We start from the raw sequence: 72,089 nt of genomic DNA, 5'->3' as shown, positions 1-72,089 counted from the left end.
ACAGAGAAGGAGGTCTGAGAAAACAAATCTGAGAAGTTCTTCCCCCTGTAGACAAAAGGTTTTTTTCAGACTTTAAAATGCAGACCTATTGAGTTAAGGAAATCCTAAAGTGCCCCCTGCTGGAAAAACAGAGGAATCTACTCACATGTGGATTGTCTTCCAGATACTGCAGCAGCGCCAGTAACTTACACCTGGATATTTGCTTGTTTTCTTGGCATTTGTGTTTGTCATCACTTTCCATGTTTGCTGGAAAATTCAAAGTTCAAATGCTATTTCCACCACTCAAAAACTGAGATCTCTAGCGGGAGTACCCTGTCACAATTTAATTAAATTCTACAAATATTTTTTAATATTTACTATGTGCCAAGCACTGTGCCAATTCTAGAAAAGCAAGGTGACTAGAAGCTGAAGTTTTATACAGCACTTTGGTTTCATTCATGCCATCTCAACTGAAATTCATGTTTTATGTCAGTTGTGGCACACAATCCTTTATAAAGAAAATAAAATGGCCATTAACTTGAAAATAGTGTGATGTTTTAAAATCTATTGTTTAATGTGGTGTTTTCATTCTCATTTTTAAAAGCTACAGCTCCTAATTAATGAAGCCATTTTCCCCATTACAACTGAAAACTGAGAAACCCTTACATCTTTCTATCACCAGCTCGCTCCTATCAAAACGCCTGGACTGGTCCAGATTTCCCCCTTGTTGGCCTTGCTGCATTTCAAAGCTCTAGCAGTCTTTCTCAGCTTGCAGCTAAAATCTGGCTTTCTCTTCAAGAGGGAAACACTTTCTCAGATAGTAACTCAAGTAATTCAGTTTGCCTTTTCAACCCCACCCCCTGCTGTTCATCTCTCTCTGTCTTTCCTCCCATGAGTCAGAAACAATATGACTGCATTCACGAAATGTTCTCCGTTCCTTATAGTATAACCTTCCGCATGACTAACTGTCCTCAGTTGATGTGTCTCAATTCATTTTATTTTTACAGTCTTGCTTGCTTATTTTTTTCTGCCTCTCTGGGTTGCTCCCCTCTCTAAATGGCCACCTTCCTTTCTAACAACCAGTTCATCTTCACCTTAATTATCCCTGGCAGCATACCCAGATATAAATTTATAACCACAGCAGGTGGTTGCAAAGTGCAGGACAGTCACTTCCCACGGCCTGACTCACTGGCGCCCTCTGCTGGTGCTCCTTCCAATCGGCTGTGAATAAGGCAAGTCACCTGCAAATCAAGACTTGGCCCTTCCAGGCGTGGCCGACCTCAAAGTGTTCTTGGTGTGAAGACATCACACCTGGATCTCAGTAAAAAAAAAAAAAAAAAAAAAAAAAAACCGCTTATAAAACATTAGAGATAGCAGATGACAAGAGAAGACCTGAGCACACCAAGTCCAAGAGAGGAGCCGGAAGGTACGGGAGGTAAACCAAGTGAGACTGTGCACGTCTTTCCCTTCTCTAGACTTGTCTATTTGAAAAAATCCCTGAATAATTAGAAATTAAGCAACATACTATTAAATAACCCACAAGTCAAAAAAGAAATCATAATGGAAATTAGAAAATATTTTAAGCCAATTGAAATGGATACATAATATATCAAAATTTATGATATTCTGGCTAATGCAATAATTAGAGGGAAATTTGCTTTAAATACTTATATTAGAAGGAAAGAAAAATATAAAATAAATATTCTAATCACTTACCTTAATAACTTAGAAGAAAGAGCAAATTAAGCTAGAAGTAAGCAGAGGGAAGAAAAGAAAAAATACCAGCCCCCAAATCAATTAAATAGAACCAGAAAAACAATGAAGAAAATCAATGATACTGAAAGTAAATTAACTGAAAGGAAATTGAATTCTTAATTAAAAGCCTTCCCATAAAGAAAACTCCAGACCCACCTGGTCTCACCAGTGAATTCTATCAAATATTTAGAGGGAAAAATAATATGAATTCTCTGCAAACTCTCAGAAAATAAAGGAAGACACACTTTCCCATTCATTTCATAAAATCTTCATTACTCTGATACCAAAACCAGACAAAGACATTATAAAAAAGAAAGAAAATATCATCTCTCATTGAAAAAAAAATACTAGCAAATTCAATTTAGCAATATACAGAAAGCAAGATTTATCCCAGCTATTCAAGGTTGGTTAAGATTCAAAAATCAATTAATGTAGTTCACCATAACAGGATAATTGACGAAAAAAAAGATCATCTCCACAGACGTAGAAAAAACATTTGAAAAGCTTCTATTCCCATTGATGTTACAAACTATTAGCAAACTAAGAATAGAACACTTCTTCAAACTGATAAAGAAATATTTGAAAAATCTAGAGCTAACATCATACTTCATGGCAAAAACAGAATGCTTTCATCCCCAGTTTGGGGACAAAGCAAGGATGCTGACTCCCATGGCCTCTTTTCCTCAGTGAACTGGGTATCCTGGCCTATGCAATGAGGCAAAAAACATAAATAAAAGGCAGAAAGATTGGAAAGTAAAAAGTGAAACTGTCTTTATTGAGAACTGCATGGTCACATATATGGAAAACCCTAAGGAACCTACAAAAAAAGCTATTAGAACTAATAAGTGAGATAAATAATGTCTCAGGTTACAAAGTCAATATTAAAAAATCAATTGTATTTCCATATACTAGCAATTAGAAGTTGAAATTTTTTAAAATTAGCTTCCAAAAACATGAATAATTAAGTATAAATTTTAAAAATTTGGGGTAAGACCTATTCCCTGAGAAATATAAATATAAAACATTATTGAGAGAAACCAAAGAGACCCCAAATAAATGGAGACATATATACCATTTTAATGGGTTGGAAGACTCAGTCTCCCTACCCAATCCATAGATATAACACAACTCCAGTCAAATTCCCACTAGGCTTTCCTGTAGAAATCAACAAGTTGATTCTAAAATTTGCATGGAGATACAAAGGACCTGGAAGAGCCAAAATAAACTTGGAAAGAAATACGAAGTTAGAGGACCTCACTTTCTGACTTCAAGACATTATGCAGGGACAGGAATCCAGACAGTAGAGTACTGGCATAAGGATAGACTTAGAGATCAATGGACAGAACAGAGGGGACAGAAATAGACCCCCACACATATGGTTAGTTGATTTTCAACAACTTGCCAAGATAATTCAGTGAGGGAAAATATAGCCTTTTCAATAAACTGTTCAACTGGATGCTCATATTATTCATAAAGAGAAAAAGTGAACCCCAGCTTCACTCCACAACATACACAAAAATTAACCTGAAATGAATCACAGACCTAATATAAAAACTAAAATCATAAAACTTCTAAAAAAAAACATAGGTGGAAATCTTTATGACCTTGGGGTAAGCAAAGATTTTTTAGATAAAAAACACAAAAAGCCCAAACCAAAAAAAAACTGATAAATTGGACTTCATCAAAACGTAAAACTTCTGTTTTTTGAGAGATATTGCTAATGGAATGGTAAACCCTGGACTGCGAGAAAATATTCTCAATATATATGACTGATAAAGAACTCTGTAGGACTTCCCTGGTGGCGCAGTGGTTAAGAATCCGCCTGCCAATGCAGGGAACACGGGTTCGAGCCCTGGTCCCGGAAGATCCCACATGCCATGGAGCAACTAAGCCCATGCGCCACAACTACTGAGCCTGTGAGCTAGAGCCCGCGAGCCACAACTACTGAGCCCACGTGCCACAACTACTGAAGTCCGTGTGCCCAGAGCCCGTGCTCCGCAACAAGAGAAGCAACCACAATGAGAAGCCCCTGCACCGCAACGAAGAGTAGCCCTTGCTCACCGCAACTAGAGAAAGCCCACGCACAGCAACAAAGACCCAAAACAGCCAAAAATAAAAATTAATTAAAAAAAAAAAAAAAAGAACTTTGTATTCAGAAAATAAAAAGGCTTCTTACAACTCAATAATAAAAAGACAACCTACTTTTTTTAATGGGCAAAAAATTTGAACACACCCTTCACAGAAAAAAAAAATACAAAGGGCCAATAAGCACATGAAAAGATGCTCAACATCATCAGTAGGCAGGGAAGTGAAAACTAAAACCACAGTGGTACACCACTTCACACCCATGAGAATGACTAAAATTAGAACGACTAGTAACACCATGTATTGGTGATGTGGAGCAAACTCATGTATTGCTGATGGAATTGAATGGTACAGTCACTTTGCAAAACACTTTGGGGATTTCTTATATGGCTGAATATATACTTACCATAGGACCTAGCAATTCTAAGGTATTTATCCAAGAGAAATGGAAACAGATGTACACACACAGACTCATCTATGAATGTTTACAGCAGCTTTATTCATAATAGTCAAAAACTGGGGAAAAATCTAAAATGTCCTTTAGTAGGTGAATGGATAAAAAAAATTGTGGTATATTTATACAATAGCATAAATATTCCTACTCAGCATAAAAAGGAATGAACTACTGATACGTACAGTAACACAGATGGATCTTGAAAATACTGAGCAAAATAAGTGAAATACAAAAGAATAGGTGTACAATTCCATTTACATAAAGCTAGCCAAAAGTCTTATTTAATTCATGGTGACAGAAAGCAGATCAGTTGTTACCTGGGGCAGGAGTGGGGATTGACTGGGGGTGAGGCCTAGGGAACTTTGGGGGGTAATAAGGAATATTCTGTGTCTTGAATGTGGTTGTATGAATATATAAATTTGTCAAAGCTCATCAGAATGGGTTTTGGATGCTAATAAATTATACCTGAGGAAATTACACCTCAATAAAGTTGATTAAAAAAACACCTAAGCAACCTGGGAAAAAATAAGGCTTAGAAAACACTAACATAACAGATGAAAAGGAAAATCACGACTTTATGGAGTCCTAGAGATGGGGACCAGAAGACACAAGAGGTAAAGCAAGTGAGATTCTGTGAAACACCTTTCCCTCCCCTGGCCTCAGTTACACCCATGGTACAGTGGACAGGATCCTGTGTGCTGTCCCCTGTAAGTTCAGTTGGTTATTTCTCTGAATCAATTGCCGGCCGGGCCTACACACAGTTATAACCATCATTACAGAGAGCCTTTCATATCCGCACTGGATTTTATGGTCTGTGGCCAGACCTCTTCACAATCCTCACAGCCACTCTTGACTTAGATACTATTGTGGTCTCCATTACTACAGAAAAGGAGACTGAGGCTCAGGAAAACCAGGGATTTTTTTAAGATCACAGGGAAAATGATAGACCTGCGATTCAAGTCCAAGTACCAAGGAACTCTTTCCAATTTTCCAAACTCTCTCACCTCCCTATCCTCTTGTCCCCCAGGAAAAGTAACTCAGTTATTATGTAATTAACTGAAATCACCATGAGCAATAACGTATCAGTAACAACAGTACCAGATCTAGGAAGTAGAACTAGGGTGTAACATTCATTTTCTGGCTCAGACCGGTCCACATGTGTTTCTCAAAAGACGGAATGCCTATAACGGCTGATTGTTGTGTTTAATGATGCTTTGCTTATTAGTATCTCAATTCAACAAATACTCTGTGGGGAAGGCATTGTTAGGAGCGGGGCATTCAGAAAGGATTAAAGCGTAGTCCTGGCCTTCCCAGAACTTAAAAGCCAGTGTTACACCCTGATCAGCTCAGGACTGTTTCCTCCCCTGTGTGATCCTAACACCAACTGTTACCTCCTACCGAAATCCCATCAGCTCCCACGTGACTCACAGAATGGGCGCCAGATGGGGGCACCATGTCCGGATTGTCTGTTTTCCAAGAAGTATTAACGGCATTTTCCAAAGTCAAATGGAGGGATCTGACAAGGGCACTGGGGCCCACAGTAGGAAAGAGCAATTTAAATCAGACCTAGCTTGCGGGATCTATAACACAGCACTGTTCTGAATAGGGCTGTAAGCCTCCAGCCTGACAGCCCCAAGCTACTTGACAACTGGTAAAGTTACCTTAGAGTTTTCAGATGCTTTTTAACATAACTGTCAAATATGATAAGTCAAGCAAACATAGGTTGTTTGTTTGTTTTTTTTGTCTTTCCTTGCATATTTTAAAACAGCTCTTTTACGTATTATAGCAAATACCTCAAATTATAAACATTTCTCTGGGAAAGAGGTGGTATAGGATGGGACACTTCCGTGATAAGCACCATTCCCTTTATTTATGTCCTGCCTTTCGAGGGCAGTGGAAGGAAAGCAGAGACTGTTATTCCTGTTTTCCATGATGAGAAACTCCACTGTGAAGCACCCCTTGGTTTTGTGCATCTCAATCCTTTTTAAAGTTTTGACATATGCATGCTTCCTTCTCTGATGCCCCATCACACACATGCATTTGAAAAATTGAAGGGAACTACACAACTTTTTTCATATCGTAACATGTAAAATTAACTTTCACTGCACTTTCTGTATGTGGAACACATAGGAGCAGAAAGGGTGACACAAACCTTATTTTTGGCTTCCTCAGGCACCTGTTGGCCCCCTATGGGATGCATCCTTGTTCATGGCACACAGAATAACCCTAGCCTGCGTCTCACGGTCAAGAGCAGCAAACATCAACCCGTAAAATACTTTCTCCAGTTGTGTCAGCCTGGTCAGGACTGGTGTGTCCCGTGGTGGTAGGGATTTGTATAAGTTTTATTTTATTTTATTTTATTTTGGCCACACTACGCAGAATGTGGGATCTTAGTTCCCCAACCAGGGATCAAACCACTTCTTACTACCCATGAAGTGGAAGCATGGAGTCTTAACCTTCCCTGGGCCACCAGGGAAGTCCCTGTATAACTTTTAAACACAAAATTGTTCAATTTTTAAAAACTTTTATTGAAGTAGAGTTGATTTACAATATTGTGCTAATTTCTGCTGCACAGCAAAGTGACTCAGTTATACACATATATATTCTTTTCCATATTCTTTAAAAAAAAATCCCTCTGTACGTGAACGTTGTCCTCAATGATGTAAGATCCATGAAAGGCAGGGTCTTTATCTTTTTAGCTCCCTGCTTTATTCCTAGCGGTTAAGACAGTGCCTGGCACACAGGTGTCCTATAAATATTTGTTGCATGAATGACGAGTAAGCGTTCCCTGTCCACACGTGACTGTCCAATGAGCCCCTGTGTCAGTTCTTTCATGTGTCCCTGCTCATGTTTATGGGCTGAAGCCCCCTCCCAACTTATCAACTGAAACTCAGCTGCAGCCTCTCCTCCATGAAATGAGCTCCCCGTGCAGCTGTGATCCAAAAATAGTGAACAGCAGGAAGGATCATGTAAATCAAATCAGCAAAAATATAGTCTATTTCATATTGAAATACACTAAATTACACAGCTACTACCATGACTTATCAAGGGATATAAATGATTGAGAAAATAAATCAATAAACCATTCTAGCAGTTTCCAAATCACGTATTGATCTTTTAAAGTTTTTGCCATGGTTTTTTATTTTTTTGACTGACTAGCTATCACCTGCTAGATGAAACCATAATTGCCTGAACCATAATTTGACTTAGAGAATCACATCAGGCTCCCAACAACATTCCACATTCGGTTGATATTTGGTAGGTGACTTTTGTCTTAAGTAAATGTCTCTTAGCATCAGTGCTTTAGTTTTTGGTGCTGAATCTTCTACTGAACTAAGGAATTTCACTAAAGAATTTCTTAGCCCTTATAGTCCTGTTCGATATTTCTATTTATTTAATATTTCTGTTACCAACTAAGTCATACAAATGTCCATTGAAATGTCCTATTAAAGAATTGGTTTAATTTTATCAACTTATGTTCACCTGCAACCCACGAAGCTTTGTGAACATCAATCAGCCATATGGAAGGAACTTAAAATCCGTTATGGTTTTTACTTTTCTCATCAAACATGCATCTATATATAATTTATTTAAAAATTAATAATTTGTCTCTTGTACTTGATATTTTATTTTAAACTCTTTATTTTTTCTCATATATTTATATATGATATATATCTTCATTATTTCCTCATTCTCAATATCTTCTGCTTCTTTCTTGTTTTCTGTATTTAGATTTATAAGTGTAATGACTATCATTCATCAAAATAATCTATCAGCTTTAATAACTGAAATATTTCTTTCTTGTAAAACAAAATAAAGTTTTGAGGTCTGTTAGAATATTACTTACTTAAACCAAGTCTCTAATTTAAAAAAATTTTTCTGGGACTTCCCTGGTGGTCCAGTGGTTAAGACTCCACGCTCCCAATGCAAGGGGCCCAGGTTTGATCCCTCGTCAGGGAACTAGATCCCGCATGCCACAACTAAAGACCCCCGCATGCCACAACTAAAGATCTCGCATGCCTGAGCTAAAAGATCCCACATGCTGCAACTACAGATTCCTTATGCCGCAACTAAAAAAGATCCTGCCTGCCACAACGAAGATGCCACAGCAGCAACTAAGACCAAGTTCAGCCAAATAAATAAATAAATATTCAAAAAATAAAAAGACTCCACCCATCCAATGCAGGGGGCACGGTTCGATCCCTGGTCGGGGAAGTAAGATCCCGCATGCCACGCAGTGCAGCCAAAAAAATATATATTTTTTTCCAAACATTCATCTACTCCCATTTCAGTTTCCTGCTCTATAGGAATTGGGTAATTTTCACATTTAGATATAAGTCCTCAACTATTTAAGCCCCAAACTCCTTTCCCTCTGTAGATAGTCTAATCACCAAGCAATACTCAGAATCACAGAGCCAGGCCATCTGTACCCATGGCCCTTGCTATGGGCACTGTGATAATGGACCAGTGCTAGGTGCCCAGCACCTGGATGTGCCAGCCCTGGGCCTGGTTGCCCTCAGATCCGTTCCTCATCCTTTCCCTGCTCTGCTGTATGTTGAAGGGGCAGCCTGCAGCCTGCAAGCCCCCTTCTCAGTGAGGTCTCCAATGGGAGGCACCGGTGGGGACGGAAAGGCAGGAGGAGAAGAGAAGCCAGGGTATTCCTCTCATACCTCTCATCCCTCTCTCCCTCCGCCAGCATCTCCCACAGCATCTCCATCTTGTCTGCAGTTCCAGTACTGCCGTACAGGCCCTCTGTGGCCCAGGTTCTCCCAGGGGACCCCAGCCCCTGGCTCTGGTACTCACCATCGCCTCCTTCTTTCTCTCAGCCCAGGGATGGAGGGCCTTCCCACCGCTCCTGGACTTGCATTGTCCCTGGTTGATTCCTGAGCCTCTCCATCCCCTGGGGAACCAATTTCCTGCATTAAATCTCCTTTGCTACCTAGATATGTTTTCCTGGTTAACCTTTGGCTGATGTGTTGCAGTTTCAACGTCTGGTAATAATATCCCATGGGGAGGCTCTGCCCCTTCCCCTAGTGGCCTTGGGTTCTCCTTTCAACACCTCCCACGGCTTGGGTCTGCCTGTTGCCAGCTCTTCCCAGCTCTGCTTTCAGCCAACATCTTGTTTGTGGCTTGAAATCGCGTATGGAGGGAGCATTTAGTCATGGAAATCTGCAAACACCACAAATCCTGCTCACCCTGCCCATCCCCACTCCACCAAGGGGCAGCTGTTGAACATTCACCAGCACGCCACTGGTGGAGATCTGGGTGAGATCTGCAATGGACACTTGTCCATTAACTGCTGGCAGAGCAGGGGGCTTCTCTGCAGAGGTGGGTTTCTGGCTCACCCCACCTCGCCTAAGAGGAGAACTGGCCCCTGCATGAAGACAGCTGTACGTCCCCAGAGAGCCTGGCTAACTGCTGTCTCTGGAGCAGGGCTGGCACTAGGGTGATGGGGGGAGGAACTCACCTCGGGTACAAAATTTTAGGGGGCATTGGGGAAACTCAGTAATCAAGACAACTAGTATTTTCAATGCAATATTATTAAAGATCAAAATTAATGCCCCCCACCAAGCCCCATGATGAACAAAATATCAAAATTCTAAGGAAAGACAGGATTGGACAAGGCTGAGATCACAGTGAGATGAGGAAGGTAAGTCATGCAAGATTCATCTTGGTTAGATTTTGATAGTTTGTTCACATGGATTTTTTTTGCATTAATTTTGATTTTTTAAAAGGTTCATGACTTTGCATTTGGCAATGATTTCTTGGCTATGACACCAAAAACACAGACAACAAAAGAAAAATAGATAAAGTAGAGGTCATCAAAACTGAAAATTTTGTGTGTCCAAGGACACTATCAACAGATTAAAAAGGCAAGCAGAATGGGAGAAAATATTTGCAAATTACATATTTGATAAGGGATTAATATCCAGAATATTTAAAGAGCTCCTAAAACTCAACAACAAAAAACCCAACAACCCAATTTAAAAATGAGCAAGTGAGCAAATGAGCCAATGAGCAACTATACTCCAATAAAAATTAATCAAAAATAATAAAAAATAAAAATGAGCAAAGGACCTGAATGGATTTTTCTGCAAGAAGATATACAAATGGCCAATAAGCACAAGAAAAGATGCTCAACATCACTAATCATTAGAAAAATACAAATGAAAACTGCAGTGAGCTACCACCTTACACCCATGAGGATGACTATTATTAAAAAAAAAAAAGAGAAATAACAAGTGTTGAAGAGGATGTGGAGAAATTGGGACTCATGCATTGCTAGTGAGAACGTAACGTAGTGCAGCTTCTGTAGAAAACAGTATGGTGGTTCCTCAAAAATTTTAAAATAGAACTACCATATGATCCAGCAATTGCACTTCTGCGTATATAACTAAAAGAATTTAAAGCAGGGACTCAAAAAGATATTTGTATACTCAGCATTATTTATAACGGCTACAATGAGAAGTAACCCAGGTGTCCATTGATGGATGAACAGATAAACAAAATGTGGTCTATCCATACAATGAATATTATTCAGCCTTAAAAAAGGAAAGAAATTTTAGCACAGGCTACAACATGGATGAACCTTGAAGAAAGTATACTAGGTGAAATAAGCCAGACACAAAAGTACAAATACTGTGTGATTCCACTTTTATGAGGTACCTAGAAGAGTCAAATTCATAGATACAGAAAGTAGAATGGGGGTTGCCAGGGGCTGGGAGGAGGGAAGAATGGGGGATTATAGTTTATAGTTTATAGTTTATAGGAGAGAGTTTTAGTTTTGCAAGATGAAAAAACCTAGAAATGGATGGTGGTGACAGTTGCACAACAATGTGAATGTACCTAATGCCAATGAACTGTACGCTTAAAAATGGTTAAGATGGCAAATTTCATGTTATGTGTATTCTACCAAAATTTTTTTTTTAATTAGGGGAAAAAAGCAAGGTGCAAACCAGTATGCAATCAGTTACTTTTATGGTAAAAAGGGGGGGAGGGGTTAGACTCTAGTACTTTATTTGCTTGGATATGCATTTTTAAAGCTCTGGAAAGATGCATAAGAAACTAAAAATAAACTTTACCTTGGAGGGGTAGGGTGGGAACTGGGCAGATAGAGAGCAAGGGTCGGTGTGACATTTGTCATGTATCTTTTCAAAGAATTTCTAATTTTATACAAACAGGTCTCAGAAATTCCCAGCTGCTTATGGGAAAGCAGAAATCAGATTCGAGTGTTGCCTAATGGCCACATGGCCGCCTCTGAATGATAACTCTTTCTGGCGGGGTTTACCTTGACCTGCCATTGATCGGTGCCTTGTTATCGGTCTTATCTCACCTGAAACCCAGCATGAACCCTCAGACCAACCAGCAGAGCATTTTCCTCTGCAAACAGTCCAGCTCCCTTGAGAGCAGTGGACCCTGAGGGCACTGGGACCCTTCCCTCTGGGGGCATGTCCATCTTTCTGCTGGGCTTTCTGTCACGTCCATGGATATTCTTTCGTTGGTGATCCTGCACTGGCCAGACCTGCTTGCCAAGCTCTCTGTCTAGCAGGAAGACTCAAGGGCGCCCCCTCCTAGCTTTACTGAAGGGTGACCACTCTGGGCACAGTCGGGGGACCTGAGGACAGACACCTGTGGGGTGGGCTCCCCCTTCGCCCTTCACCTCTCCTCTATCCTCCTTTGCTCAGGGAGCCCTGGCCCCGAATCTATTCCCCCCGCCGCTGCCCACCTCCTCTGGGCCTGCCCCTCCAGTCCTGCCCTCCCCCCCACTCCCATGCAGGAGCCCTGCCCCTTAGCCCCATCCTGCAGTCAGACACACATAGGTTTGAATTCTGGCTCTGCTGCTTACGAGCTGTGTGACCCTGGGGAAGGTAGTTAACCTACCTGAGCCTCGGTATCCTCCTGGGTAAAATAGGGACACGAAGAAAGACATAGGGACATGTGCGGTCTCCTGCTGGGAGGCCGTGGTCCACACCGGCTTCTGGTGCCGGCCTGGTTCTGCCTCTTGAGCTGGTTGGTGGCCACACAGGACTTTGCTTTATAATTATTTATTAAACTGTACATTTTTATTTTATGCACTTTCCTATATATATGTTCTATCATACAGTTTCCAAAAAAAAAAAAAAAAAGCTTTTTAAAAAAGTAAACCTATAGAAAAAATATCAGGGGCTAAATAAAGGCTAGTTTAGTTACCCACCCCCCCAGTCCCCATTGCCAATACCATTTCAGTTCTCTCCTTTCTCAAAAATCCTTTTGATTCTCAATTATCACAAACCCCTTTCCCTTCCCAGCCAAGCTCCTAAAATGACTGCTCTGAACCTGTCCCTCCACTTCTCTCTCCCCGTGTCCTTCCCATGAGCCACCGTGGGTGTCGGGCTGTGCCCTGACAGATCTGATCACCCACCACGCTTCTGAGGGGCTGGACCATTGCTAGCTGCCAGGGCCATGGGCAGGGTCTCCTTCCCCACTGCAGGGAACCTCACCTCCCAACACGAGTCAGCCTCGTCCTGGCGCACAAGGGCACGCCCCAGGTACAATCCCAGGTGTGAGGTTCTGCAAATGGTCCAAAGCAGTGTCACCTGCCCTTGCACCGGAATTATCTGGGAGTAATTCACCCACTTGAGGAAAGACAACCCTTCCTCAGCCCCACCCCTGAAGAATCTGCCAGGAAGAAAGCTCCAGAAATAGAATTCTTATCCACCGAGCATCTACTACACGCCAGGCACTTCTTATACACCAGCCTATGTAATTCGTCTCCCAGTCCTATGAAGCTAGTGCTGTGATGGTCTTCGTTTTGCAGGTGAGGAAACTGAGGTGCAGAGGAGGTGAGTAACTTGCAGTGGGTCACGTGGGCGGGACGGTGGAGACAGGATTTGAAACCACGACTGTGGGGCTCCCTTGGCCATGCCCTTCTTGAGACCACTCTTTTCCATACATTGCTAACTTAGTTTCTGGTAGTTTCTCCAAAACGTTCATGTGCACGCAAATTACCTGGGCTCTTGTTAATTCTGACTCGCAGGTCTGGGGTGGGGCCTGAGACTCTGCATTTCTAACAAGCTCCCAGGGATGGTGTTGCGGTCCATGGACCTCACTTTGAGTAGCAAGACAGGAGAAGTGAGCATAAATGTGACCCAGGGAGTCACTGGGGTCTCCTTACTTTAAGGGTGAGTCAGCTAAGGTGGATGGACTGAATGTTTGGGTCTCCCCAAAATTCGTATGTTGAATCCTAACCTGAGATGTGATGGGATGAGGAGGTGGGGCCTCTGGGAGGTGATTAGGTTAAGAGGATGGAGCCCTCATGAGGGGGATTAGTGCCCTTATAAAAGAGACCCCAGAGGGATCCCTTGTCTCCACCCTGTGAGGACACAGCGAGAAGATGGCCGTCCCTGAACCAGGAAGCAGGGCCTCACCAGACACCAAATCTGCCAGCACCTTGATCTCGAACTTCCAGCCTCTAGAACTGTGAGAAATAAACACCTATCGTTTGAGACACCTAGCCTATCACATTCTGTTATAGCAGCTTCAACGGACTAACACAGGACAGGGAAACGGATGATCTGCCCTCAGTAGTAGGTCCTCAGCCTGGAGGTCCCCTCACCATACTGCCCAATCAGACACAAAGCCCAGACCTCTGCCTCCTTATCACAAGGACTTGGGACCTTATCATTATATTTGTGATGGTGACCTGTGATCAGTGATCTTTGATGATATTACTACTATGACTCATTGAAGGCTCAGGTGATGGCTAGCATTTTTTAGCAATAAAGTTTCTTTTAATCAAGGTACGTAAATTGTTTTTTAGATATGATGCTATTGCACACTTAATAGACTACAATATAGTATAAACATAACTTTTATATGTACTGGGAAACCAAAAAATTCGTGTGACTAGCTTTACTGCGATAATCACTCTATTGTGGTGGTCTGGACCAGAAGCCACAACATCTCTGAGGTCACCTGTATCAGTGTCTCCCCGCCTTTTCACCTGTGGCATACAGAGAAGGTGATAGAACTCGTGCCCCGTGCTGGAGCACAGGAGACAGTGCTGCCACTGGGGCAAAGCCGTCGCCCGAGGGTCCCCACGGGCCAAGGGCATCAGGGTCTCTGCACACTTGTGTTCTATCCACAGCACCCAGAGAGAAGCCCTGGGTGGAGATTCTTAGACTCCCCTTCAGGATGCTCATTTCCCACACATTCTATTGATGCTCTGCTCATGTGCTTTGTTCACAGTCACATCTGCAGATTAGTTCAGGGTTCAGGTTGTTCTCTGACCAGAGGTGGGTACCCAGTGACCCCCCGGTGACCCCTGCTCCCTGGGACTCGGCCTGTTCGATCTGATCCCAAGTTGCTGAGTCACATCCACGGCACCTGCCCCCATCCTGTCAAAACTGGTGCTACCCTTTCTGACCTAGTTATTTGGTCTCATTTCCCAACAACAACCAGCGTGGCCTCCTTCCCTCCCTCTTGTGAAATTAGTTGCACAAAGAATGAGAAGTTGGGGCCTTTCATGTCTCTAAGTTCCTTAGGTATGATTTTTGCCACAAATCACTCCTGCAAACTGGCCCAGCCAGCCTGACGTGCTTTCCAGAATGCACAGTCCACACTTCTTGGCAGATGCCTTTCGAGTCTTAACCACGTGCAGAACTTGCTTCTTTCTTCCGGGGCTGCATGGCAGGAACACTGGTGTGGCATCCTTGCAAATCTCCATAGTATGACATGGAGCTGGCACAGAGCTGGAGGCCTCGGCCGCTTTCACGGTGCACAGAATTCCTGAGCCTGCACACGCTCAGCTGAGCGCCGTCTCTGCTCCACCTGTGCAGCCTGCCCCGTCACAAGCCAGGGACATTTGCCAAGCGCAGGTTCAGAGCTTCCTGCCCAGGGATATGATGCTGTACCCCTGCACACGGCTCTGGTTTCTGGAAGCACAGGCCCTGCCAGGGTTCCCGCCAGTGAGAATGAAACGTCCACAGGGCCGAGATTTGAAGAACGGTGGATCTTACTTGACAACAGACCCCAGAGGACCCTAGACAGGGAAGAGTTGCTGCCCTTGGATCCACTGACCCAAATAAGTACTGCGGGGCCTCGGGAGGAGGGAGGATGAGGAGAGACGTCAAAGGGGCCTGTTGAGATGAGGCCGAACGCACCTGGCACCTCAGCGACAAGGTGGCATCCACCCCCCTTTCCAGGAGCACCACCAACTTCACAGGCCCCGGCAGTGTTGACCCTGGCAGGACGGGCGGATGCTATCAGCTCGCAAGGTCTGAGCTTCAAGGCAAGGGCAGAGCGGCTGATAAGCAAAGTAGGGCCTGAGAACTGCGCCAGGCACAGGTGCACGACCTACCGTGCTATTCTCTGGCCGACCACAACTGGGGCTTTGGAGGATTGCCCAGCTCAGGCCTGGTACCACCGGTGGGGCTGGGGGGTGGGGCAAAGACGGCCAGCCCAGCCCCCAAATGTGCCCCCAAACGTGAGCTGTCTGCATTTTCCTCCAAACGTACACGTGAGGATCCCCTCACACCATGGTTCTTTACTCTTTGGGGTAGGGGGGGACCCTTTGAGAATCTGATAAAAGCCAGCACCTTTTGCCCTGAAAAGTGTAGCATCTAATGTAAGGCTGAGAGTTTGGTTTTCCATCCCTCTGAAACCTGGTTGATAGATAGATGGGAGGATGGGAAAGCTACTTGGAGTGTGGGGAGAGAAGCTGCCTCTGAGGCCCCAGAGGAAGGGAGGGGAACAGAGAGAAGTGTTAGCTAAGGTTAAACCCTGAGGTGAAAGAAAAGACGGGCAGCACCGTCTCTCAGAGATGGCTGATGGAGTAAAGGATGCCAGATCCCAAATGGGTGGAGTCAGATTAGCAGAGCATCTTCAGTGGTCCCGACCTGATCACCTGGCCAGGGAGAAATCCAGCAGGAGCCCAAGAACGTAATTCATGGGAGGCTTTGGGAGTAAACTGCAAGTCTCTCCTCACCCTCATGATATAACACATCATGATGAATTCAGGGCGCTGGACAACCGTCAAACTTGGTCATTGTGGGAGACTCCCAGTCCCTGCCCCCTGGTGGTCAATTTTCTGGGGAACCCCTCCTCTTGGGTGTAAGCAAGACCTTGCCTCTAACCAATAGAATATGGCAAAGATGATGGAATGTCCCTTCCTTGGTTGGGTTATGTTATATAAGACTCTGTCCTGCTAGCAGGTTCACTCTAGAAACTCTCCTTGCTGGCTGGATGAATTAAGTGACCATGATGGGAAAGCCCACGTGGCAAGAAACTTTCAGAAGCTTCTAGGAGCTAGGACTGACTTCTAGGAGCTGAGGGCAACTGCCAGCCAACAGTCACAAAACACCAGGACCCTCAGTGATATAAGCACCAGGAAACGAATCCTGCCAGCCACCTGAGTGAGCTTAGAAGCAGTTCTTCCCCAGGAAAGCGTCCAGATGAGAACCCAGCCCTGGACCACACCCTGATTCAGCCACATCCTAAACAGAATCCTGCTTAGGATCGCCTAGGATCATACCTGATCCACAGAAACTATGAGATGCTTAATGTGTGTTGTTTTAAGCCATGCTGTTTGCTACACAGCAATAGATAACACAGCCATGGAGCGAGAAAGTAGCTCAACGGCTTTCTCAACCTGTGCTGTGGTCAGGAGTGTCCGTATTGGTAGACAAAAGCACAGAGGTTCCAGGACGGGGATAAGTGGTTTCTCCATTTCATCTCAGGAATCACTGTGTTTGTTTTAAGTTTAGCTTTTATAAAGTCCTGCACATTATGCTGGAAGAGGTATTCCTTTTATTCTGTGAATTCATTCTATAGCTAAACCTTATCCCTGGAAACTGTTACTGTGAGCCACCACCTAGACTTCAGAAGACTCATATTTGCTTAATTATTTTTTTTATTGGAGTATAGTTGCTTTACAATGCTGTGTCAGTTTCTGCTGTACAGCAGAGTGAATCAGCCATACGTATACATATATCCTCTCTTTTTTGGATTTCCTTCCCATTAGGTCACCACAGAGCACCGAGTAGAGTTCCCTGTGCTATACAACAGGTTCTCATTAGTTATCTATTTTGAACATAGTAGTGTATATATGTCAATCCCAATCTCCCAGTTCATCCCACACACCCCCCCTCCCTGCTTCCCCATTGGTATCTGTACATTGTTCTCTATGTCTGTGTCTCTATTTCTGTTTTGCAAATAAGATCATCTATACTATTTGTCTAGATTCCACATACATGAGTTAATGTACAATATTTGTTTTTCTCTTTCTGACTTACTTCACTCTGTACGGCAGTCTCTAAGTCCATCCACGTGTCTGCAAATGACACAATTTCGTTCCTTTTTATTGCTGAGTAATATTCCATTGTATATATATGCCACATCTTCTTTATCCATTCCTCTATTGATGGACATTTAGGTTGCGTCCACGTCCTGGCTATTGTAAATAGTGCTGCAATGAACATTGGGGTGCATGTATCTTTTTGAATTATGGTTTTCTCTGGGTATATGCCCAGGAGTGAGATTGCCGGGTCATATGGTAATTCTATTTTTAGTTTTTTAAGGAACCTCCATACTGTTTTCCATAGCGGCTGTATCAATTTACATTCCCACCAACAGTGTGAGAGGCTTCCCTTTTCTCCACACCCTCTCCAGCATTTATTGTTTGTAGATTTTTTGATGATGGCCATTCTGACTGTGTGAGGTGATACCTCATTGTAGTTTTGATTTGCATTTCTCTTACAATTAGTGATGTTGAACATCTTTTCATTTGTTTGTTGGCCATCTGTATATCTTCTTTGGAGAAGTGCCTATTTAGGTCTTCTGCCCATTTTTGAATTGGTTTGTTTTTTTGATATTGAGCTGCATGAGCTGTTCATATATTTTGGAGATTAATCCTTTGTCAGTTGCTTCGTTTGCAAAGATTTTCTCCCATTCTTTTTGGGTTGTCTTTTTGTCTTGTATATGGTTTCCTTTGCTGTGCAAAAGCTATTAAGTTTCATTAGGTCCCACATGTTTATTTTTGTTTTCATTTCCATTACTCTAGGAGGTGGGTCAAAAAGGATCTTGCCACAATATATGTCAGAGTGTTCTGCCTATGTTTTCCTCCAAGAGTTTTATAGTGTCTGGCCTTGCATTTAGGTCTTTAATCCATTTTGAGTTTCTTTTTGTGTATGGTGTTAAGGAGTGTTCTAATTTCATTCCTTTACATGTAGCTGTCCAGTTTTCCCAGCACCACTTATTGAAGAGACTGTCTTTTCTCCACTGTATAGTCTTGCCTCCTTTGTCATAGATTAGATGACCATAGGTGCGTGGGTTTATCTCTTGGCTTTCTATCCTGTTCCATTGATCTATATTTCTGTTTTTGTGCCAGTAGCATACTGTCTTGATTACTGTAGCTTGTAGTATAGTCTGAAGTCAGGGAGCCTGATTCCTCCAGCTTATTTTTTAAGTTATGAAGTCAGTCTGGGTTCCCTGATATTTGTTGTAAAAAATGATAGCAAAACGGCACTCACTAAAGTGAGTATTAAAATATAAAATAAAGGACATTATTTATTAATGCAAAGGAATCTTCCCAGGGAGTCATAAATTGTCTTTAAACAGAAGTGTTGAAAACAGTTTCCATACAATTATACAAACTACCGGATGACCAAAATTCAATATGAACAGGGACAGTTTTTTAATCTTTTACTAAAACAGAAAGATTCTAAAAAATCATTTCTCCCCTTCAAACAGAATCCCATCTGTTTCAAGACTGAATAAATATGTCAGCACAGCAGTTCATTTCCAGAGTTTAGTAAACATTGCAAACTTAGTATCAGAGCATATGGGAGATACTTAGCAAAAATTTTCCCCCCAAAACTCAATGACTTAAGGAGAAAATGAGAAATTTTCGTACTGTTGCCATATATATATTCTACCTATTTCACTGACTGGAAATCCACACTTCAGCTTTATATATTCTTCAGCAAGACAACCAAATAATTTTGCTTTAATATGAATGTGCTGAATAATTTTAAGGAAACTATTTTTTAATTTAGGTATTTTGATAATGGTTTATTTAAAGGAGAAAAAGGAACAGAAATATTGATTCATCTTCCATTAGAACCTTAATGTCTCACCAGTGAAGTGAGGAAACAGACTGCCACGACCAGCTCTAATGAGCAAAACTGCACAAGAGAAGGAAAATGTGGCGGGTGGGTGGGAAGGGGGCCCGTGGGAATGGGCAGTTCCTGAGCACAGCTGTGGGTTTGTAGCAGTTGGTTTTTTCTTTCTTTTTCTTTTTTTTTAATAATTTTTATTGGAGTCTAGCTGATTTACAATGTTGTGTTAGTTTCTGCTGTACAGCGAAGTGAATCAGTTATACATATACATCTATCCACTCTTTTTTAGATTCTTTTCCCTATAGACCATTACAGAGTATTGAGTAGAGTTCCCTGTGCTATACAGGAGGTCCTTATTACTTATCTATTTTATATATAGTAGTGTGTGTATGTCAATCCCAATCTCCCAATTTATCCCTCCCCCAGTTTGCCCCCCAGCTGGTTTTCTTATACTTCATAATTTACATGTTTACAGATATTCTTTCAAACGTCCCCAATGTTACTTTTTCAGAAAACATTTAACTATGGGCATGTGTCTAGTCCTTCGACTAAAACCACAGCTTTGGAAGGCGGGGAAGCAGCAGCCCTGCAGGGCCAGGTTCACACCAATTCTCACGGGTGAGGAAGTGGAGACCCAAGACAGGAAGTGACTTGGTCCAGATCCACAACCGGGGGGCAAAACGACAGCCAGAATTCATTTCTCCTCCAGGTGCAAAGCTTTTTCCCCAAATCAAACCGCCCTCTAAAACCAGATTTTCTGGGACTTCCCTGCCGGTCCAGGGCTTAAGACTGTGCCCTTCCGATACAGGGGGCGTGGGTTCGATCCTTGCTTGGGGAACTAAGATCCCACATGCTGCGTGGGCAAAATATAAAAATTAAATAAAATCAGATTTTCACACTTTTGTACTTGTTTGGAAGACGTGTAATTTCCAGCGTGCCAGACAGGCTCATGTTCAAATACAAAATTGTCATCAAGGAAAGAATGGGGATGACAGTTAAAGCGTCATTGGGTATTTGCTAGGCGATTGGTCTCCTTTGGGTCGTTGGATCGTGATTCCTGGCAGATCTAGTGCTGTCTGCAGGCGTCAGTGCAGGGGGTGGGAGGGGCATAGACACCTCCCACCATAGACAAGTGAGTGTCTGTGAACAGCACCTGCCCTTGCAGAGTGATGCTGGGAACACAGGCCTCCCTCCTTCCATCCTCCACTTGCATTTAAGTGTCTATTCATTATCAATTCAACATGATACTTGATGACTTTGTGAAGAAATTGGTATAGTGGATCTGCATATCCTGATAATGCTGGATGATTCTTTTCAGATAATGAACGTTTCAAAATGAAAAAATTCAAGAGGATTATTTTGTCGTTATTAATTTGAAATAGAATATAAATCATGAACATCAACAATTAAAACCTAGTAATAATGAAGTAAGGACCCAGAAAATGATGGTCGGTCCACTTCTAAAGCAGCTGCTCTGTCTTAGTAATTGCCTCCCAATTGCAAACCCAATTGAAGAAACGAGACATTTATTCTATGTAGCTCTTTTCATAAAAACATTTGGGTAAATACAATAGCACTATGTTCTGAGTTTGTGGTATGATTCAATACATTTTTATTATGGTAGGAAAAAAGTGATATTAAGGAACTTAGGTATTTGTATATAAATAAATTACAAATTTATTTTGTAATTCCCAAAAAGTGTCCTTCAAATTCCCAAAAAGTGACTTTGGTTCTTTCAGACAATAAAAGTTTACCATACTTGCGGTGATGTCCTTTGCAGCACTGCTTGTAATAGTAAAAGACTGAAAAGAGTGTAAATGTCCATCATCAGAGAATCAGTTAAGTATATGTTTGTACATACATACAATGAAAAGTAATGCAGCTTTTAAAATAAATGAGGAAAATTCAAATGAACCCACAGTTTAGTCTCATAGGTTGTTAATGAGAAAGGCAAGACATACACACACGCTATATATATATTTTTTTATTTTATATATATTTTATATATTTTAGTTTATTTTTATATATATTTATTTTATATATATATATATAAATCTGAATATGCAACTATGTAACCAGTCACGATCACCTCTAGAGAGGTCCACCGAGAGACATTACTTTTCACTATGTTTACCCATTCATGCTGCTTGAATATTGTGAAATGATCACCATAGTAAGTCTAGTTAACCTCTGAAGATTTTTTAAAACTAACTAAAAACTAAAAAAAAAAAAAAAAGGTAGATACCTAAAACGCAACCTCAACTTCTATGGTTATCAGCTAATACTGAAAAAAACTATGCAGTATATATGTTTTTTCTTTTTTGGAAAATTTCTGGTTTCATGTTGATACATAACCTGCTATAAAATAATTAGTGGATGACCAATTGTGAGCAAATTATTCTAAAAACAATGAAAGCTCCTTGTCTTCTTATTCCAGCCTCTTCCTTTCTAAATTTGGAAGGTGCTGGTGTCATCAAGGCCAGGCCTCCCACTGGCTGTCTCCCATTCTACCCACACCCTTGGTGGCCATTCCCAGCCCTTTGCAGTAGCCTCACCCTCCAAAATACCCAAATAGTTGCAACTTCATTAATGGCAAATTGAAATTTTACCTAACATTTTATGGAACAAAAGGGATGGGTCACCTCAGGGACCATAAGCCTAACGTGACTTAACCCCCTGTTGGGCTGCCCCCCGCAGGCCTACAAGGCCTGCACTTGCCCAGCTTCAAGATCAAAGAAAAAGCCCAGAGTCAGTAAGAGAGACATGAGTGGTTTAATGGATGGGGGAGCTTACACGTCTGAAGCAAGGTCCTGGAGCAACACCCCACTGTCTGCATCGGATGGGCGGGCAGGACATGGCGGCAGTCTTCGCTCCTGGGGCAGGGCAGGGGTGGGGGGTGGGAGATTGCCAGTTATAGGGGGATTGACGCCAGGTGGGCTCATTAGTTACCAGGGAAACTAGCAGAGGGGCACGCCCCTCACAGCCCCTTAGGTAAGAACAATCACTAGCTGGGGTCTGGGGCAAGGACATAGGAAGGTCGGTCATGTGCATAGGGTGTAGGTGAAGCAGGGCACCAGTTGGGCAGGGGATGGACAGAGAGCAGTATGACCACACAGCCCCCATGAGACAACCTGCTCTTTCCCCGAAGTTCTCTCCCGGCAGTTCACATCTCCTCTCCCCCTCCGCCGGTGTACACATCCTATCACCCTCAGCAACTCATCTAGCGCCCACTGGATCTGTTAACCCACCAGCAATGCAAAAGGCAGGTGGTGAGTCCAACAGTGGCCCAGCTGCAGGGCTCCCCCTGGCCCCGCCGCGTACAAATGCAGCCCCATCTCGATACGTGCGCTCAGACTCACATGTTCTTCACACTCAAACATCTTTGAAATCAGGCTCCATTGCACAACCGCTATTGACCAGGGGGCAATTGGAATAGCGTCAGTATCACCTACCTGAGCACCATCAAAAACAGCATCAAACCTGCAGGGTGGGCGTCAGCTTTTCAACCCCTAGGAACCAGAGTTGTAGTTTTGGGGTGAGTCCGGTACATTTAGCCACATTCCTGAAGCAGGTGTTAAAAGTAGACTAACTTGATATCCTTGTAAAGCTGGTTTATAGCACCAATGATTTTTAGTTTTTATAAATTCTTTTCAGAAATGCTCTCATCCACACACTTATTGGCACAGAGAATAACACTAAGCAACTAAGCCCATGTGTCACAACTACCGAGCCTGCGCTCTAGAGCCCACGAACCACAACTACTGAGCCTGCATGCCACAACTGCTGAAGCCGTGCACCTAGAGCCCGTGCTCCGCAACAAGAGAAGCCACCGCAATGAGAAGCCCGCGCGCTGCAACGAGGAGTAGCTCCCGCTCGTCGCAACTAGAGAAAGCCCCCATGCAGCGACAGAGACCCAACGCAGCCAAAAATAAATTAATTAATTAAAAAAAAAAAGATTTGCTAACGCTCCCTGAGATCATAAAGCTACAATTTCAAGTGTTGGGTGTCACCATTTAAAAAGCACCGAAAGCAACACCGTAGGTGATGCGTAGCAATCACAGGATGGATTTTGAATGCCCTGGTGTTATGCGCAGGGGTCCTTGTGGTCTGGGATAAAATTTCCATTAACAGCATCACACAATGGAAGAAAAGAATGCTGCATCTCAAACAAATTGGAAGAAAAGATCTTTTGCTCTTGATTTGTTAGGTGACTACAAAAGGCAACATTCAACAGTGAATTTGAAGTGTGTGTAACACTCATGAAACATGAAGGTAATGGGGGAAAAGCTCATTTCTTGGTTTATAGATGAACAAATTTGAAACACATAGCTAATGTTAAAAGTAGGTATTTTACCATCTCATCTGCAACCCTAAAAGTTAAATGTTTAAGTTGGGCAGAAAGAAAGCTTTTGGGAGGATCTTCCTTCACGTTGGAAGAAGAGGCATTGTCTGTTCAATTTAGTCTCAGTATAGTCAAGCATACATGATATTAAAACCATAAAAATTGATGAGATCATTCTATTTTCAAAAAAGCAAGTACCCTAATTTATCTTAATGAAATGTGATTAAAAAACAGAATTACTATCTCATGGGTGGCTTACGGAACCAATACACTGAAGTTAGAGGCAGTTACCGTTAGATTAGTCTGAGATTTAGTACCTTTCTTACATTAATTCTAATCTATTTCAATTAGAATCTTAAGGTTATCCAGCAAAAAATAAAGTTTATATTCCCAAACTTTTTTAAAAAATCAAACTTTTAAATACATGTAAACTATATCTTACTAAGTAAATATGTACCAAGGGCTGCCGATAGTAGAGCAGAATTTCATCATCAATTAATTCAACACTCTCAATAGGAATGTGACTATGTAAAATTAAGAGGCAAGGAAAGTGTTTATACCTTTTGACTTAGTAGGCATACGTCTGGGTTTCTAAGTAAAGCAATTAAATAGTGGAATGACTGCATAATTATGATATTCCACTCAATGAATTATTACACAGCTATTTTTAAATGGTAAATATCAACACTATATTTAAGTTACTTGTAACACGTATGAGAAGACTGAATGGGAATATTAAAAAAATAGCTAGTATGTCAGGCAGCAAAAATTGCAAGTGACTCTTCCAAAACTTTCAGCAGTGTTGTCTTAGCACTACTTTTATAGTAAAAAAAAAAAAAAAATTTGACTATCTTAATACCATGTTATATAAGCATACGGGGAAAAACATAGGCACACACTATACTGTTTAACATCAGTTATTGACTGGGTTTAGAGAAGACAACTTTTTTCATTACGTATCTTTTAATTTTTAAATTCTTAATAGAAACATTTTTAAATACAAAAAATTTTTAATGCCTCTTGAAAACACTCATGCCCTTACCATAAAATACAATAACAAATTGGCATCTGGCCTATATGAGTTAAAAAAAAATAGTATTAGCACCCATCCCCTTCTACAGTAAGTATCCTAAACGGTGCAATAGTATTCATTGCCCAGAGCCTGCTTCTCGATTTTAAACAGTACACCTTGATGGCAGCCATGGGCTGTGCTGTTTGTGGAGTGACACAAAGGCACATCATGGCAATGCCACATAGAAAACACACCAGCAGATCTAGTAACCACACTGGTAGCCTGTAGAAATCTTCAAGATGAAAAACATCAGAGCCAGGTCAACCTTTGTATTCTTCTTTATTTAAAAATCAAACTATTTTTGTGATGCAACCCACACTTCCCCCTTCCAAGTAGCTTTTCAGATCACTTTCAAATTAACTATAAAAAACCCTTTCTCCCAACAGAAAGGAAAGCTTTTATAGTAAAGTATTGAGTCATCTCCTGGGATCCCAAGATATGCACCCGATATTGAGTATCTGGATAGAAAGGGCAACTCTAATTTTAGTCTTAAAGTGCAAAGCTGTCGGTGACTAAGAATCACCTATGTAATTTGAAGGATTCATTTGTTCTTTTATGCTTCTTTGAGGTTCTCCCGGAGGTGCATTTATAGATTTAGAAGGATTAAAGGAAGCCATTCTAGAAAAAAATCCCTCCAGAGGGCCCCAATTACAAGGTCATCCAAGGAACCTGGTGGAAATTCTGGAAGACTAGGGTCTAAGGGACAAAGGGTCATTCAATTCAGTTGCTTCTTCCCTTCACATGGAAGGAAGGAATTAATTTCTGTTCCTTTAAGATAACTGAGAATAAATTAAGAGAACTTAAGAACTGTTTTTCAAACTGAACAATTAGAAATATTGTTTCTAATGAGCTTCAAAACCAAATTATCTACTCAAGTATTCATAACAGCATTTATTCCTAAAAACTAAAAAAAGTGCAAATAACCTAAACATCCCTCAACTGATGAATTGACAAACAATGTCGTACATTCACACAACGGAACACTGTTTAGCGATGAAATAAAGCATTGACACATGCTACGACATGGATGAACCTTGAAAACATTATGCTAAATTAAAGACGCCACTCACAAAAGACCACATATTGTATGATTCCATTTATGTGAAATATCCAGAACAGGCAAATCCATAGACACAGAAAGTAAATTAGTAGTGGCGTAGGCGGGGGAAGGTTTTATTGTGAGATGCTGAAATAGCCTAAGATTAGATTATAGTGACGGTTGCACGATTCTGAATACACTGCAAAATCACCAAACTGCAATCTTTAAATGAGTGAATTTTATGGTATGTGAAACATATCTCAATAAAGTTGTAAAAAAAACAAAAAAGATCTTAACAGTAGCTGTTTGGTTTTAGCAAATAAAATGTACAAATGTAAGCTTAATTATACTAAGTAGGGAAAGAAACTGTATCAACATAACTATTAAATAATTATCTAGAAGTTCAAATCTAATTATGCCTCAAAAGAAAAAAATTCACGCTTCTACCCAGCAGTTTCAAGTTCCAAATACATAACACTGTCATCAAGCAGATAGTAGAAATGCCTTTTAATCCTTGACAGCTGTGTCCATGAGATCCATGATTAGTTAACTGGAGTTTCACTTTCCAGTGATTTCAGGGGCAGCACATCCTGAGGTAGCTGGAGAAAGTAAGTCTATATATTTAGACAGTAACTGCTTCAAAGGGTTAGCGTAGCTTTTCTGAAGGGTCATCTAAGAGTGTATAGAAAGGCTGTAGTAAGGAAGCTCTCTTTAGAAAATCATGTTTGGAATTGGTCTAAATTAGGGAGCCGAAGCTGGAAGAGAATAACCAGTGGTCCTTCGAGATTCCCATCTCTATCAATTGAGTCCACCTGAAGGGGTGGAGCCCAGAAACCTGTATATTTAGAGAAGCTCCTCTGGAGGCTGACATGGCAGGTAAGGGACCACAGTCCCGGTCACCACCCCTCAGCTCACCAACAAGAAGGCAATCAAAGTAAGAGGTGCTCCCCTTTACTAGTTAGATCATCTCTTTCTTTTCTTTTTTTAAAATTTTATTTATTTATTTTTGGCCAAGCTGTGCGGCATATGGGATCTTAGTTCCCTGACCAGGGATCGAACCTGTGTCCCCTGCATTGGGAGCATGGAGTCCTAACCACTGGACCGCCAGGGAAGTCCCCTAGATCATCTCTTGATGTTCTTAATTTCCTACCAGTGTATCTTCTTACAGACAAATAAATTAGAAGTGATCATTTTTGACACATTAAAAATCTCTTGAACAGGGGCTTCCCTGTTGGCACAGTGGTTAAGAATCCGCCTGCCAATGCAGGGGACATGGGTTTGAGCCATGGTCCGGGAAGATCCCACATGCCACAGAGCAACTAAGCCCGTGCGCCACAACTACTTAGCCTGCGCTCTAGAGCCTGCGAGCCACAACTACTGAAGCCCGTGCACCTAGAGCCTGTGCTCCGCAACAAGAGAAGCCACCGCAAGGAGAAGCCTGTGCACCGCAACGAAGAGTAGCCCCCACTCGCCGCAACTAGAGAAAGCCCACACGCAGCAACGAAGACCCAACACAGCCAAAAATCAATCAATCAATCAATCAATCAACAATCAATCAACCTCTTGAACGTTGTGAATATGGGATTAATACATCAGGCATTTTTTATGTTCTGATGGGATAGTAAAGAATTCTTTTAAATTGGGAGATTGTCTTTGATAGTCTTTAAAATGTAATCTTCAGTCTTAGTCAAGAGAATAATGGAGTCTTAGGAGCAATATTTAAGTTTAATTTAGTACAAACATCACATACTTCTACCTTCTCGGAAATGGTTGCTTCATCTTAACTAAGGAAATGGAAAACTATCATGACTTAAGTCTTCATTCTGTGATTTGTGTGTTTGGACAAGTTTAGGCAGACAGCAAAAGCTCCAGAGGTCCTGCCACCAAACCTACAGCATTGGGAAAATGCTAAAGCCAAGTCAATTCTCCATCTGGCAGTTCCATATGAGCTGCGAAAACTCAGTCCAGTTAGTCCTTCAACCCCACATCATCTAGATTCCTCGGGGTCCGGAACCTCGGGGTTGTTCTGACTTGCCCTGGACAGCCGCCCAGGACTCACGAGCGCTTCCTCCGGCCCCTTCAGTTAGCCTGGGCAACTCTGCTCTCGGAACCGTGGAAGTTCAACATCGTCGTCACCAGCTCCGGGAGGTCAAAATCGTGCTTCCACCCCCAGTCCTTGCGGGCGTTGCTATCATCAAAGTTCATTGGCCAACTATCGGCTAGGACAAGATATGGAAGAGGAGCTTAAGTTATTCAGGCTCTAGATTTGCAAAAAGGTCTAGAACATTTTAAACAAAGGATTATCATCCACGAAAGAAACGTCCTATTTGAAATCCCCCCCTGAGCAGAGCAGAGCAGCTATTACGGGCACACACACAGTCACCTTCTTAGATTAGAAGTCTGTCACCTCGGAGGAAAGTCTCGTGCAGACTTGTAAGGTGGGACTGCATGCTCAGATGGCACTCACACAGGGGCACAGTCACAGCCCTTGAGAGCCCAGGGCTGCTCTCATACTACACCTGCTTGTTTCACGTTTAAACTGGCAAATGGTGACGTGCCGACAAGCTGTTTATTTGGATGGTTCCCGTCTACCCACTTTAGGCATCATTTCCCAAAACCGCAGCATCTGCCGGCTCTGGTGCAACAGCAGCTCCTTCTCCAGAAGGTGTCGGGCCCCTTGGGAAGGTGCTGAGCTCTCCTTATCCTCCACCGTTTATGTTCTCAAGGACTCGTGGGGCGGACTGAAGCTTAATTTTGGCTTTGAGGGTTTCTGCAATGGTGTACCAACCTATGGCCTGTCGGACAGGATCCACGTTGTAGGTGATCTGGAATTCTGGAACGTGCTTGAGAACCTCCTGGGCCAGCTCCGCGGGGGTGAAGCTCATGGCATTGACATTGTAAGTCCTCATGGAGAGGGACTCTGCCGGGGCCTCCATGACCTCCAGGGTGGCCCGGAGGCAGTCATCAATGTACATCATCGGGAGCCTCGTGCTGGGTTCCAGGTTGCACTCAAATCTGCCATGCTTGACGGCGTCATGGAAAATCTGGACCGCGTAGTCTGAAAGAGAATCTGGTCTGTGGGTCTTCTCGTAACAAAATGGTGAGTGAGCCTCCTGCATTAAGGCAGTGGTTCTCACATGTCTTAGTCTCAGGACCTCTTTACGCGCTTAAAAATCACTGAGGATCCCCAAAGAGGTTTTATTAAGGTGAGCTGTAGCAACATCTACTATATCAGAAATCAACTGAGAATTTAAAAAAATATTTCTGCATTTTAAAATGACAATAATAAACCCACACATTCACATGCATAATATTTTATGTGAAAAAGAACATATTTTCCAAACGAGAAAATTTAGTGAGAAGAACAGCGTGTTTTACATTCTGAAAACCTCTCTACTGTCTTAATGGGCGACAGCAGGAATCTCTGCTTCTGTGTTCAGTCCACTGTGCTACACACATCATGTAGCCTCTGAAAAACTCCACGGTGTACTTGTAAAGGAGAGTGAAAAGGGCAAATAACATCTTAGTACTGATATGAAAATTGTTTTGACCTCCGGGACCCCTTGAAAGGGTCTCAAGGATTCCCAGGGGTTCCTAGTGCATACTTGGAGATGCACCACATTAAGGCAAAATTTTTTAAAGTAACCAAAACCAAAGGCTCTTTTAAAATCCCTCAAATTTTAATTGAAGATATTCAAAGAAATGGGAAGATATCCCATGCTCTTGGACTGGAAGAATTAGTATTGTTAAAACGGACATAGTACCCAAAGCACTCTACAGATTGAATGCGATCCCTATCAAATTACCCACGACACTTTTCACAGAACTAGAAGAAATAATCCTAAAAGTTATATGGAGCCACAGGAGACTCAGAATTGCCAAAGCGATCCCGAGGAAAAAGAACAAAGCTGGAGGCACAACCCTCTCAGACTTCAGACAATACTACAAATCTACAGTAAAAAATCCCTTGGATTTTGTCAAGTATCTTTTACATTTTACATTGTATCTCAGAAGCCCTCATATGGGAGGGATCTCTAATATGGGAGTTACTGAATATAACAGCATGCTCAAGTCCAAACTGATAACAACGACAGTGTGGAAACAGTAGGGAGGGTCCTCAAAAAACTAAAAATAGAACTACCATATGACCTGGGTACATATTCGAAGAAAACGAAAACACCAATTCGAAAAGATACACGCAGCCCAACGTCCCTTGCAGCACCATTTACAATAGCCAAGACATGGAAGCAACCTAAGTGTCCATCGACAGATGAATGGCTAAAGAAGATGTGGCACATATATATATAATGTGTATACACACACACACACACACACACACACACACACACACACACACACACACAATGGAATACTACTCACTCATAAAAAAGAATGAAATTTTGCCATATGCAACAACATGGATGAACTTGGAAGGTATTTTGCTTAGTGAAATAAGTCAGAGAAAAACAAATATATGATATCACTTATATGTGGGATCTAAAAAATAAACAAACTAGTGAATATGACAAAAAAGAAACAGACTCCCAGACATAGAGAACAACTAGTGGTTACCAGTAGGGAGAGGGAAGTGGGGAGGGGTACGATAGGGGTAGGGAATTAAGAGGTACAAACTACTATGCATAAACCAAATAAGCTACAAGGATATATTGTACAGACAAGGGAATATAGCCAATATTTTATAACTATAAATGGAATACAACCTTTAAAAACTGTGGATCACTATGTTGTACACCTGAAACTTACATAATATTGTAAATTAACTATTCCTCAGTGGAAAAAAAAAGAAAAAAATGAAGTTAACCAGGCCTGGTGGTCCACTCACCAATGAATAATACAGGCTCCTAAACAGGCAAGTAACCAACTGCACTAGAGATGAGCAGTAACCCACTTTCATTTTGGGGCAAGCTTTTCTGAAATAAAAACTAAGACAATTTGGATAAATAGTAATAAGCACAATAACAAGAGCAGGAGGAGCGATGCTTATGTTCTTTCTAAACATGCAGAGTCCATTTTAATAGAACTCTCTGTATTAAGAAACAAAGGTATATTCAAAGAAAGAGGCTTTTCTTTTCTGGCGGCTCGTGGGATCTTAGTTCCCCGACCAGGGATTGAACACCCAGGCCCACAGCAGTGAAAGCGCCGAGCCCCAACCACTGGACCGCCGGGGAATTCCCAAGAGGTGATTTCTCATTTGGTGTCTTCCTACATGGTGGGTAACAAACTCGAATGTCAGTTTGACTCCGGCACTGTGGGTGGCCAATCCCACTGGACTTAACAGCATTGGCATGAGTTTAAGTTTAAGTCAGTAGGGTTCAATGAGCTTCTCAGATGCACTTCCCAGAAAGGATGCAAAAACTCCGGTCAGCATACGACTAAAAAGACAACAGATCCATCTCCACTTCGCCCGGCCATTAGAAAGCTTATCTTACGTAAAAAAAAGAAATCGAAAATAACACTTACCAGTCGTTCCTCCTCCAGGTTGGGAGTCAGCAGAAATGATTCCAGGATATCTCAGGCATCGGAAATCTAACCCATACCGGTAATAATAATACTACAAATAAGAGAAAACTTAACTTTAAAAAGAATCTTTTAAATCAGGTAGAGCAATGCAAAGAAATAACAGCCTTTTCCTGAAACTTCATCCCATACAGTCATATTAAAATCCTCCTAGAACTTCCCTGGTGGTCCAGTGGCTAAGACTCTGTGCTCCCAATGCAGGGGGCACAGGTTCAATCCCTGGTCAGGGAACTAGATCCCACATGCTGCAACTAAAAAAAAAAAAAAAAAAAAAAAAAATGATCCTGCATGTTGCAACGAAGATCCCGCACAGCCAAATAAATATTTTTTAAGTGAAAAAAATAAATAAATAAAAATAAATCCTCCTCAAGGAAATGAAGACTCTAGAATTGCTAAGAGTCGCTCATTTGTCTTTAACAAATAACCCTGAAGTTTTTATCTTCAAAGAATCGTCATTCTGGTGATAACATCACTAGATAACACTGTAAATAACAGATCAGCCGACAGCAAGGATTTCCAGCCTTTCTTTGGAAGGGAGGCCCTGCTCCTAGTCCTGAACAAATCTCCACAAGCCTGTCCGGCAGTGCAGCGCTGGGAAGAGTACAGGGAAAGATGGTGACCGGGATACATCAGACGAAGGACCAGAAACCGGCTAAAATGTGCTATAGCGTTCTAAAGACAAAGCGTATTAAAACATAAAACCAGAAAGATGTCTGAGGTTATTTTAAAATTATCTCTGATAACTACCAATATCGGGAACCTGAAAGAACAGTGCAGTACAAATAAAACGGGCAGCAAACGAAAGACGGGGTGCCATTCGAGGGGCGTGTACGAAGTGTTGTGTTGGCACAGGACTGAGGATTCCTCTGGAGCTGTCGGTACTGACCACTTGGCAAACACACTCAGTCCCCGAGCATTTCTGGGGGCAGAGATTAAGGGACGGGGAGAGTCCCCTCCAAGGATGAACCAGCAGGTGTCTGAGGCAGAAATAGAAAAGGAAACACTGAGCCATCTTGCCAAGTGATGCTTACCTCGCCCATGAGCTCCGCGTGGACCTTGGACACCCCGTAGATAGTCCTGGGTCTCTGGATACAGAGATCGGGGGTTGGGTTCCGCGGAGAAGTAGGTCCAAACGCCCCGATGGTGCTTGGCACAAACAATCGCAGACCGTGCTCCTCGGCAACGTCCAGGACATTGTGCAGTCCTGAAACAAGCAGATGTCGTAACCTGGGAAACCTCTTCCCAAAGAACTGGGAAATCTGGCAGACGGGTCACCTGGGGCAAGATCCAGAGACTCACCAGTGATGTTCACAGCTCTGGCCAGGGACACGTTTGCCTCTCCCACTGCACTGAGGAGGGCGCTGTAATGAAATAGCCAGGTGACACGGTTGTTCACCACGATCTCCCGCAGATTCTTGTAATCCAGGATGTCGGAATAAATAAACGGGCCTGCAAGGAGCAGTGAAACCAGGAAGTAAAAGAGTTCCGGGCTTGGAAAGCTCAACAGATCTTTTCCCCTCCCCCGCTGACTTTGAATTCCATTGGTACCGAGCTGGTAGCAACAACTTGGACACTCCCCAGCATTTTCCTTATGGAGAATAACGAATCCCAGCCACCCCACGGCTAACAGCAGCTAATGCTTACACAGGACATACACCTGCCGGGTGCTGTTCTAAGGGCTTTCTGTATATTTAAACTCTCACAGCCTTCGAGGTGGATATTTTGTTGATGAGGAAACTGAGGCATAGAGAGGTTAAGTAGCTTGCCAGTATCAAACAGAATAAAATTAAGAACTGGAGTAATGACCAGGCAACTGGCTTGAGTTGCCAAACCTATAGGCACACAGAGATTTCACCCTGCTTAAAAGTTGCATAGTTTAGGACTTCCCTGGCGGTCCAGTGGTTAAGACTCTGCGCTTCCAGTGCAGGGGGCACAGGTTCAATCCCTGGTTGGGGAAGATCCGCATGCCGCGTGGTGCAGCCAAAAAAAAAAAAAAAAAGTTGCATATTTTAAAGGAATAGAGAAATGGGTTTACAAAAACAAAACACCCACCATGGTATAAAAGAACTATAAATTAAGAGTTCACCACACCTGGTTAGGCTAGAGGTAGAGCCGCTTTTGTGCCAATTTCCCCCACTTTCAGCGAATGACCGCTCTTCCCCATGGTAAACAGCAAAAGGCTGACACAGAACCAGGAAGGACTAGGAGAATTATAAAAACACCTTTGAGGTGTAGACAACCTGACTAGAGGAGTCTGGGGTCTGTGTGTGTGCACAGTAGTTTAAGAACAAGTCCACGTTGAAATATGAGGATTAGTTTCTCCAAAATTTAAAGTTCCTTTTCCTCATTTCAGAACTTGATTTTTGTTTGCTTTCTCTCTGAGCTAAGTTCTCTAAAAACTCTGAAAGATAGGAATCAGTTTTATTCCACAGGTACTGCTCCAAATAATATCCAAAGATACTATTCCACAACTTCATGTCAAGGTCTGAAGAACTCTCCTGTCCTTGGATCCCTTGAACAAGCAGTAGCTGTACCGTAGGCGTTTTACAGAACTAATGAGGACAAAACCATGAAACATTTTTAAGTGGCACAAGTGTGCCTCAAATACTCCTCTTTCTTTAATTCACAAGCCTGGTTATGAGCGGTGACACCGATTCTGGGAGCTGCCTCTCTGCCTGCTCTGCGGGCCTCTTACCACTAAGGAAGACGTGCTCAGGGGGCTTCCGAATGTCAGACAGAATCACGTTGTCCTTCCCAAATCGTTTCCTAAAGGGAAAATCAAAACACACGAGTTGGTACACTGAGGACATAACAGGTCCTATGAAAACAGTCTTTCCAACAGGAACTGTCATGTCCCGTCAGCCTCCAAATCCCTCCTCTCCACACCTTTCTTCCCTCTTCGTCCTCAATTCACAGCCCTGCAGTTGCAGCCACACTCAGGGCTGCACCTCCTGCTTCTGCCTCAGCCCATTATTATCCCGGTATCTGTCACCAATTTCTTCCCAGTGCCTCTGAGTTTCTCCCTTTCCCTCCCCGTTCTTCTCTCCTCTTATCCTTTTATCCCACTCTCCAAATCCCACACTGTTCCTTTTCAGTTTCTACACATACAATACTTCCCTCTGCCCCCAAACATCTGAAAACCAAGTGATTTACTGGGAGGCAGGTCTTACTTTGCCTAACCTAGGAAAGGCAGAGGGCGAACGACCAGCTTGGGGGATGCTGAGTTGCGGACCTGAAACAATGTCTGTGATACGAAGAGGCACAAGGAAATGCGTTCCAAACGGTCATTTACATACGATATCTTAAAGTGGTCAGAAGCAAGAGGGGAGAGAAAAGATTTAATGGTTAAATGGGGCCAAAGACAAGCCCCGAAAAACTCAGAATTTAAATTTAAACTTTGCGAGCTCTTACCTCAAAAAGCTAGCAAGCCCCACTCCAAGCTGGCCAAGACCCCCTGGATAAAGAAGAAAAAAGTGAATCTTTAATCTAAATCTAACCAATTCAATTATTCCCAGTATGTAATAATAGAATAAAACTCTACTGGCACTCTTAGCTAACTAGGTAAAGCCCCAGGTTGGCCTGATAGAACTGAATTACCTTCTCGGAGCTAGGACAGAGATCGCTACAGGTAAGATCAGTTTCAGAGACAAAAGTGCTCTCCAGCACAGAGTGGCTGAGGGGAAGCCAGGGAACAGGTAAGAGAACAATCACAGAAGAGCAGGACCACCTCCTGGTCAGGAAGTCACTACCAGCTTTGCCTTTGTTATTTGATGGGCTGTGAAAATTATCTGCTACGGGTACCAGAACACTCAAAGCTAGATATAATAGTTTGATATCAACCTCTGCTGGGATTATCCAGAGCACCCTCCTTCCATTAGACCTGGAGAGGAACAGGAAGGGAGAAAGAAAGAAGGGACAAACCAAGAAGTCACCTGAAAAAAGGGGCAGATATCTGGATGGGCAAGGAGCTGCTAAGAACATTAAAGATGAGTATTACAGCATCTTAATTTGGACGCTTACAGATGCCATTGATGGAAATGGGAGAGCTAGGGGTCTGGGAGCACATTTAGGGGAATACAACCCTAAATTCCATTTGGGAGAAAGTAAGAGGCAGGAAGATATGGACAGTGGGATTTCCTGTAAACATGTGTTAACATGAGACTGAAACCAGCCCACTGACAGTAACACTGGGCCCTGGAAGATGCTTTGTTGGTGCAGGGAGGAGGGAATCAAACAACACACAGACAAGAAGCTGGGAGAGTCAGGGGGGAAGTGCAGAGGGAACCGGCCTCACTTGAAACCCACTTACAGCAGGAGAGGAGGAGGAGGTGCCAGTGAAAGAAACACACACACACTGAGGAATGTAAGAAGGATAAGGACGTGAAGCCAAGGGATGAAACTCTGGCAAACAGAGGAGAATAAAACATGTCAGTCAAATCAGAGGTGGGCTTGAGTCAGCTGGAAGGACTTGCAGACAGACGGCCAAGTTTGCAGTGAGCAGATACAGAACCAGGTGTTGCGTGGATACGAGGGGAGAGGGGTCAGCAAGCCAGTCTGTGGACAATGAGATGCAAGTGTCACGAGGTGATGGTGAGGAGTTCCTCGGGCCCTGGGCAGGCCCTGGCTATCTCCTCCATAGAAATGTGCAGGAACTGCCTGGCCTGAAGAGCTTGGCCAAGGAAAGATGCGCCTGATTCCAGAGGCCACGTTCTATCCACACACCTTGGCTCCCAGGCCATTCCTAGCAGGAAAGGGGAACTGAGTCCCACAGCCGCTTTTTGGTCCTCCCTCTTCAGGTGCCCAGGTCCTCCCCCTTCAGACAATAAAAGATTTGGGCAGGGAAACCAAGCCCTGGCAACAGCGGCAAAATAAGGACAGGGGGACTTGTGCTATTTCGGAGGGAGCCAGGAGTGGAAAAGGGAGTTTCTGATTAATAAGTGTTACCTGGCGGCATGTTACCTGGTGACATTCCAAAAACAAATACACTGCCACAAATGTGGAAAAAAGAAAAAAAACCCAACCTGTAATTAAGACGCGCGGTTGATCTGCTTCAGAGAATGAAGTAGAGTGGAAGCTGGCATCCGCTGGAATCTGCTGAGGGGAGGTGCCCAGAAACCGGCTGGGCAGGACAGGAGCCTGGCAGCCACAGGCCGGTCTCTGCAGCAGCCGGCTGGCAACCCGCCGCAGCATCCAAACGACCGGCATGATCTCTGCAGACACTGTAACACAAAAGGAGCAGAGTTGAGAAAAGATACATGCACCCCAATGTTCACTGCAGCACTACTTATATTAGCCAAGACATGGAACCTAAGAGTCCATCAACAGATGAATATGGATAAAGAAGATGTGGTGTGTGTACACACACACACACACACACACACACCCCGGAATATTACTCAACCATCAAAAAGAATGAAATAATGCCATTTGCAGCAACATGGATGGACCTAGAGATGATCATACTAAGCGAAGTAAGCTAGACAAAGACAAATACCACATATCATTTATATGTGGAATCTAAAATACGATACTAATCAACATATCTACGAAACAAAATAGACTCACAGATATAGAGAACAGACTTGTATCAATAGTTGCCAAGGGGGGTGGGGGGTAGGGGAGAGAAGGATTGGGAGTTTGGGATTAGCAGAGGCAAACTATTATATATAGGATGGATAAACAACAAGGTCCTACTGTAGAGCACGGGGAACTATATTCAATATCCTGTGACAAATCACAATGGAAAAGAATATGAAAAAGAATATATATATCTGTATAACTGAGTCACTTTGCTGTAGAGCAGAAATTAACACAACATTGTAAATCAACTATATGTCAATAAGATTTAAAAAAACAAACAAAAGAAGCAGAGTTCAGTATGTAACTGCTTACCCTCCCGACCCCTCAAAACACAAACCCTTTAACCACAACTAACACTACGATCGCCAGCTCACGGGCAAAGCCATATTCTGGATTCATGAATCGAACTAAAGAGATTGCTGATTGCGCAGACAGGGAGCCAGTCAAGAGCCGGCCGTGAGCCCAGCCCTGTGAAAAGGGGATAAACGTCACTGGTGCAAAGTGCAGGCAAACAAAGACTGGCCGCGATTTAGAACTGGAGCCGCACAGCGCTGACATCAACTGGGATCTAAAGTCACCGCGGAGGTTACCGCGTACAGAGCTGTCCACGCCAGGAACGTCATGGATCCCGGCAAAGGCCTCAGATCTTCACCACTGTAATCATCTGTCCCCGTACCATCGAGGTGCGAACAGGTCCCCGATTAAATAACACAGAGCCCTGTGACTCTCGTGCTAACTCAGATGTTATCTTTAGGATGAACCAGACTAGAAAAGCAGATAGTTAAGGTAAAAAGGCCCCCGGCAATACTGAGTTAAGCTGTGACTAATTTCTGTTTCACTGCCAACTCTTTAGAAAGGATCATTTAGAAAAGCCATTTTCTCCTCTGTGCCCAGATCATGTATATTTTATTGCAGTCCAGCTCCCCTTCCTCGTCAGCTTTACCCAGACAAGCATGTCACAAGAGCAGATCAGAGCTGCTCAGTTCTAACAGCGACCTTCCTGCCCCCAAAGGTCAGGCCTTTGCACTCTGCACACTGTCCCGTGGCCTCCACCTCCGGCAGCTGTCAGATTTGCAACAGCACTGGCCGATGAGCCTTCAGAGCGACCCCAGTGCCCAACCCCCTCACAAAGAAGTGGCCAGATCTCAACCATCTTATATTTTGCATCGTAAAACAAGAAAAAGTAAACCACACTTGGAGACATTTCCCATTTAGGATCTGAACCTAGCCTGGCATCACACTCAACCCAGTGCCTTGAGCAGGTAACAGTAATTCTAAGTTAAAACCACCAGAGGTATCAGAAGCTTTCCTGCAATCCCTAAAATCCAGATTATAGAAAACAAAAGGGCCATACAATCTGCTGAAACCTTATGCTTGAACACCCTTTTGTGAGCCACAGAGGTCTTGTTCTTTAGGACACCGAAATAAGGCGGGCAGAGCCCCGATGGCTTCTGTCGGGTCAGGGGCTTGGCCCATCAGGTCCCCAGCCTGAGACGCAGCCCCGCCAAGGTCCTGAGGCCCTGCATCCCAGCTAACTTTCCCAAACAGGCAGAAGACAGCCTTCTGATGGCGCATCTCAGGATTGGAAGGGAGGTCACTATAGGAGAGACCCAAGCTTTTCTTCCATCATCCCTTCAAACCATCTTTGCAGCCACTGCTGACATCCGAGACCAGGTAAGAACTTTGATTCTTAAAGTCACTTATTTCAGCAAGTTCAAGAGGACGGCGAGGAAGCCAAGAAGCAGCCAGATTTACCAGAACATCTGAAAGTCAAAGACAATTCTCAGTTCCCAAAAGCAAAGGAGTGACGGCCACAGGTGAAGAAGTTTGGGGTTCTTTTTCTCTTTTAAAGGTTGAAGACACTGGAGTCTGGGAAAAGGTAAACCCTGAAGACGTGAAACAGGGATGTGAAACACGTACAACTCAGTTCATCTTCTCTTTCCCCAGAAGGGGAAAGCATGAAGGAGGCACAAATTCTTCATTGAATATAAAGTATTTTAGTTTAACAATGTGGACAATTCATGCTTGAGTTGGTTCTTATTCCACAACTATTACGAGCTAACACCTGATGCTCACGACAGGCCAGGGGCCTGTGAATGCCTTTCTGAATTATGGCATTTCACCATGGCAAGAACCATCTCTCTCAGGGAATCCAGTTCTTAACCGTCGAGCAGCTCTACTGTCCCTATAATGGGACTGCTTTGATTAACAACGCATGTACATTAAAAACGAAACCGAAAAACCCTCCAACCATCTACCGCATGTAGCTTTCTCAAGTCAAGATTATTATCTTGCCACTGCCAAACTCAATTTAATACTTTTAAGGCAGCAGCTCTCAAATTTTCTGGTCTCTGGACTCTTTTACACTCTTAAAAATTGGGGACTACAGAGAGCTTTTGTTTAAGTGGGGTCTATCTAACACTGTTTGCTGTAGTAGAGAGCAAATCTGAGAAACATTTAACCTACGAATGAGTTCACGTTCACCAATAAACGTGTTAAAATAAATGTATTTTATGAAAATAACTATTTTCCAAAACGAAAAATTTACTGAGTGGCACTGTTTTACATTTACTTGTCTCTTTGATGTGTTCCTTCATAGAAAACAGCTGGATTCTCACATCTGCTTCTAACTCAATCTGTCTGCTGCTTTGATTGAAGTAAATGAAGAAAACCCAGACTCAAAGCAAAGCAGTGGGGAAAGGAAGCTGTATTTTAAAAGCCTTTTCAGATAATTCTGGATACTCACCTTGGATATCCAAAACTTAACACATGGTAGTTTCTTAAAGGTTAGTTGCAATGTAGAATCTGAAGCCATTATCAGTGAACTTTTGTACCTGCTACATTAAAACCCACTGGTATATCTAATGCTTTGAACACATTCTTTTTTTTAAAGATTTTTTTTGATGTGGACCATTTTTAAAGTCTTTATTGAATTTGTTACAATATTGCTTCTGTTTTATGTTTTGGTTTTTTGGCTGCAAGGCATGCAGGAATCTTAGCTCCCGGACCAGGGAGTGAACCTGCAACCCCTGCATTGGAAGGCAAAGTCGTAACCACTGGTCCGCCAGGGAAGTCCCTTAAACACATCTTTTACTCCTGCATGGTTTTGTAATTTCATACATTGTTTTTTGGAAAATATTGGTTCAATGAGTTATGCAGAGCTTCCAACTGTTAACACACTTCACTGTACAATACCCAAAAGTCATACTGGTTGATATCACTGATCTCATCAAAAAATGCCTAAGTATTGGGAAGCTGTCAAATTCATGGTAGTGGATACAACTTAACTTGCAACAAATACCTGGGCAGGCTCGCTTGGTTCATTTTTTTTAGAAAATGTATGCCGATTATCCAGGTATGAATAACCATCGTTTCTCAGTCACTCTTTCAAGCAAAAATGGTTCTCTATGAAAAACAGGGACCAGTTCAGCTCACAATTCAATCACACAAAATGCTTTATCTCAAGACAACCATCATATTTCAATATGGAACAAGTACATCCACTTACCACATGACACGTTAAAAAGATGTCTCTAGGGTCAAGATTTAATAAAATCAGTCATTTTTACTGCTTCATAAAGGGCATTCTTACGTAAAGCTTTCCATTTTTTATTTTACTTTTCACTGAAAGCACATGGCAGTGAAGAATACCATGACTTCTAGTACCACGTGGTGCCACTGCCTTGATTCCTGCAAAGGCACCAGTACTTTTAGCAGGTGTGACTTGTGCACCGTCAGTGCAAATTCAACACAGTTGTTCCAGAATAAACCATGAAATTCAAAAAAGTTATTCCACGCTGAATACTTTGGCACTATTTTTGTTTGCTGTCAAACGTTCACCAAAAAGATATTCTTTGATAATTGGTTTGGCACTGATACCAGATAAATACAAACAAAAAGGCAAGTCCAGCCAAGACTACAAATTCTTCTATTTCTAAGGTAAAAATACACTTCTCTGTCAAGATACCAAACTAGTCTTCATGTTTGCAGCTAAATCTTTAATTTGACAAGTTACTGTATTATTAGAAAGTGGCAGTGCTATTATTTCTTTCAATGCTTTTTCATCCAAACAAGGCTTTATTGTGTGTTTCTCCAGCCACTGCAATTTGATAACCTATCTTATTAGCTTTTTCTTTTCTAGTTTGGAAAGCTGTAACAAATAATTTTTGGCTTTTAAAGAGCTCATCATACCTACATTTAATTCATTCGTTTTGTTTTTCTTTAGATGATGAATGGTTGGTCTAAGAATAATGCTATTGCGACCAAAATACTATTCAAAAAGTTCTGTGGCATCAGACACATAAGGTAAATTTCTGACCTCTGTAAAACTTGACGAAAGCCTTCATATTTTCATGTATTATTTAGTTCTGCACATTTATTTGGAGTAAATTCCTCTTTCCATGAGTCAGAGAACTCTGTTATGTCGTCGTTTCATTTTTTCTTCAGCATTTATACATATGGTACAGCTTTGAGTTGAAAAAAATCGAGTCCTTTAATATCCCCCCTTTTAAACCATTGATCTATCCTAAATATAAAAAATATATAAATTAATATCCTTTTATGTTAGAATAAAATATTAAGTTCAAAAGAATTTTTATACCATTTAAAATTTTAGAAAAGTTTTAAAATCAAGAGTATAAACTTTTTGTTCTTTTTCCATATACCCACAAGACTCAATTTAGGGATTTCAAAGTTATGACTTATTAAAAGAAAACAGGCCCCAGAGATGATAGCAGATATAACTGTAGGTAGATAGTAAGAATGCAAATAAGTACTAAGAACAAACAGAGTTCATCTCTGAAAATGCACATATTTATATTCTAAGCCTACTATCCTTATAAGATTCTAGAAACACGAGAGTACACAAGCACACATCTCATTAGCCATCAGAGGAAAAGCTCATCACAAGCCATTTGGCCTCTAGAAAACTCCACCATACACCTGAGAGAGGAAGAATGAAAAAGGCAGACAGTCTCTTAGTATTTTTTAAAATATAGCCTTGCAGCTCTACCCACCACCAGAGCCTCCCATCAAGCCTCTTAGATAGCCTCAACCACCAGAGGGCAGACAACAGAAGCAAGAAAAACTATAATCCTGCAGCCTGTGGACCAAAAACCACAGTTACAGAAAGATAGACAAGATGAAAAGGCAGAGGGCTATGTACCAGATGAAGGAACAAGAAAAAACCCCAGAAAAACAACTAAATGAAGTGGAGATAGGCAACCTTCCAGAAAAAGAATTCAGAATAATGATAGTGAAGATGATCCAGGACCTCGGAATAAGAATGGAGGCAAAGATCGAGAAGATGCAAGAAATGATTAACAAAGACCTAGAAGAATTAAAGAACAAACAAACAGAGATGACCAATACAATAACTGAAATGAAAACTACACTAGAAGGAATCAATAGCAGAATAACTGAGGCAGAAGAACGGATAAGTGACCTGGAAGACAGAATGGTGGAATTCACTGCTGCGGAACAGAATAAAGAAAAAAGAATGAAAAGAAATGAAGACAGCTTAAGAGACCTCTGGGACAACATTAAACGAAACAACATTCGCATTATAGGGTTCCCAGAAGGTGAAGAGAGAGAGAAAGGACCAGAGAAAATATTTGAAGAGATTATAGTCGAAAACTTCCCTAACATGGGAAAGGAAATAGCCACCCAAGTCCGGGAAGCGCAGAGAGTCCCATACAGGATAAACCCAAGGAGAAACACGCCGAGACACATAGTAATCAAAGTGGCAAAAATTAAAGACAAAGAAAAATTATTGAAAGCAGCAAGGGAAAAACGACAAATAACATACAAGGGAACTCCCATAAGGTTAACAGCTGATTTCTCAGCAGAAACTCTGCAAGCCAGAAGGGAGTGGCATGATATACTTAAAGTGATGAAAGGGAAGAACCTACAACCAAGATGACTCTACCTGGCAAGGATCTCATTCAGATTCGATGGAGAAATCAAAAGCTTTACAGACAAGCAAAAGCTAAGAGAATTCAGCACCACCAAACCAGCTCTACAACAAATGCTAAAGGAACTTCTCTAAGTGGGAAACACAAGAGAAGTAAAGGACCTACAAAAACAAACCCAACACAATTAAGAAAATGGTCATAGGAACATACCTATCGATAATTACCTTAAACGTGAATGGATTAAATGCCCCAACCAAAAGACATAGACTGGCTGAATGGATACAAAAACAAGACCCATATATATGCTGTCTACAAGAGACCCACTTTAGACCTAGGGACACATACAGACTGAAAGTGAGGGGATGGAAAAAGATATTCCATGCAAATGGAAATCAAAAGAAAGCTGGAGTAGCTATACTCATATCGGATAAAATAGACTTTAAAATAAAGAATGTTACAAGAGACAAGGAAGGACACTACATAATGATCAAGGGATCAATCCAAGAAGAAGATATAACAATTATAAATATATATGCACCCAACATAGGAGCACCTCAATACATAAGGCAACTGCTAACAGCTATAAAAGAGGAAATTGACAGTAACACAATCATAGTGGGGGACTTTAACACCTCACTTACACCAATGGACAGATCATCCAAAATGAAAATAAATAAGGAAACAGAAGCTTTAAATGACACAATAGACCAGATAGATTTAATTGATATATATAGGACATTCCATCCAAAAACAGCAGATTACACGTTCTTCTCAAGTGCGCACGGAACATTCTCCAAGATAGATCACATCTTGGGTCACAAATCAAGCCTCAGTAAATTTAAGAAAATTGAAATCATATCAAGCATCTTTTCTGACCACAATGCTATGAGATTAGAAATGAATTACAGGGAAAATAACGTAAAAAAGACAAACACATGGAGGCTAAACAATACATTACTAAATAACCAAGAGATCACTGAAGAAATCAAAGAGGAAATAAAAAAATACCTAGAGACAAATGACAATGAAAACACGACGACCCAAAACCTACGGGATGCAGCGAAAGCGGTTCTAAGAGGGAAGTTTATACCTATACAAGCCTACCTAAAGAAACAAGAAAAATCTCAAGTAAACAATCTAACCTTACACCTAAAGAAACTAGAGAAAGAAGAACAAACAAAACCCAAAGTTAGCAGAAGGAAAGAAATCATAAAGATCAGAGCAGAAATAAATGAAATAGAAACAAAGAAAACAATAGCAAAGATCAATAAAACTAAAAGCTGGTTCTTTGAGAAGATAAACAAAATTGATAAGCCATTAGCCAGACTCATCAAGAAAAAGAGGGAGAGGACTCAAATCAATAAAATCAGAAATGAAAAAGGAGAAGTTACGACACCGCAGAAATACAAAGCATCCTAAGAGACTACTACAAGCAACTTTATGCCAATAAAATGGACAACCTGGAAGAAATGGACAAATTCTTAGAAAGGTATAACCTTCCAAGACTGAATCAGGAAGAAACAGAAAATATGAACAGACCAATCACAAGTAATGAAATTGAAACTGTGATTAAAAATCTTCCAACAAACAAAAGTCCAGGACCAGATGGCTTCACAGGTGAATTCTATCAAAAATTTAGAGAAGAGCTAACACCCATCGTTCTCAAACTCTTCCAAAAAATTGCAGAGGAAGGAACACTCCCAAACTCATTCTATGAGGCCACCATCACCCTGATACCAAAACCAGACAAAGACACTACAAAAAAAGAAAATTACAGACCAATATCACTGATGAATATAGATGCAAAAATCCTCAACAAAATACTAGCAAACAGAATCCAACAACACATTAAAAGGATCATACACCACGATCAAGTGGGATTTATCCCAGGGATGCAAGGATTCTTCAATATATGCAAATCAATCAATGTGATACACCATATTAACAAATTGAAGAATAAAAACCATATGATCATCTCAATAGATGCAGAAAAAGCTTTTGACAAAATTCAACACCCATTTCTGATAAAAACTCTCCAGAAAGTGGGCATAGAGGGAACCTACCTCAACATAATAAAGGCCATATAGGACAAACCCACAGCAAACATCATTCTCAATGGTGAAAAACTGAAAGCATTTCCTCTAAGATCAGGAACAAGACAAGGATGTCCACTCTCACCACTATTATTCAACATAGTTCTGGAAGTCCTAGCCATGGCAATCAGAGACGAAAAAGAAATAAAAGGAATACAAATTGGAAAAGAAGAAGTAAAACTGTCACTGTTTGCGGATGACATGATACTATACATAGAGAATCCTAAAACTGCCACCAGAAAACTGCTAGAGCTAATTAATGAATATGGTAAAGTTGCAGGATACAAAATTAATGCACAGAAATCTCTTGCATTCCTATACACTAATGATGAAAAATCTGAAAGAGAAATTATGGAAACACTCCCATTTACCACTGCGACAAAAAGAATAAAATACCTAGGAATAAACCTACCTAGGGAGACAAAAGACCTGTATGCAGAAAACTATAAGACACTGATGAAAGAAATTAAAGATGATACCAACAGATGGAGAGATATACCATGTTCTTGGATTGGAAGAATCAACATTGTGAAAATGAGTATACTACCCAAAGCAATCTACAGATTCAATGCAATCCCTATCAAATTACCAATGGCATTTTTTACGGAGCTAGAAAAAATCATCTTAAAATTTGTATGGAGACACAAAAGACACCGAATAGCCAAAGCAGTCTTGAGGCAAAAAAATGGAGCTGGAGGAATCAGACTCCCTGACTTCAGACTCTACTACAAAGCTACAGTAATCAAGACAATATGGTACTGGCACAAAAACAGAAACATAGATCAATGGAACAAGATACAAAGCCCAGAGATTAACCCACGCACCTATGGTCAACTAATCTATGACAAAGGAGGCAAAGATATACAATGGAGAAAAGACAGTCTCTTCAATAAGTGGTGCTGGGAAAACTGGACAGCTACATGTAAAAGAATGAAATTAGAATACTCCCTAACACCATACACAAAAATAAACTCAAAATGGATTAGAGAACTAAATATAAGACTGGACACTATAAAACTCTTAGAGGAAAACATAGGAAGAACACTCTTTGACATAAATCACAGCAAGATCTTTTTTGATCCACCTCCTAGAGTAATGGAAATAAAAACAAAAATAAACAAGTGGGACCTAATGAAACTTCAAAGCTTTTGCACAGCAAAGGAAACCATAAACAAGACGAAAAGACAACCCTCAGAATGGGAGAAAATATTTGCAAATGAATCAACGGACAAAGGATTAATCTCCAAAATATATAAACAGCTCATTCAGCTCAATATCAAAGAAACCATCACCCCAATCCAAAAATGCGCAGAAGACCTAAATAGACATTTCTCCAAAGAAGACATACAGACGGCCACGAAGCACATGAAAAGATGCTCGACATCACTAATTATTAGAGAAATGCAAATCAAAACTACAATGAGGTATCACCTCACACCAGTTAGAATGGGCATCATCAGAAAATCTACAAACAACAAATGCTGGAGAGGGTGTGAAGAAAAGGGAACCCTCTTGCACTGTTGGTGGGAATGTAAATTGATACAGCCACTATGGAGAACAATATGGAGGTTCCTTAAAAAACTAAAAATAGAATTACCATATGACCCAGCAATCCCACTACTGGGCATATACCCAGAGAAAACCGTAATTCAAAAAGACACATGCACCCGAATGTTCACTGCAGCACTATTTACAATAGCCAGGTCATGGAAGCAACCTAAATGCCCATCAACAGACGAATGGATAAAGAAGTTGTGGTACATATATACAATGGAATATTACTCAGCCATAAAAAGGAACGAAATTGAGTCATTTGTTGAGACGTGGATGGATCTAGAGACTGTCATACAGAGTGAAGTAAGTCAGAAAGAGAAAAACAAATATCGTATATTAATGCATGTATGCGGAACCTAGAAAAATGGTACAGATGAGCCACTTTGCAGGGCAGAAGTTGAGACACACATGTAGAGAATGGACATATGGACACCAAGGGGGGAAAACTGCGGTGAGGTGGGGATGGTGGTGTGCTGAATTGGGCGATTGGGATTGACATGTATACACTGATGTGTATAAAACTGATGCCTAATAAGAACCTGCAGTATAAACAAACAAACAAACAAACAAAACAACTAGTACTAAACTTTCATTGGGTTATTTGTATGGAAATATGTTAATATAAATGTTTCAGACATTACATGAAATTTCTAAAAATCTTATATTTGTATTTGTATGGAAATATGTATGGAAATGTTAATATAAATGTTTCAGACATTACATGAAATTTCTAAAAATCTTATATGTTCTGGTATAATGTTATAAGTAATAATCCTAGTTATTACTTTAAAATGTATATCTCAGAAATAACTAATTTTCTTGTCAACTGCATTATTATGAACTTTCATCAAATCTTTAACCGTGGTCATTTTTAAGTCTTTTGTCATTTACAGACAGTTCTGGGTGTACTCTGATGATTTTGCAAATATGTTCCTATAAAAGGGTTTCATCTTCAAGAAATTCATGGAAAAGACTCTGACAAGTACAGGTTTCTGGTAACTGACTGTACTGCTGAACTGAATGAATAAGCATTTTCAGAACTCTAATGAAAAACTGATGAACTCATAAAAGTGCTAACAAAAGATCAAGATGAAAAAAAAAATTAATTACATGGGACTGAGTGAACTGATGAGGATGAGTATAATTTTTGTGACTTTCTGTCTGAATTGAAAAAAAAAAAAAAATCCCACAAGGACTCAGAGGCAAAGAATATACAAATCAATTTTCACTGCAAAGTAAAGGAGCTGTTACAGTGGAGGATTACTGGACTGAATGTCAATATTATGACATAGTATGAGTGTGTTTCATGTTTGGTAATTGCAATCATTGTTGCTTTTGTTGTGGTCATCCATGTACAATGCTTGGTGTCAGTCTATTTATCTCTTGTAAAAATAAAATACAGTGTGTGTGTGTGAAAAAAAAAAAAAAGGTTAACATGGTAAATTTTATGTTATGTAATTGAAGCCACAACTTAAATTTTTAAAAAAATCCAGCCCCAAGAAATGGTCAGTGCATACATATACTACTGAGGAGCTAGAAAATTCGCCCAGTGGAGACCAGCGCCACCCCAGAGACCCATCAAACCCCCGTCCCATCCAAACTCCCCAGCCCTTGTCTCACCGAACCCCCTAAATGGTTCTTTTCCCTCTGCTTATAAACCTGCTGAAACCTATTATTCTCCTCCAGGCTTTACCTTTCCTTCCCATCTCAAGGATCTCCAGAGAGTTCTCTGCCCCTCCAAGTGGGGCCTCTTGCTCTGCACCCAGTGGAACTGCTTTCACCAAAGGTCAGCCACTGCCCAGTTGACAACTTCCTGGCCCTGGGGGCTAATAACGCTTGTAAGACACATTTGCAAGGCAGTCTCCGCTTTACATTCTCCAGTTCATTAAATCATAAAAGCAAACGTGTCCTCTTCATAGTAATGACCCAAGGAAAAATCAGGCACCTCAACTACTGAGCGCTGACGAAGCACCTGCTTTCCTGAACTCTTATTTAAGCCTCAGAGTAACTCTGAAGCTGGAATCTTTTCTCCATTTTGCTGAATGAATTTTGACCCGCCCAAGGTCAGGCAGATACTAACTACCAAAAGGAGGGGTTGCAAACCAGGTCCGTTGAGTCTCAAACCCTCCTTCCATCACCCCCACTCTTCTCCCTCAAGAGAAGAGATAACATCAGGTACCTAATAGAGAGGACAAAGAGGAAACATCCTCGAGGTGGCGCAGGGGGCACCTTCCCCGCCGCCCCTCCTCCCCTACAGCTCGGCTCCTCCTCCTCGCCGCTCCCCAGGAGGAGAGCACCCACGAGCCGAGGGCGTTCAAGGCCAGACACGGCCCTCCCTCGCCGTGCGAGCCTCCGCACACTACCTTGCCAAACCTCAAGTTTCCCCATCCTTAGAAAGGGGAAAATGATCGGACCACCACGTTAGACTGTTGGGAGGATTTAATAAAAGCAATTTAGAAAAGCACTTAGCAAACTGCTCAGTCAGTGTAAAGACTCCATCAACCAGCTGGTAAAGTCCAGACTTAATGTGGGGTTGATCCGAAAGCCAGAAAGGGTCGGGGGAAAAAATTCCGGAGCTCTCAGCGTGAGCTACAGAGGGTTTTAGAGGGAGATCTGGTTTCGCGGAGCGGGCGCCCCCATACTCCCTCCTACGCGCGCCGGCCGGGGAGAGGGAACCCAAGAAGACGCGGGGACTTGGGCCGCACGCGGGTCTCCGGCCTCCGCCTCCCAGCAAGGTTGGATAAACCGGTTTTATGAGAACAGCCGCTCCCGCCCCTATTCCCTGGCAGGGTGTGCCCTTCCGAAAAGTACGAAGGGCCGGGAGCCGCGCCTGGCGACCCCAGCAGTGCCCCGGCCCTCCCCCAGCCTCCCAGCTCCGCGGCGACTGCTGGGGACCCCCACTCGCGCCCGGGAGCGCTGAGTCTCCAGCCCCGTGCCGCGTCACACCGATCGGGCCAGCGGGGACCGAGTGGTCAAGGGGACCTGCACCGTCAGCCTCGGTTCTGAAGAGGCTCAGCTCCCGGGGTCAGCCGCCGGGGAAGCATCCGGCCGCCTCCGCACTGACCTTCCGACGCAGCCGCCCAGAGATGCTGCGCTGCTGCGGCGCCGGAGCTGGGGAGGCAGCCGCACGTGGCACGAAGTCCGGAAGCGCGGAACAGCAACCAGAGCTCGGCGCGCGCGGCGCCTTTATCCTCTCTGCGCGCAAACCCGCCCCCCGGCGCACCAATCCCCTTCTTCGGTCCGGGCCGCCCTGGCGTGGACGTCGGATCACCACGTGGGAGGGCGCCGGTTGCCATGGTAACCCTCCCCGAGGGTCTCCGTAGTGTTCAAGGCGGTGCGCGCCCCTCACGCGGGCTCCGCCCCCGACCCATCTTCCGGAGAGCTCGCGGAAGGAGAGGGAGGCGTTCGAGTCCAGCGTGCGGCGTCCCCGGCAGCGGCAGAGCCATCCCGCAGGTCTTCGCGTGGGACTCTCCAGGTGGGGACAGCTCAAGGGCCTCCCAACATAAGGGGCCCGGCCCCCCCGGAGCCCCAGGGCACCGGTCCGTGCCGGCGTTTAGCGGCTCAGCAGTGGACTTGAGGAGGAATGCGGGACGCTGAAGGGAAAGCTGGAAGGATTGGCAGGGGAAATAGCTCCGGACCGGCGTCAGGAGATACGGTACAAAGAGACCTTGAGAGGGTCATTTCATCTTGGTTTCCCACGTGGGAAACATCGCTGTGAGATTAGATGACCTCCAAGGCCACCGGACTAGCAGTCAGCATCACCTAGGAGCTTGTTGGAAATGCAGATTGGAGGCTGCACCCCAGACCTGCTGAGTCAGAATCTCTGCGTTGGGGCCCTGTGAGCTGTGTTTTAACAAGCCCTCCAGGTGATGATGATCTGTGCTAAAGTTGAGAAGCGCTGATCTAGGGGAGTGGTTTCTCAGACTTGGCTGCAGATTAGAATCACCGGGGAGTTCTGGAACCTCCCAAATAAATCAGAATCTTGTCGGCGGGGGAAGGAGGGGCGGCAGGAAGCCCAGGCATAAGTTTGTTTTTAAGCTTCTCTGGTGATCCCCATGTGCTATCGAGGTGAGAAACAAGTGATCCCCATGTGCTGTCATGGTGAGAAACACGGATATACCCTAGAGGCTTGGTCCTCCAAGTGTGGTCCCTGGAGAAAGCAGCCCCCTCCCAGACCTACTAAATCACAGTCTGCATTTCAAGGGGCTCTCCAGGTGGTTCGTGTGCACGTTAGGGTTTTGGAAAAACAGCTCTAAGGCCTCCTCCAACATTAAGAATCCATGATTTTAATGAAATATGTCTTTCTGTTTTACAGACTCTTAGAAGGCCCCATTTCTTCAACTTTTTCTCATATGACATGATCTTCATTATCGGTCTCTCTCTAGTGCACTTGAATTTTCAAATTTTAATTAGACTTTTAGCCTCTCAAGAGACCTAGGAGATTATCAAGGCCACTGTGCCCACCTGACAGAGGAAGAGGTGGAGCCCCACCTAGACAGGTGAAGAGACTTCCCCAGAGGCCAGGGGGACCAGAATGCTGCCCCAGGCACTGGGTCACTGCCCTAACACAGCACATCATATCATTAGGAGTTATTTTTGGTTTTCCTCAAACATTGTGGTGAGGTCAGAGATGACACTGAACTTGCTTTGAGTGGGTTGCAGACAGGGATGTTTCAGGGTGGAGCAACCCACTGAGGATGCTGCTTGTTTGGGGGTGGGGGAAGGGGAGGAAGCGTGGCTTCAACCTTTGCTCCTGAGGACAGGGCAAGAAAAAGGCGTGATTACCAAGGGACTGAAAGGTGAGTTGGTTTCTGATGTGGATGAAAAATGTTGCCTGCCGTATCAGTAAACAAAGGATGTTGCAGACATCAAGCCAGCAGCCACTGCTGCTGCCCCCCGACTGTGCACCCTGAAGGCATATGGGATGGAGAAAATCAGGATACTGGGCTTAGATAGTTAAGGTGCGTTTCAAAGGAATGATTTCAATGAGCCCAGGCCCTTGCATCTTCCCATACCTAGAAAAGTGCTAAATTCATTAACCTGAGGTGTCTGGTTTTCTTTAACATAATCTTTTGATGTTCCCACTACCTGGTTTTTGTTGCAAAAACCCCTGTATATCCTGGTTCCTCCCTGACCTCTTCGGAGCAATCCCTCAGAGCAGTCTGAGAGGCTATCTTCTGGGCTTAAGTCCTCAGAAAATCTGCTGAATAAAACATAATTCTCAACTTTTAGGTTGTGCTTTTTTTTTTTTTTTTTTTTTTTTCAGTTGACGGTTTTGGTGACCACGAAGGGCCCAGAGCAGACTTGTCTTCTTCACTTGAACTCTACGAGGATCTGGAGCTTGGTACCAGCAGAGGCCTCTTTGGTCCATGCACCTCGTCAGAGAGTCCAGACAAATTTGGGTGAGTCTTTCCTGGTTCTTGGATCTCCCATTATTGGCTGATGATCCTAGGTTTTATTCAGTGGTGTTTAAACTCTCTGGAGGAGTAGGTTATCCTTGAAACTTAGTTTCAAGAAGAGGTACCTGCGTTATCCTCAGTGAAAGACACTGGGAAGATTTTGCTCAGTTTAGACACTGAGTGGTTTATCCTCAGTTGAAAGACTGGGAAGACTTTGCTCATTTGAAAGACAGAGTAGGGTTGGGCTGGGTAATTAAGTAGAAGACTGGCCTATCATTTTTCCCTGAATTGGCTACTTTAATAGAGTTTGTTGAAGTAAAAGTGATCTCAACAAACCAACCTTGGAATGGGAAACAAAGCTTCCAAAACAAAAGAAAAAGGAACAACAGATTGCCAGCTTCCAACTAATACCCCAGCCAGGTTTATGTACATATAAAGCTTACAAGTACCAGGACTTCCCTGGTTGTCCAGTGGTTAAGACTTTGCCTTCCAATGCAGGGGGTGTGGGTTTGATCCCTGGTCGGGGAGCTAAGATCCCACATGCCTCACAGCCAAAAAACCAAAACATAAAAAAAAAAACCCCAGAAGTAATATTGTAACAAATTAAATAAAGACTTTAAAAATGGTCCACTTCAAAAAAAACTTTTAAAAAATTAAATAAGAAAATAAAGCTTACGAGTACTTATTGGGTTGGCCAAAATGTTCATTCAGTTTTTTCCGTAAGGTGGCTCTAGTAGCGCTTAATTGTCTTTAATGCCATTTGAAACAATTTTGTTAGATTGTATTGTGACAGCTGTCCTATCAGCGTGCATTTAAAAAAAAAAAACTTTTCAAAATTGGTGAATTTTTGTGTAGCCATTTTAATATTGAAGATTGAAGAAAAAAACATTTTTGGCATGTTATGCTTTATTATTTCAAGAAAGGTAAAAAACACAACTGAAATGCAAAAAAAGATTTGTGCAGTGTATGGAGAAGGTGCTGTGACTGATCGAACGTGTCAAAAGTGGTTTGCAAAGTTTCATGCTAGAGATTTCGCGCTGGACGATGCTTCACAGTCGGGCAGTTAAAGTTGATAGCGATCAAATTGAGACATTAATTGAGAACAATCAACGTTATACCACCTGGGAGATAGCTGACATACTCATAATATCCAAATCAAGCATTGAAAATCATTTGCACCAGCTCGGTTATGTTAATCGCTTTGATGTTTGGGTTCCACATAAGTTAAGCGAAAAAAACCTTGACCGTATTTCCGCATGCGATTCTCTACTTAAACATAACGAAGACGTCCCGTTTTTAAAACAAATTGTGACGGGCGATGAAAGTGGATACTGTACAATAATGTGGAACGGAAGAGATCGTAGGGCAAGCGAAATGAACCACCACCAACCACACCAAAGGCTGGTCTTCATCCAAAGAAGGTTATGTTGTGTATATGGTGGAGAGTGGAAGGGAGTCCTCTATTATGAGCTCCTTCCAGAAAACCAAACGATTAATTCCAGCAAGTACTGCTCCCAGTTAGACCAACTGAAAGCAGCACTCAACAAAGAGTGTACGGAATTAGTCGACAGAAAACTCATACTCTTCCATCAGGATAACGCAAGACCACATGTTTCTTTGACGACCAGGCAAAAACTGTACTGGCGGCCAAAAGTACACCATATGTATACCTTTTGGATGGCAGAGACCGAGTGCTCAAAACATATACACACACGCAAAATGTTAACAGCTTGGCTGGGAAGTTCTGATTCATCCACCGTATTCACCAGACATTGCACCTTCGGATTTCCATTTATTTCGGTCTTTACAAAATTCTCTTAATGGAAAAAATTTCAATTCCCTGGAAGACTGTAAAAGGCACTTGGAACAGTTCTTTGCTCAAAAAGATAGAAGGTTTTGGGAAAATGGAATTGTGAAGTTGCCTGAAAAATGGCAGAAGGTAGTGGAACAAAACGGTGAAAAAGTTATTGGTGAAAGTGGAAAATGAAATGTGTCTTTTATTTTTACTTAAAAACCAAAGGAACTTTTTGGCTAACCCAATACTTAATTGGGAATTAAAGAAAATCTCACCCTGAAAATGCTAAGATGGGGCTCTTTTATTGCGTACGTAGTTAACATTTTGCGTGTGTGTATATGTTTTGAGAACCCGGTCTCTGCCACCCAAAAGGTATACATGTGGTGTACTTTCGGCCGCCAGTAGATTAGACTGGGATTCTGAGCAGTCTTTTGTCTAACTGTGCCAACTCTCAGGGACTTTTTACCATTTTAACTTTCTTGCATCAGGAAGTACAATGAAGGCCTTTACTTTCTTAGACTGTTTTTGGGAATAAACTTTCTAGATCTTGTTTAGGTGGCATCCTTCACACTCTCGTGTGGGGAAGCCTCTTGTGTCTTATTGGTTTGAGTCACTGTTAAGATATATCTCATTAATGGCAGATGATGGATCCTTTGAATTGGAAAAACTCTAAATTGGTAAATTTTTAGAGACCTCTCATTATAAACAGCTGTTTTATTGGTGCCTGTTAAAAAAAGTGGAAAAAATATATATCTAATGGTTAACCTAAGAACTCCTTTAGTTTAAAACGAACAAGAAAAACCATTTTGGGAATCCTATTTATGGTCTCCTCTTTCCCTCAATGGGTCTTACAGATGCTAATGAAAACATTAGAATAATTAATGTTAATTAGATTGATTAACAGACTAAGAAAAAAAACTGAAGGAAGTCTAGAGACTTTTTCCCAACCAGGTGGAAATTTTAAAGGGGCTGTCCCAAATGGATAAAGAAATCTTTAGGTGGTTATTTCAAGATGAGAGAAATAAAATGGACATTAATGGGATTAAATCAAAGGTTTGATACAACACTACCTAAGGTTGGATGGGCCAGAGGAACCCCCATTGGTCCTCAACATTAAATGGACCCAAACAAGTCTGCTCCATTTACCCCAGTTTAAAAAACATATATGGCTGCTGGAAGAAAATTATATTGAGATACCTGACCAACAATTACTTGGGACAACAGTTAGGCCAATTAATCAAGTTAAAAGATTGACAAAAGGGCCTGAGTCTCTGGGCTTAACCCCTCACTGGGGACCCCAGAACCTTTTATACAAAATAGATAAAATAAGTAAGGAAAGCTCTAGGACTCGTTGTAAAACCAAGGCTTGTTGATTGAGTCCCAATGGAAACTAAAATATATAGAATTGAGATTAAAGTTTGTAAAAATTGGTATGTTTAAACGGGCTTTATATAAGATGGTTATGTTGCAGGAAGGGGGACCCCTTCCAGGGCCCGAGAGTGGGCTCTTGTCTAACACTCGGAAATGAATTGTCCGGGGACACACACATGCTGACAACGCAGGAGCCCTTATTGGGAAGGGGCGCCCGGGCAGAGAGCAGGAGGGTAAGGGAACCCAGGAGGACTGCCCTGCCATGTGGCTCGCAGTCTCGGGTTTTATGGTAATAGGGTTAGTTTCCGGGTTGTCTCTGGCCTATCATTCTGACTCAGGGTCCTTCCAGACACTCAGCCAGGATGGATTCCAGCGAGGAGGATTCTGGGAGGTTGGTAGGACATATGAACTGCTGTGTCCTTTTGACCTTTCCCGAATTCTTCCAGTTGGTGGTGCCTTGTTAGTTCCGTGTTCCTTACCAGGATCTCCTGTTTAAGATAACACATGCAAATGGTTACTGTGGTGCCTGGCGAGGGTGGGCGGTTTCAGTCAGTGTTTCCCCTCACAGTTACATCTCCTTTGCTTAATCACGTTGCGGGATAGACATGTTTCACTGGGGAATACTTCCCCAAGTAGATTTGCCCCTCAATAAATATTAATGAAACATACTAAAGGAAACTAATAGGGTTACCTGAGCTCTTTACAAAAAAAAAAAAAAAAAATACTGGGAACCAATATTCAGGGGCAAATTAATAGTAGAGATTTTGCTCTGAGTTTAACCTGTGCACTCAGAAAGAGGGCCTTTGTTGACTGCCTTATGAAAGCTTTAGAAGGCATGATGAATTAAACCCTAAAGTTCTAGAACATAGAACTCATTTTATTTTTATTATTTATTTTTTAACACCTTTATTGGAGTGCAATTGCTTTACAACGGTGTGTTAGTTTCTGCTTTATAACAAAGTGAATCAGCTATACATATACATATATCCCCATATCTCTTCCCTCTTGCATCTCCCTCCCTCCCACCCTCCCTATCCCACTCCTCTAGGTGGTCACAAAGCACCGAGCTGATCTCCCTGTGCTATGCGGCTGCTTCCCACTAACTATCGGTTTTACATTTGGTAGTGTATATATGTCTATGCCACTCTCTCACTTTGTCCTAGCTTACCCTTCCCCCTCCCCATGTTCTCAGTTGCATTCTCTAGTAGGTCTACGTCTTTATTCCCATCCTGCCCCTAGGTTCTTCATGACCCTTTTTTTTTTTTTAGTTTCCATTAGAACTCTTTTTAAAATTTTATATATTTTTTGGCTGCATTGGGTCTTCATTGCTGCACGCGGGCTTTCTCTGGTTGAGGCGAGCAGGGGCTACTCTTCGTTGCGGTGCACGGGCTTCTCATTGTGGTGGCTCCTCTTGCTGCAGAGCACAGGCTCTGGGTGCGTGGCCTCCAGTAGTTGCAGCACTCAGGCTCAGTAGTTGCGGCACACAGGCTTCAGTAGTTGTGGTGTGTGGGCTCTAGGGCATGCGAGCTTCAGTAGTTGTGGCACATGGGCTCAGTAGTTGTGACTTGCAGGCTCTAGAGTGCAGGCTCAGCAGTTGTGGTACATGGGCTTAGTTGCTCCGTGGCATGTGGGATCTTCCCAGACCAGGGATCAAACCCGTGTCTCCTGCATTGGCAGGTGGATTCTTAACCACTGTGCCACCAGGGAAGTCCCTAGAACATAGAACTCTTAAATTGTGGTTTAGTTGGAAGTCTTCTCACTAATATAGAAAATCAAATTAATGAAAATATAGCTGTGCAAATCAATCTTTAATATCATTTAGGTGACAGACCGGTTCTTTGGGGAATTAAAAGCAACTGTTTTTGTCTTGCAAATCTCTACAAGACAGAAGTGTAAATAGAGCCCAGGAGGACGTGAGACTGAGCCTAATTAGCTCATCAGGTAGAACTTGAAACCAAGGGGGCAAAAAGGGAAAAAGTGGCCTTTTTAAACTCAGACCACTGGAGGGCTTCCCTGGTGGCACAGTGGTTAAGAATCCGCCTGCCAATGCAGGGAACACGGGTTCAAGCCCTGGCCTGGGAAGATCCCACATGCCACGGAGCAAAAAAAACTCAAACCACTGGAAAGGCTCCCTCAGCCAAAATCTAATTCATAGCCCCTTTAAAAGTTTATTAAGAACAAATACAAATCTTAGTGATAAACCAGAATGGAAAAGAATATGAAAAAGAATGTTTATACATGTGAAACACACACACACACACACACACACACACACACACACACACACACACACACACACACACACACACACACACACACACACACACACACACACACACACACACACACACACACACACACACACACACACACACACACGACCCCAAATAGCAAAAGCAATCTTGAGAAAGAAGAATGGAGCTGGAGGAATCAGACTCCCTAACTTCAAACTATACTACAAAGTGACAGTAATCAAGACAGTATGGTACTGGCACAAAAACAGAAATCTAGATCAATGGTACAGGATAGAAAGCCCAGAGATAAACCCATGCACATATGGTTGCCTAATTTACAACAAAGGAGGCAAGAATATACAATGGAGAAAAGACAGCCTCTTCAATAAGTGGTGCTGGGAAAACTGGACAGCTACATGTAAAAGAATGAAATTAGAACACTCCCTGACACCATACACAAAAATAAACTCAAGATGGATTAAAGACCTAAATGTAAGACTGGACACTATAAAACTCTTAGAGGAAAACATAGGAAAAACACCCTTTGACATAAACCACAGCAAGATCTTTTTTGACCCACCTCCTAGAGTAATGAAAATAAAAACAAAAATAAACAAATGGGACCTAATTAAACTTAAAAGGTTTTGCACAGCAAAGGAAACCATAAACAAGACACAAAGACAACCCTCAGAATGGGAGAAAATATTTGCAAATGAAACAACGGACAAAGGATTAATCTCCAAAATAGACAAACAACTCATGGAGCTCAATATCAAAAAAACAGACAACCCAATTAAAAAATGGGCAGAAGACCTAAATAGACATTTCACCAAAAAAGACATACAGATGACCAAGAGGCACATGAAAAGCTGCTCAACATTACTAATTATTAGAGAAATGCAAATCAAAACTACAATGAGGTATTACCTCGCACTGGTCAGAATGGCCATTATCAAAAAAAATCAAGAAACGATAAATGCTGGAGAGGGTGTGGTGAAAAGGGAACCCTCCTGCACTCTTTGTGAGAATGTAAATTGATACACTTACATTATGTAAATGTGTAATAGCCACTATGGAAAAGAGTATGGAGGTTCCTTAAAAAACTAAAAATAGAACTGTCATATGACCCAGCAATCCTGCTACTGGGCATATACCCTGAGAAGACCATAATTCAAAAAGAGACATGTATCACAATGTTCATTGCAGCTGTATTTACAATAGCCAGGACATGGAAGCAACCTAAGTGTCCATCGACAGATGAATGGATAAAGAAGATATGGCACATATATACAATGGAATATTACTCAGCCATAGAAAGAAACAAAATTGAGTTATTTGTAGTGAAGTGGATGGACCTAGAGTCTGTCATATGGAGTGAAGTAAGTCAGAAAGAGAAAAACAAATACCATATGCTAACGGATATATATGGAATCTAAAAAACAATGGTACTGATGAACCTAGGGGCAGGACCGGAATAAAGATGCACACGTAGAGAATGGACTTGAGGACATGGGGACGGGGAAGGGTAAGCTGGGATGAAGTGAGAGAGTGGTATTGACATATATACACTACCAAATGTAAGATAGATAGCTAGTGGGAAGCAGCTGCATCGCACGGGGAGATCAGCTCAGTGCTTTGTGACCGCCTAGAGGGGTGGGATAGGGAGGGTGGGAGGGAGACGCAAGAGGGAGAGCATATGGGGATATATGTATACATATAGCTGATTCACTTTGTTATACAGCAGAAACTAACACACTGTTGTAAAGCAATTATACTCCAGTAAAGATGTATTAAAAAAAAAAGAACAAATACAAATCTTAAAAATCTTTCCCACAAATAGTAAAGCCTTAGTCACTTGAGCAAATAAATTTTTACTTATTCCAACTGTTATAAATAACTAGTAAGATTATATTGTAATACTTGATTCATAACTGTTAAAATGAAGCTATGAGATCTCTAGTTTTGGCTGTTTATGTCTTTGTGTACATTATATGAGATGTCTCTACCTCTGGAAAATATTATCAAATTAGATTTATAAAAGAGCTTTATTTAATTTGCTTAAGAGTAAACACTTACAAGCTGAATATATCTAAATATGAGAGAAACTGGCCAGAATGAATTTCAGGTTCACGTGATCTAGGAAATATTCAGTATTAAATTAACATTTGGTGTTAAAGCTAGCTTAAGCTTACTGGTGTAATCAATATAGACATGTTTTACTTTTGTTGTACCTAGGTTTACTGAAGGTCAGTACGTTCATGTTTTTTCTGTTACAGAGTTTGTCAACACCAACAACAAAAAATTAACTTGGTATGGTAGTGTTTTCATAAGTTGTAAAATAAAGGTAAATGAGAGAAGAGTTTTAGTTTAATTTTATTTATTTATTTTTATAAATTTATTTATTTTACTTTTGGCTGCGTTGGGTCTTCATTGCTGCGCATGGGCTTTCTCTAGTTGCAGTGAGCGGGGGCTACTCTTTGTTGTGATGCGCGGGCTTCTCATTGCGGTGGCTTCTCTTGTCGTGGGGCATGGGCTCTAGGCGTGTGGGCTTCAGTAGTTGTGGCATGTGGACTCAGTAGTTGTGGCTCACAGGCTCTAGAGTGCAGGCTCAGTAGTTGTGGCACACAGGCTCAGTAGTTGTGGCGCATGGGCTAAGTTGCTCCGCGGCATGTGGGATCTTCCCGGACCCACATTAAGGTTAAGATTTTAACCCTTAAAAACCATAAGATTAAGGTTTTTAAGGATTAAAATTGTAATATGTAATTAAAGCTATAAAGATAATAAGGGAAACATTTCAGTATGCAAGGAAAGTAGGATGTGCGTTTTCAGCAAAAGAAGGTATGAGGAATGGGAAAACATTTTGTTAAGGGGAAAGAATGATTGTGTCCTAGAGCTGGTTGGTTGGTTGTTTTTGGATAGGAAAATAAGGGACAAACTAATATGGAAACAGAAAGTTGTAGAAGGTTTGTAGAAAGGGAGCCCTGAAAAGGAGTTTTGTACATGGTCGGTCTGGGATTAGATTAAATTTAGTTAGATAAATGGATTTTGTTATAAAAGTAGGCTGATGCAAGACTAAATTTTGTTCCTCTCTCTGTTAAGAGAACAAAGTTTTCTTGGAATACTGCTTTTGGTAACAGATTGTGTGAGTTTCTTTGCCTTTAAGTGATCTGCATTTGTTTTTTGAAATCTTTTGTCACTTTGGTTAAGTGAATAAGTATTGTTTCACAGTGACCTATGATTCTATTGGACCAAGTGTTTTGAAACCTTTTATATATATATATTTTTTTTTAAATTTTATTTGTTTATTTATTTATGGCTGTGTTGGGTCTTCGTTTCTGTGCTAGGGCTTTCTCTAGTTGCGGCAAGTGGGGGCCACTCTTCATCGCGGTGCGCGGGCCTCTCACTATCGCGGCCTCTCTTGTTGTGGAGCACAGGCTCCAGATGCGCAAGCTCAGCAATTGTGGCTCACGGGCCTAGTCGCTCCGTGGCATGTGGGATCTTCCCAGACCAGGGCTCGAACCCGTGTCCTCTGCATTGGCAGGCAGACTCTCAACCACTGCGCCACCAGGGAAGCCCCCCTTTTTTATATTTTTGACAAGCTTTCCAAATATCAAATTCTAACTAAAGTTTTTTTGACCTCCAGCTAATTCTGGGATGCTTCAAAGGAACCTTGAGACATCTCAGAGAGGAAAATTAAAGTAATTGGGCTTATTTGGTATGTTAAATTACTTGAGAAGCATTGTCAAGTGATTGGAGATAAGCCTTATATTGTATGGATAAATGTCATTAATATATCAATAGATATTCTAAAATTTATATGGAATTCCTAAAAATGTGATATGTCCTGGTATAATGTTTTCAGTCATGATTCTAGTTATTATCTTAAAATGTTGTATGTCACAGAAATATCCAAGTTTCTTGTCAATTGCATTGTAATCAGATCTTTAACCATGCTATTTTAAGTCTTTTGTGGTTTATAGACAATCATTGTTTTACTCTGATGCTTTTATAAAATGAAGATGTTCAAGAAAATTCATCAAACTTTTTGATAAATGTAAGTTTCTGATAGCTTTTAGATCATACCACTAAACTGCATAAGAAATTACAAAACTCTGATGGAAAACCTGACGATTTCATCCAGATCAACAGGGATTAATTACATGGGACCGAATGAACTGATAAATATGATTTATAATTATATGACTTTTTCTGAAATATACCGGCTTTTAATCTTTGTTTTCTAGAAAAACGTTTCCTCTTATGCTATGACCTACAATGAGTTGATAAAGTATACCTTGGTAAACAAAGATGAAACATGTATTTTTTTTCTCTACCTGATCCTTCCCAAATTTGGCTTCCCCAGCTGACTCCCCTGTGGACTTGATGGTTTATTGCAACCAGGTTACAACTAGTTATACTAATCATTGTTTTAATTTGTTCTCTTTATTTTCAATTTGTTTATGGTTTGTGTCTCTCTCTGCTGCATTCTGACTTTATTAATGTTACTATCTGTATTACTTATATCCTGTCTGTTTTATAAGATTGTTGTCTCTTGCATTTCCCAATGTGTATCCAGGCCTCCCACAAAATTAATGATGTCTTGAGAGAGTTAATCATATATATAACTCTACATAGAATAATTGTAATTATGCAACTCTAGGTATGGGAAGAAGCAACAAGGGAAAACATTTCCCAGATCATAATAGGCTACTAAGACAGGCAATCCAGAGAATTATAGATTATCAATAGGGCCTGATCCAGAAAAGATCAGCACATTGCATGGCCTGTCAACAGAATCTTCACCTGATAGAGGAGTGAGAATTCCTAGTGCCATGGGACAAAACTGTTCATGAAATGCCTCCCAAACATTGGTTGAATTTATGACCAAGGGGAGGCACTGTGGATGAAAAGTGTTGCCTGCCATATCAGTAAACAAAGGATGTTGCAGCCATCGAGCCAGCAGCCACTGCAGCTGCCCTGCCTGTTCACCCTGAGGGGATTCAGGATGGAGAAAAGCAGGATACTTGCCTTAGATAGTTAAGGTGCGTATCAAAGGAATGATTTAAATGAGCCCAGACTCTTGGATCTTCCCATACCTAGAAAAGCGCTAAATTCATTAACTTGAGATGTCTGGTTTTCTTTAACAGTAATCTTTTGATGTTCTGACTACCTGGTTTTTGTTGCAAAGCTCCTATATATTTTGTATAACTTTAAAAAATTTTATTTTATTTATTTATTTTATTTATTTATTTTTGGCTGCATTGGGTCTTTGTTGCTGTGCGCGGGCTTTCTCTAGTTGCAGCGAGTGGGGGCTACTCTTTGTTGCGATGTGCGGACTTCTCACTGCAGTGGCTTCTCTTGTTGTGGAGCACGGGTTCTAGGCATGTGGGCTTCAGTAGTTGTGGCACGAGGGCTCAGTAGTTGTGGCTCGTGGGCTCTAGACCGCAGGCTCAGTAGTTGTGGCATGCGGGCTGAGTTGCTCCACGGCATTTGGGATCTTCCTGGACCAGGGTTTGAACCTGTGTCCACTGCATTGGCGGGCGGAGTCTTAACGTCTGCGCCACCAGGAAGCCCTCCTATATATTTGGCTCCTCCCTTGCCTCTTCGGAGCAGTCCCTCAGAGCAATCTGAGAAGCTTTCTTCTGGGCTTAAGGTCTTAACATCTGTTTCTTCTCTTCCCCACAGACACAGCCTGGTATGAATGTCACCAGCCCTCTGCCTCCCCCAGTCAAGGGACAGACACTCCCTCAGGATTTGAATCCTGATTGGACTGACTGAGAGTCTGAAGACAGCAGGTGCAGTCCCCACCAGCAGAGGCCCTCTGAGAAAGTCAGTCATGCCCGGGGCCATTGCCTGTGGGCTTCCTGCCCCTTTCCAGGCTGTGTCTTCTTCATATCCTTTGGCTTAAGTCAGGGAAGTAGGTTTCTCTTACCCTAACTTGGATAGTGAGATAATGATAATTTTCAGACTTTCCTTCCATTTTCAGGGTTGAGATTTTGGCTCTCAGGTCACAAACCCAAATAATAAGAAGTGAAATAAATATCCCCTAGTTCATATTGATATAATGAGTGAATGAATGAATGAATGAAGGAGAAGGGACAACTCTTTCTTATAGAAGAATTTCAACTAATAAGCATGGAGGGAATGAGGGAAATAGACATTCCCCATAGAGCACCACAGCAGTAATTGCTGCAGGCAAGTTCACAGATAGATGCTAAAATTAGTGGGTGAAGGCTTAAGGAGAAGCAGGATGTTTGCATAGTCTCAAGGTATCTCTCCCCAAATAAATGTTTATTAATAACAAGGGGAAAGACAGTAACTTTACGGTAAAGAAGACTGGCAGTCACCACCTTAACCAAGCGACTAAGGTTAACATCGTCAGAAATAAAACATGTTGACATCATGTACCCCATGATATGATGCCCTGGGAACAGCTTATCACCCTGTGGTGTCCTTCCCAATAGTGCATAATCTCAGCCTAATCATGAGAATACATCAGACAGCACACATAGAGAAACAGTCTACAAAGTAACTGACCACTCCTTTCAAAAGTCTCAAAGCCGGGGGACTTCCCTGGTGGCACAGTGGTTAAGATTCCGCCTGCCAGTGCAGGGGACACGGGTTCGAGCCTTGGTCTGGGAAGATCCCACATGCCGCGGAGCAACTAAGCCCGTGTGCCACAACTACTGAGCCTGCGCTCTAGAGCCCATGAGCCACAACTACTGAAGCATGCTCGCCTAGAGGCCGTGCTCCGCAACGAGAAGCCACCGCAATGAGAAGCCTGCACATCACAAGGAAGAGTAGCTCCCACTTGCTGCAACTAGAGAAAGCCCGCGCACAGCAATGAAGACCCAACACAACCAAAAACAAATAAATTAATAAATTAATTTTTAAAAAGTCTCAAAGCTAGGAAAGATGGGAATGGTCACAGATTAAGGGAGAATAAAGAGACGCAATGACTAAGTGTAAGGTGGATCCTGGAACGGATCCTGGAACTGAGAAACAACAGTGGAAAAACTGGCAGAACCTGAATAAAGTTGGTAGTTTAGGTCATAGTATTGTCCCGATGTTACTTCCGTAGTTTTGGGAATTGTCCTATGGTTATGTAAGATGTTAATATGAGGGGAGGTTGGGTGAAGGGTATAAAGGAACTCTGTACTATTTTTGCTCTCTGTAAGTCTAAAATGATAGCAAACATTTAAAAAGTATTCTTTAAAGTAAAAAGAATGCATGCAGTATAACCTGTCACTTAATAAAAATGACTAAAAATCTTTTAACAAAATGTAAATATGTAAAATTTCACTTGGGAAAAATAGACTTTGTGGAAATAATGACCAGAAAAGGAGATTCACAATAGGAGAAGTTGTATTTGTTTAAATATAAAATGAGCAAAGAAAACGGGAGACAAATCAAATCTTTGTTGTAAAATTTAATGGAAAGTAATTAATTCCAAATAATTCAGTAAAGGAAGATTGAAAAGGAGAGAAAAACAAATAATTTATAGAAAACTGATCACAGGCTTATAATGACTTATTAAAAACATTTTTCTTTCTATGCAATTAGACAATATGTAAACGTTTTTGACCATAAATTCCTAAACAGGGCCTGTCCAAAGGTAGTTTTTGTTTGTTTAAGATATCTCCGTGTGTAGTTAAGGAAGAATGAACAGCACATGTAAATTCCATGCTTTCCTTTTAGGATTCCATAGTGCTTTAATCTAAAATATGAATGGAGGGACTTGTTTCTGTGTAAAGTCTAATAGATTGCCTCAATAGGGACTTGGGCCCAGAAGGAATAATAATAAGCCACACGGAACAAGTGAGTAAATTACATCACTGGGCCACAACTTCTGCGCCCAGTTATTGAAAATAGCACCAGGGTTCCCCTTCCAGTTGCAGGAGTAGATGGTCTAGTCGGGGACCGCACTGTCCCATAGCCACACACACCCCACATAGGTGCTGAGCGCTTGCAAGGTGATCAGTTGGAATTGAGATGTACTGTAAATTTAAAGTACACACCATTCTATAAGTTGTCTTTTTGTTTTGTTTATGGTTTCCTTTGCTCTGCAAAAGCTTACATAGGTCCCATTAGGTCCCATTTGTCTATTTTGCTTTTATTTCTTTTGCCTTGGGAGACTGACTTCAAATATTCCTGCAATTTATGTCAGAAAATGTTTTGCCTATGTTATCCTCTAGTTTTATGGTGTCATGTCTTATATTTAAGTGTTAAGCCATTTTGAGTTTATTTTTGTGTGTAGTGTGAAAAAGTGTTCTAACTTCATTGATTTACATGTGACTGTCCAGCTTTCCCAACACCCCTTGCTGAAGAGACTGTCTTTTATCCATTGCATATTTTTACCCCTTTGTCATAGATTAATTGACTGTGGGTGTATGGGTGTATTTCTGGGATCTCTATTCTGTTCCATTGATCCATATATTTGTTTTTGTGCCAATACCATGCTGTTTTGACTAATGTAGCTTTGCAGTGTAGTTCGAAGTCTGGAAGGGTTATGCCTCTGTCTTTGTTCTAATTTTTCCTCAGGATTGCTTTGGCAATTCTGGGCTTTCTGTAGGCCCATACATAATTTAGGATTTATTTTCTAGTTCTGTGAAAAATGTCATGGGGAATTTGATAGGGATCTCATTAAATCTATGTATTGCTTTGGGTAATATGGCCATTTTAACTATATTAATTTTTCCAATTCAGGAACATGGAATATCTTTCCATTTCATTGAAGCATCTTCAGTTTCCTTTATCAATGTTTTATAGTTCGCTGAGTGTAAGTCTTTAACCTCCTTAGGTTTATTCCTAAATATTTGGGGTTCTTTGATGTGATTTTAAAAGGTATTGTTTTTTTACATTCCCTTCCTGACATTTCATTGTTAGTGTAAAGAAATGCAATTGATTACTGTATATTCATCTTGTATTCTGCTACCTTGCTGAATTCATTTATTAGTTCAAATAGTTTGTGTGGAGTGTTTAGGATTTTCTATATAGAGTATCATGTCGTCTGCATATAATGACAATTTTACCTCTTCCCTTCCAACTTGGATACCCTTTATGTCTTTTTCTTGTCTGATTGCTGTGACTCGTATTTCCAATCCTATGTTGAATAGAGGTGATGAAAGTGGCCATCCTTGTCTTGTTCCTGAATTTAGTGGGAAGTCTTTCAGTTTTTCACCATTGAGTATTATGTTGGCTGTGGGCTTGTCATAAATAACTTTTATTATGTTGAGATATGTTCCCTGTATACCAAATTTGGGAAGAATTTTTATCATGAATGGATGTTGAATTTTATCAAATGCTTTTTCTGCATGTATGGAGATGATCATGTGGGTTTTGTCTTTTGTTGGTGTGGTGTATCACATTGATTGATTTGTGTATGTTGGACCATCCTTGCGGCCCTGGAATGAATCCAACTTGATTATGGTGTGGGATCCTTTTTATGTGTTGTTGGATTCAGTTTGCTAATATTTTCTTGAGGATTTTTGCATCTGTATTCATCAAAGATATTGGCCTGTAATTTTAGTTTTTGCTAGTCTTTGGTTTTTGTATCAGAGTGATGGTGCCTTCATAGAATGAATTTGGGAGTGTTCGCTCCTCTTCAGTCTTTTGGAAGAGTTTGAGAAGGATAGGTATAATTTCTTCTCTGTATGTTTCGTAGAATTCGCCTGTGAAGCCATCTAGTCCTGGACTTTTGTTTGTAGGGAGTTTTTTTGTTTTTTTTTTTAATTACAGATTCTATTTCACGTCTAGTGATTGGTCTGTTCAAATTGTCTGTTTCTTCTTGATTAAATTTTGGCAGGCTGTATGTTTCTAGAAACTTTTCCATTTCTTCTAAGTTGTCCATTTTGTTGGCATATAACTGTTCATAATATTTTCTTATGGTATTTTGTATTTCTGTGGTATTGATTGTTATTCTCCCCTTTCGTTTCTTATTTTGTATATTCGGGTCCTCTCTTCTCCTTGGTGAGCATGGCCAGGAGTATGTTGATTTTCTTTACCCTTTCAAAAAAACAACTCTTGGTTTTATTGATTTTTCTATTGTTTTTATCTCTATTTTGTTTATTTCCTCTGATCTTTATTATTTCCTTCCTTCTGCTGACTTTAGGTTTTGTTTCTTCTTTTTCTGATTCTTTTAGGTGGTACATTAGATTACTGGGGATTTTTCTTATTTTTTGAGGATGGCTTGTATCACTATGAACTTCCCTTTTAGAATTGCTTTTGCTTTATCTCATAGATTTTGTAAGGTTGTGCTGTCATTATTGTTTGTCTCGAGGTATTTTTTTTTATTTCCTTTTGAATTCATTGTTGACCCATTGGTTTTTTTTTTTTTTTAATAACTGAAGGTAGATCTTTTTTTAAAAAATTTATTTATTTATTTATTTATTTATTTATGGCTATGTTGGGTCTTCGTTTCTGTGCGAGGGCTTTCTCTAGTTGTGGCAAGCAGGGGCCACTCTTCATCGCGGTGCGCGGACCTTTCACTATCGTGGCCTCTCTTGTTGTGGAGCACGGGCTCCAGACGCGCAGGCTCAGTAGCTGTGGCTCACGGGCCTAGTTGCTCTGCGGCATGTGGGATCTTCCCAGACCAGGGCTCGAACCCGTGTCCCCTGCATTAGCAGGCAGATTCTCAACCACTGCGCCACCAGGGAAGCCCCCCCATTGGTTTTTATAATAGCATATTGTTTAGTCGCCATGTAATCATTTTTTTTCTCATTTCTTTTTCCAGTGGTTGATTTCCAGATTCATACTGTTGTGTTCAGAAAAGATGCTTGAAATAATTTCTATCTTCTTAAATTTGTTGAGGCTCGCTTTGAGACCTAGATGTGGTCTGTCCTAGAGAATGATCCTTGTGCACTTGAAAAGAATGTGTTCTGTTTTGGTTTTTGGTTTTTGTTTTTTGTTTTTTTTGGTATGTAGTGTCCTCTAGATAACAATTAAGTCTAACTGTTTTATTGTGTCATTCAGGGCTCTCTGGTGCCTTATTGATTTTCCGTCTAGAAGATCTGTCTATTGATGTCAGTGGGGTGCTAAAGTCTCCTACTGTTACTGCATTACCATCCGTTTCTCCCTTTATTTCTGTTAGTATTTGTTTTTTTTAAATTGAAGTATAGTTGATTTACAATGTTGTGTTAATTTCTGCTATACAGCAAAGTAACTCAGTTATACATATATATACATTTTTAAATATTCTTTTCCATTATGGTTTATCACAGGATATTGAATATTCTTCCCTGTGCTATATAGTAGAATCTTGTCGTTTATCCTTTCTATATATAATAGTTTGCAACTGCTAACCCTAAACTCCCACTGCATCCCTCCCCACCCTCTTCTTCCCCTTAGTAAGCACAAGTCTGTTTTCTATGTATGTGAGTCTGTTTCTGTTTCACAGATAAGTTCATTTGTGTCATATTTTAGATTCTACATATAAGTGATATCACATGGTATTTGTCTTTCTCTGTCTGACCTCACTTAGTATGATAATCTCTAGTTCCATCCATATTTCTGCAAATGGCATTATTTCAGTCTTTTTATGGCTGAGTAGTATACCATTGTATATATGTACCACATCTTTATTCATTCATCTGTCGATAGACATTTAGGTTATTTCCATGTCTCGGCTATTGTCAGTAGTGCTGGTATGAACATTGGGGTGCATGTATCTTTCTGAATTATAGTTTTGTACAGATATATGCCCAGTTGTGGGATTGCAGGATCACATGGTAGCTATACGTTTAGTTTTCTAAGGAAGCTCCATAATGTTTTCCATAGTGGCTGCACCAAACTACATTCCCACCAACAGTGTAGGAGGGTTCCCTTTTCTCCACACCTTCTCCAACATTTGTTATTTGTAGACTTTTTAAAGATGGCCATTCTGACTGGTGTGAGGTGGTACCTCATTGTAGTTTTGATTTGCATTTCTCTAAGAATTAGTGATGTTGAGCATCTTTTCATGTGCCTGTTGGACATCTGTATGTCTTCTTTGGAGAAATGTCTGTTTAGGTCTTCTGTCCATTGGGTTGTTTGTTTTGTTGTTGTTGTTGAGTTGTATGAGCTGCTTGTATATTTTGGGAATTAGGCCCTTGTTGTTCGCATGATTTGCAAATATTTCTCTCATTTCATAGGTTGTCATTTCATTTTGTTTATGGTTTCCTTTGCTGTGCAAAAGCTTGTAAGTTTGGTTAGGTCTCATTTGTTTATTTTTGCTTTTATTTCTTTAAAAAAATTTTTTTTACAGTAGGTCCTTGTTGGTTATCTACTTTAAATATAGCAGTGTGTACCTGTCAATCCCAGACTCCCAATTTTTGCTTTTATTTCTATTGCCTTGGGGGACAGACCTAAGACAACACTGGTACTATTTATGTCAGAGTATTTTGCCTACATTCTCCTATAGGAGTTTTATGACGTCCTGTCTTATATCTAAGTCTTTAAGCAATTTTGAGTTTATATTCATTTATGGTGTGAGTGTGTATTCTAACTTCACTGATTTACATGCAGCTGTCCAGCTTTTCCAACACCACTAGCTGAAGAGACTGTCTTTTTCCCATTGTATATTCTTGCCTCTTTTGTCAAAGATTAATTGACCATAGGTGTGTAGGTTTATTTCTGGGCTCTCTATTCTTTTCCGTGGATCCATATGTCTGTTTTTCTGCCAGTAGCATGTGGTTTTGATTACTATAGCTTTGTAGTATTGTCTAAAGTTTGAGAGGGTTATGCGTCCTGCTTTGTTCTTTTTTCTGAAGATTGCTTTGGCAATTCTGGGTCTTTTATGGTTCCATATAAGTTTTAGGATTTATGTTCTAGTTCTGTGAAAAATGTCATGGGGAATTTGATAGGGATCGCATTAAATTGTAGATTGCTTTGGGTAGTATGACAGTTTTAACAATATTAATTCTTCCAATCCAAGAGCATGGGGTATCATTCCATTTCTTTGAATCATCTTCAGTTTCCTTTATCAGTGTTTTATAGTTCTCAGTATATAAGTCTTTCACCTCCTTTGTCAAGTTTATTCCTAAGTATTTTATTTTTTTGGTGCTATTTAAAAAGGGATTTTTAAAAATCGTTCTGAAGAACCTAGGGACAGGACAGGAATAAAGATGCAGACGTAGAGAATGGACTTGAGGACATGGGGAGGGGGAAGGGTAAGCTGGGACGAAGTGAGAGAGTGGCATGAACATATATACACTACCAAATGTAAAATAGATACCTAGTGGGAAGCAGCCTCATAGCACAGGGAGATCAGCTCAGTGCCTTGTGACCACCTAGAGGGGTGGGATAGGGAGAGTGGGAGGGAGATGCAAGAGGGAGGGGATATGGGGATATATCAGGATATATACATATAGCTGATTCACTTTGTTATACAGCAGAAACTAACACACCATTGTAAAACAATTATACTCCAATAAAGATGTTAAAAAAATAATAAAGACAAAAGTAACCAATAAATAATTAATTAAAAGGGTTTTTTTTTTTTTCATTCCCTTTCTGATATTTCATTGTTAGTGTAAAGAAATGCAACCAATTTCTGTATGTTAATCTTGTATCTTGCTACATTGCTGAATTTGTTTATCAATTCTAGTATTTTTTGTGTGGAGTCTTTTGGGTTTTCTATGTAGAGTATCATGTCATCTGCATATAATTATAATTTTACCTCTTCCCTTCTTATTTGGACACTGTTTATTTCTTTTTCTGATTCTGTGGCTAGGACTTTCAATACTGTGTTGAATAGAAGTGGTGAGAGTGGGCATCCTTGTCTTGTTGCAGAGTTTAAGGGAAGGCTTTCAGCTTTTCTCATTGAGTATTATATTGGCTCTGGGTTTGTCATAAATAGCTATTATTATGTTGAGATATGTTCCCTCTACACCCACTTTGGTAAGAATTTTTTTAATGAATGGATGTTGAATTTTATCAAATGCTTTTTCTGCATCTGTTGAGATGATCATGTGGTTTTATCTTTTCTTTTGTTGATATGGTGTATCACATGGATAGATTTGTATATGTTGAACCATCCATGTGAACTTGGGATGAATCCAACTTGGTTGTGGTGTGTGATCTTTTTATGTGTTGTTGGATTCAGTTTGTTAATATTTTGCTCAGGATTTTTGCATCTATATTCATCAGAGATACTGACCTGTGATTTTCTTTTTTGTTGGTATCTTTGTCTGGTTTTGGTATCAGGGTGATGGTGGCTTCATAGAATGTCTTAGGGAGTTTTCCCTTCTCTTCAATCTTTTGGAAGAGTTTGAGAGGTCTCGGTATAAGTCCTTTGTTTGTATGGTATAATCCAACTGAGAAGCCATGTGGTCCTGGACTTCTGTTTGTAGAGAGTTTATAAATTACAGATTCTATTTCACTTCTAGGACTAGGTCCATTCAAATTATCTATGTCATTTTGATTCAGTTTTGGTGGGCTGTGTGTTGCTAGAAACTGTCCATTTCTTCTAGGACAAATTTGTAGGCATATAATTATTCATAATATTCTTTTATGGTTTTTTGTATTTCTGCCACATTGGTTATTATTTCTCTCCTGTCATTTCTTATTTTGTTTATTTGGGTTCTCTCTTTTCTTCTTGGTGAGCCTGGCCAGAGGTTTGTTGATTTTTTTGTTTGTTTGTCTCAAAGAAGCAGCTCTTGGTTTTATTGGTTGTTTTTCTATTGTTTTTTAAGCTCTCTTTTGTTTATTTCCTCTAATCTTTACTTCCTTCCTTCTGCTGACTTTAGGTTTTGTTTGCTCTTCTTTTTCTAATTCTTTTACGTGGTTGTTCATTTGATACTTTTCTTGTTTTTTGA

At 41.4% G+C, this 72,089-nt stretch overlaps 1 protein-coding gene across 2 annotated transcripts; it reads right to left on the bottom strand.

The window, feature by feature from the left end:
• Window positions 1–26,246: 26,246 nt before the first annotated feature.
• Window positions 26,247–49,757, bottom strand: LOC137769934 (L-threonine 3-dehydrogenase, mitochondrial). Of its 2 annotated transcripts, none has more exons than XM_068552105.1 (9): window positions 49,563–49,757; window positions 36,381–36,578; window positions 34,771–34,813; window positions 34,055–34,125; window positions 32,659–32,808; window positions 32,391–32,563; window positions 31,303–31,393; window positions 28,610–28,879; window positions 26,247–28,040 (listed from the first exon to the last, which is right to left on the bottom strand). In XM_068552105.1, the coding sequence occupies exons 2-9, from the start codon at window positions 36,562–36,564 to the stop codon at window positions 27,901–27,903; spliced, it is 1,122 nt and encodes a 373-aa protein (XP_068408206.1). In that variant the 5' UTR covers window positions 36,565–36,578; window positions 49,563–49,757; the 3' UTR covers window positions 26,247–27,900. The 2 variants fall into 2 exon arrangements, with proteins under 2 accessions (XP_068408206.1, XP_068408205.1); XM_068552104.1 differs by lacking the exon at window positions 49,563–49,757 and adding an exon at window positions 48,192–48,219.
• Between the last annotated feature and the right edge of the window lie 22,332 nt (window positions 49,758–72,089).

The sequence above is a fragment of the Eschrichtius robustus genome, chromosome 10 (assembly GCF_028021215.1).
Source record: "Eschrichtius robustus isolate mEscRob2 chromosome 10, mEscRob2.pri, whole genome shotgun sequence".
NCBI classification, from domain to species: domain Eukaryota; kingdom Metazoa; phylum Chordata; class Mammalia; order Artiodactyla; family Eschrichtiidae; genus Eschrichtius; species Eschrichtius robustus.
The sequence above is the reverse complement of the archived record's forward strand: the minus strand, read 5'-3'. Positions and strand labels throughout refer to the sequence as shown.

Bases quoted from the DNA above. Each gene is read 5' to 3' on its own strand.
- LOC137769934 (XM_068552104.1), bottom strand. The intron at 34,814-36,380 runs GTTGGGTTTTTT...TTCTTTATCCAG, and splicing joins ACCGCGCGTCTTAATTACAG to GGGGTCTTGGCCAGCTTGGA. The intron at 34,126-34,770 runs GTAAGAGCTCGC...TTTTCCCTTTAG, and splicing joins GGGCTTGCTAGCTTTTTGAG to GAAACGATTTGGGAAGGACA.